Below are 70518 nucleotides of genomic sequence, written 5' to 3'. Positions count from 1 at the left end.
AGTATCCATGGTTCCAGTATGAAGATATAACACAGAAGTCTATCAAAAAACACACAGATCTCAACAGCTTTGTGCCAAAGGCATTTGCAAGATGGAAGATGCTGTGTGTAGTGAATCACACCCCCTAGCACCAAAACAGAAAATTGGGATATTGATTTAATATATGTCTATAAAACTCTTTTTGCATGAAATAGTTGGGTGGAACAATCCATTAACAAGGTGTAAGTTTCTCCTTTGATAATACATAATCACAAATATTTATTAGGTTTTAGAAGTGTGTCTTATTCAATGATTTGATGTTTCTAGCTCCTTGAAAGAATATTCTGGAGCTTTGAGGGAGCTCTTCAAACTTGATAAGTACAGTCAAGATGATCTCATAAAAGATTTGAAGTAATCCGATTCTATTTTTTTAATATCATAAATGTATTTTATTGAACTGAATGTTTTGAACTGCAAATTCCTTTTCTCTTGAAAGATTTATGGGACAACCTGCAAGCAAAAACTGGGCCAATGATCTGACCAGGAACATCCTCTATCATTTTGAAGTTTCAGATATTCCTTTGTGAGTTTCTTGTTTGTCAATCTGATTTTGAATATTCCTATTCATTCTGATGTTTTTGTTTTTGTTGAAGAAAATATCACAAGTCACTTGCAAAATATGGTTGGGATTTTGTTACAAATGAAGTGCTTATAGACCTCCATCAAATGTATGCATTGAATCAACCTTTCTGCATTTCTCAAAAACCTAAACCTATATCAGAGTTGCATTACTGAACATCTTCATCCACAAAAAAAACTAGTCTTTCTGGATTCTCCCGTAAAAACAAGGCTCATCTGGAAAGCTTGGAATCAGATGAAGGTAGCTATGGTAAAAAAAAAACTATAGAGAGCTTGACTGAATACTAAGATTTTGAAACTCATTTCAGGCAGTCTCCTTGACATGGATACAGATGAAATTCTCAGAAATATGTAAGTTTTTCTGTTGTCTATTCACAAGGAAAAATGTGTACCAGCAGAAGGGCTTGCCTGACATTGCCATGGACAACTGGTAGGTCATTGGATGATTTGATTAAAATGGCACCAGACCTTTTTGGTTACACAAATAATAATGAATTACAGGTTGCTCTAAGAAGTGATCTAGAGTTGTAAGTTGGATTTTGAAAATCAAAACTCAATCTGAGTAGCAAATCAATACTGTGAAAGTTCTCTTGTGTGATTTTTGTTATCATTGATTTTGATTACATGTCTCAAATTTCAGGCTCAATTGATGGGGTACAATTGGGAAACCTGGGGACATAGATTGGCCCAAGAAGCCAATTTTGTTTATTGGCACATTTCTGAGTGGACAAAAGAATTTGTCAGTTTTTCACTCAATTTATTTCCTTCCAAATTTTTCTTATTCTACGTTTCATATCCATTCTTTTCTTCTTCTTTTTTTTTGCAGGTTCCATTCATCAAGGCACAGCAAAGGAGATAGGTTGGTGCTGCATGTGCAAAGGGAATTGAAGGGCATGTATGTATATACAGGAACTCAAGCTAGAAATAAAATGGATTTCTGAACTGATATATCAATTTAACTTTTCCTTCATTTAAAACAGGAAAAGGATTGAAGTCTTGAGCAAAATGTGAGTTTTTTTATGGTGCATTGAATGTTCATATAGTTACTAACTCTTTCAAAATCCTGTTTTAAATAGTTCGCTGAAGGATGCTCTTAGACTAGAGGCCAGGCCGCAGGCTTCAAAACTTTTCTCTTGAGGGTCCACAGGATATACACCCCTCTCACCAGTCTGACCCACCATCCAACACTCCTATCAAGACAAGCTGCATATTCACAGGAAAAAAAAATTGAAGATCAATCTAAATATATTGTTATCTCAGAACCCATGGCCACTATTTTCCATCTTACCTAGCTTATGGGCTGCCCATGGGCCCCAGCAAAAAAATAAAAGAGAGAAATGTTTTTTTCAAAGTTTTTTGTTATTCATTTATTGTGAGGTAGTAGTATACTGGTGTTCAGTTTCAGTCATATTTGCCAGCAAACAGTCAACGCTGCGCTGCTGAGTACACTGCACTACAGGGCCACTTAGCACTAGCGTGGCAGCCCTGTTTTCCTGTAGTGTTAGCCAAATTTCACGCTGCTAAAACCAAGCTGTAGTGTGTGCCTTTTTTTCCTGTGCTAATGCTAAAAAAAGCATTAGCCCAGAAGAAAAACCTGCTACGCTCATGGTTAGTGCAGCAGGATGGGCGCTAACAGATTCTTGCTTCCCCGGTAGCATAGCGGAGTAAATCTCCGCTATGCTAGGGCCAGAGAACCTGGGCGGAACCAACATTCCAGTTTTCTTGATGTATTTGCGTGACTGCAGGAAAAAACTGGGCTGTTATTTCTGCCCAGTTTCATCCCTGTATAAGTTGCGTTGGCTGTTTCTGCCCATTTTCTTCCCCAGACGGCGCTAGCGTATGTACACGACAGCTACACTAAAAGTTAGTGTAGCTTTTTCTATGTAAGCTAACACTGCCACGCTACCGCCACGCCAGCGCCTATTTGTATCTTTAGCAGTGTTCAAGCGGGCAAATCCGGCGGCTAACACTAGCGCCGCTGTAGGATAGCATAGAAAAGCTACCACTACGCCGGGCTAGCGCTAATGTTAGGGTGGCGTTGAAACAGTCTACACGTGCCATTGCCATTGCCTGGAGCGTGCTCAACCTATATGTACTTGATGCCAACAAACCATTGAGTCCTGATGACAAATAGGGACAAGAGTTACGAGGGCATTGCTGTTGAAGTGTCAATCTAGCACTGATTAACACATTGTTGCTTACACATCCAATAACCATTGGGGCAACACCACACATCATCATAAGCATACATCTACTGTATTCAACTGCAACATAGCAATGTGTACTTAGCTCAATGGTTAGAGCATCACTCATGAATGCTGAGTATGTGAGTTTGACTCTCACAGTACACGAGGTTGTGGGTTCAACACCCACTTCACTTGGACCTTTCTTTTCACTTGTTCAATAATTGCCTCAAAGTGCGCATACATCCACTGCTGCCCACCAGGCTGGAAGCAATGGTGAAACAAATACAATACATGTATCTGTATCTGCCTGTATTTGTATCTGTTTTGCACCCAATACTATTTATTTGTATTGTATTCAAAGACCAATACTATACAAATGTATTCAAACTTTGGTATCTTGTTGCAAATACAGCCCAATACAAGATACTGTATTTTTATGTTTTTTGATAGTTTTTCTGTATACAGTCCACAGTGGCAAAAAACAAGAAAATCAAGTTTTAATAATTTATTGATACAATACTATGGTATTGTATCTTCAGGCAGATACAATACATTTGTATTTACAATTTTGTATTTTTCAACAGATACAATACACAAGTATCTGAAGATACTGTATTGTATAGTATCTGTTTCACCGTTGCTGGAAGTGCCCAGGGAATTGTGGACGGCGTCCGCGCCCCGAATATGGGGATCTGATACGTCATATTACGAGAACAGAGCCAGCAAGGAAGAGCACAACAACAACTGGCAACAGAGGACAAACAAGCGAAGAAAACAGCGAGCGGGGCCCGGCGCAGGGATGGAGACATACATACACAAGCAGCAGCCACACACCACACCATACACGCTTTCGGGTCCCTATACAACACAATAAACATACGGGTAGACAGCTCTAGGGGGGGCGGGGGGGCACAACGAATCATATGTACGCAGAGAGCCCACGGATGCTCAAAAGAGTGTGTGATTTTTGCGTGGACGGCGGCGGATCTAAGGGGCGAAGATGGACGGAGAGTGGGCTGTGGTGGAGAGAGAAAGAGGAGGATAGGACTCGCGGGGCAGGTGAATGATGTATGTGTATGGAGGAGCCCGGCGGGCGCAAAGCGAGAAGGATAAACAAAACACATAGGAAGCGAGCGGATGAGGAAGACAAGCAAGCGGGGGCGGGGGCGGAAAAAGAGAGCGTATGTTGGGGGGGGGGGGGGGGTGTCACAGGACGCCCTGGTTGAAGTACTGCAAGGAGTCGTAGAGCCTGGTGAAGACGGAGTTGAGCGAGGCGAGGACGAGCTTGTTCTCGATGAACTCGTCGAGCTTGTCGTCCGAGGTCAGGCCCAACTGGAACCTGTCGCGCAAGTTCTTGATCACCAGGTCGCCGTTGCCGCCGAAGCAGGGCAGCTTGGACTCTATCGTAGTCGTACACCGATCAGCTTTTTGTGGTGGTGGTGGGGGGGGGGGGGGGGGAGTGAACAGAGGGGGGGGGGGGGGGGGGGGACTTAGCGAGTTGCATGAGCTCAACGATCGTGATGATCCGTTCGGCGTGTTTGCGGATCTTCTTGAACGAGAGTCTAAAGAGCTCGACGAACTCATGGAACCTACTGAGCTCATTCCCGGCGGAGAGGCTCGAGGAGGGGTGGCGTTTGCCGTCCTTGGCCGAGGTGAAGTATGTAAATTTTGGGACAATGCGAAGCGTAACAACTAAAACAATGACATTTGAATCTGAGCAAACGGCGACCTGACAAGACTTATGAGAACCCGGCAACACACCTACAATAAGACTGAAGATAATAATGGAAACGGAAAACAGATATTAGATCAATGAATAAATACGTAAATGAGAAAGATATGAGAACCGTACCTGCGATGACGCAGGGTTTATTTTGTGATTGAGTTTATTGATTTGATTGTAATGATGAGGGACGCGCGCAAGAGAGGTTTTGGTCTATGTTGGAGAAAAGGAAAAGGGATGGAAGGGAAGGAATGAGGATGATGGAAGTTTGCGGTTAGTTTGGTGGATCCGCAATCTTGACGATGTTAGTGAAAGTTTGATTTTGCTTACTGGTCTCTTCCTCACGAGTAATAAGATGTAAACGCGTGAGGAAAAGACCAGCAAGGTTGGCCGGGCGGAGGAATTTTTTTGATGTTGGTGGAAAAACGCGGTTAGGTTTATGACCGGTACTTTTTCCGATGCTGGTGAGAATTGAATTTGATTGCTGCGTATTCATAATCGGATCCGGGGTATTCATAATCTAACAAAGTAGGCGGGCCGGTTGAGCACCTCGATGTAGTCCTGGGCGAGCTTGAACAGCGCCATCTCGGAGCCGATCGAGCCCGGCGAGATGATCAACACAAACCCAAAGTCGATGTGGATACTGTGGCCCTCCTTGTCGATCAAGATGTTCCCGTTGTGGCGGTCTTTGAGCTGCAGGATGTACGAGCAACGCTGAAACAAATACAGTACATGTATTTGTATATGCCATGTATTGCATTGATTTGTATTGCAAATACAGTGTATTGTATTGTATTCTTCATCCAATGCAATACACCATATTTTCTGGAATGAGTATTTCCCTGACAATGCAATACATGGATTCTGAGGAAATGTATTGGGAGGCCCAATACAATACAGCAAATCTGAATGCAATCTCTCCAATACATTAAAATGTATTGGGAAATCTTCCTGGTTATAGCTTCCCCCTACATATAAGCATAACTACATTAGCATATCTCAGGGGTTGACTGTTGCCCTGGCGGAAATCATCGCTCCCCCGTGGGGGCAATAGGCCCCGGGAACATATAGACAATCAAAAACTCCATCGATCTTTCTCTCTATGTGTCAGTTCCCTTCGAAGCGCACAACAATCACCGACCTCCGCTACCGTTCAATCCGCCGTGCGCCCTAAAACTCTCGGAACCATCGAATTTCTGCTTCTCTCAGTCTGATCGGTAAAGCTTTGACGAGCTTTGCAATCAAGCTCTATTCTAACCAGCTCCTTCAATCATGTTAAGCTACATTTTCTCTTTGATTTGATTTTTTTCAGATCCATATGACTAACTAATCAATACGTCTCTTTGTTTTTATTGTGCAGTCCAGCTTTGTCAACATTGTAGCCTCTCGCCGTTGGTACCCCTCCGCTACCGTTTAATCCGCTGTACACCTTAAAAATCTTGAAACCATCTCTCGACTCTAACGAGCTTCCCAATCAATCTATAACGAGCTTCGCGATTGATCTCTACCAAGCTTCGCGATCAAGCAAGCTTCGCGATCAATCTCTAACAGTAACAAGCTTTGCGATTGCACTCCAACGAGCTTCACGATTGAGCTCCATCAAGCTCCAAAGAGCTTTGCGATCAAGCTCTAACGACATTCCAAGTACCATCATCACAGCTCTAAAATCTTGCCCTTGGTAATATCCAATCCCCAATGGCACGTTCAACTATTCCTGAAACAGCCTCTTCACCTGCACCATCTCAGGCCACTCGGCCTCCATCCCGACAATCTACTCGCATTATAACTCCTGTCAAGACTCATGGGAAATATATCCCAAGTCAAAACACTCGCCGATCTCATCCAAAAGATAAGCAACAAGACTCTGAATCCGACGCAAGTTTAACCCAGGCAACTCCCCGCCGAAAGAATCGCAAGCGAGTCTCCTCATCATCCACCCATAATCTTCCATGTGGATCATCAGCCGCCTCCAAGTCCAAACACAAAAAACACAAGACAACCAAAAACTCAAATTTGGACCCCGACACTTCGTCCGAACCAGACAAGGACATAGATGGTATGGATCTCGCGCAGGACTCAGGAAAGGAGAACAAAAAGGCCAAGAAGACCCGAGGGGCTAGGATCACTGAATTTGACGACATTGACCTATATTTTGGTCCTCCACAATACGGACCAGGTCAAGTAAGTAATTTTTTAAAATGTGATTTTCCGTGCCATTGTCAATTTCGCACCTTTTGAATTTAATTTCTATGTACATGTAACTGATGGTTTTTTAATCTCCAAAGACCGAAGGAGTCAAGCTCCACTATCCGTGCAAATGGTGCCATGTCGTGTACAAAAAGGCCAAACATACTCGGTCTAATCTAATCAAGCATCGTGATGGAGACTCCGGACGATCACCTTGCCCCGCACGAGAGGAAGCCATCAAGAATGGTGCTCGGCTACCAGTAACCGTGAAGGAACAAGAGGCCAATATCAAGAAGAAGCAGACTGGTGTATTGACAAAATATGTGCAAGGGGTCTCCTTCGAAAACCGGGCGCTCAACCAGATCCTTGTCTTGTGGCTCATGCGATCAGCACTTCCCTGGAATCGAATCAAGGATACCTTGCTCGCCATTGCTTTTGACTACGTTCGACGAGGAGTCAAGCTTTATTCTCGCATTTGGGCGGCGGCAGAAGCTCATAGACTTTATGTTGGCTTGCAGGAGACGGTTATTGAAAACCTAAATGTATGGTCTTAATCCTGCTCAACCCCCGCATCTGCCGCACAGTCTTTCTTGCTAAGAATTTTGTCTTTCCTTTTGCAGTCGCTTAGATCTAAAATAACCCTCATCCACGATGTCTGGACAACAAAAGGGAACCATCACGCTTTTCTGGGGATTGCCGCCGCTTACATCTCAGAAGACTGGGTCTTCCATATTTGCCACCTGGGATTGAAGTACATTGCGTGGACTCACAAAGGTACTTATCTTGCAGTTCCTTGCGCAAATATCATCACAAAGTTTTCTCTTCACAAAAAGATAAGTTTTAACTTTAAACTCATCCGAATTTCATCTCTCTCATACTTTTATCTAACATTTCTTCCTCATTTCATTACATCCTAGCTCAGACAACCGATTCCGGTTCAAACAATCGCACAATGACTACGGAGGTTGATTGCTTAATCCAACAAAAAACCAACACCGAAATCAACCTCAGCTCCAATCACATACAATGTATGTGCCACAAAATTGCCTTGATTTTGTCGGCAGGACTTAAGGCACTCGGAACCAATGTGGTGGGCTTGACAAAATCAAAACGCCGCACACTTGGCTTTGTTCCAAGTTTAGACTCGGTCACTGAAGAATGCGACAATACAATTGTTTCCAACAAGATACAAGCTTTTGTATCAGATGACGAGGACAATGAAGTTCAATCCGGCGACGAAGATCCGAGTGAGGATGAGATTTCCGTTGTGCCGTTGTCTACCAGTGATTCGCTCAATTCCAGACTTGAAAGGTTGATTTCGTCATCCAACGCATTACATCTTCATCCTCCAAACGATCCGAGTTTGCTGTATGGGCTCAGAAGCTTGACTACAACGGACCAACTCTGATTGCCGGATACGGTATTCGCTGGAATATCAAGTGGCAAAGCCGGGACCGTGCATACCAGGCTCGTAGCGTTATCAACAAACTCTTTGAAAATGAGAAAGAACGACAAGATAGAAACGGCGGAAAGAATTTTTTTCAAGATAAAGTGATCACTCACAACGACTGGAAACTTGTTAAGCGGTTAAATGACATCCTTAGTGTGAGTGTCATCAAGAAAACCCATTGGTGCTGTTCCATAGTCTAAAGTTGCTGACTTCTGAAATCAAATTCCGCAATACAGGAATTCTACTTTATCACTAAGAGAATGGAGGGGGATCATTCTTCGGCAGGCCTCATGCTATTGGAGTATTGTTCTATGCACGATTTCCTCAAGAAACAACTTAACTTGTCAAGCGACTACGAGTTCAAATCCATGTTGGCAAAGATGATCGAAAAGACCAACACCTACCTAGACGAGGCCTTGTCATGTGATGCTGTACTTATGGCCACAATGTTGAACCCTTCTTTTCGACTTTCAATTTTTCAGCACTGGTTTCCTTCTCGCCATGAAGATGCCAAGTCCTTGCTTCAACAGCAATACAGCATGCGGAAGGGCCAACTGGCCAACGATGGAGATTCTTGAGCGTCTTCTTTGCCAGTCAAAAGCAGTCAACAACCATCCAAGCATCATTGTCTCCTAGACGATTTCGACCTTTTCCCTGAAGCAGTTCAATCTCCTATTGTGGACGAGTTATCTATTTACCTCAAGGGTAAGTATAAACTAGCTACATCCCACGGAGACCAATGCCTCAATTGGTGGAGAGTAAGCAGTTTATCACTTGAACCAAGTTGCGTGTATCGTCATTTTGCTTATTATTTCATCTTTCTGTTGGTACTCAGGACCACCAAAGCGAGTTCCCAATATTGGCTTCGTTGGCCAAGGATTATTTGGCTTGCTCGGCCACCTCTGCTAGCGTTGAAAGGTGCTTCTCTGCTGCAGCAGATGTATGCGGAAATGACCGAGGAAGTCTGGCCCCCAGGACTATCGAGCAATCAGTCAGCTGTCATCAGTGGTTACGCCAAGGATTCAACGCCGGTGCAAGCTTTGAATCAGCTCAAGGTATTGTTGCTCAGAAACTGTCTGACTTGGAAGAGGAGAAGACAAAATTGGCTACTTGCGCTTCCGGTGATTACAGTGATTAAAAAATCTTCAAACAAATCAAGATTGTATTGTATGTCAATTATTTTTCCTTGTTTATGAGTATGTTGTTATATCACTTCTCTTTCCCTTCTGCGCATACTGCCTTGGCTCCATGCATGTATGGTACAACACAAGAATCTACCTTATATGTTGTTAGACCTATTTTTAAAAAAATACAACTGATACTGTATTGGTATTGCATTGGGATTCCAATGCAATACAAAATACACATCTCTTTTGTATTGGCAATACCAATACATTTAATTTGTATTGCATTGGAAGGCCAATGCAATACATGTATTCACAGAAGTATGTATTTATTCAAAAATACAATACACTGTATATGCATATGCAATACACGTACTGTATTTGTTTCACCGTTGGTACGAGATTACCGAGTATGAGACGAGCGACTTCATGAAGTTCTTCTGCGCTTGCTTGTACTTTTCCCCCGTTGGTGCTCCATACGTCTGAAAGATGGGGGGGAGGGGCTGTCAATTTCTTTTCCTCATTGGGGGATTCTTAAAAAAAATACACACATCAACGTAATGGTCGAAGATTGAATAGTTTGGTAAGCCGCCAGTGGGAGCTGCGGTGTTAGCATTCAAAGCAGCAGCACTACTACCACCGGTGGCGCCGGGGATTGGATTCAGGGCGGGCTGTTTAGCGCGATGGAGGGAGATTTTAGAGTAGGCAGATTTTGTGAGCGAGTGGATGGAGACAGCGTCGACGATAGTTTCCATGAGCCCGGTGCTTTAGGATGCGATGGTAGCACACCCAGACGTCGCAGGCCTCCTTGGCCCAGATCCGGCCAAACTCGTTGATGAGCTGGACGATGATCTGCTCCTGACGCAGGTCCGTGCCCGTCTTTTTTTTTTTTTTTTTTAGTGCTTATTGCTTTGACATTGCGCACTACGTGAATACTAGGTTATATAGATACATGCGATGATGTTTTTGAAAAGAATACATGTTTGAATAACTAAGGCCCTGTTTGGCAGCGTCATATTACACAGCGTAATAATAGGAAACATGCTACATTACATATGGTAAAACATGTCTTTTTAGGATAATCTTTTGAAAGTAAACCCTCATAAGGCTTGGCAGTTTACTTCCAAAAGATCAGGCAGAAAAGTAGTGTCTTACACAATGTAGGGGGACATGGCAAGATTATTTATTGCGTAATAATCACGCTGCCAAACAGGGCCTAAACGGTTATTTATATCGATGAATGTGTTGATTTTTATCCGAGTGATTATTGAAAAAGAGGAAAAAAGGAAAGACGCGCCCAAAGAAAATGATAAAAATGAAAATCCATCTCTTTTATCAAGTCTAAACCTTTGCGAAAGCCAGATCCAGCCAACTTCCGTCACGACTGCGGCCCAGACAGTGCGTGTTAGAGCATCCTTACTGGTCGAGCTATGTTGGCGCGAGTTTTGACTCGCAGCTGTTGCAAACTAACTTAGCAACAGCGATTCAGCCGTATCGGTTCGGCTTGCGCGGGGTGGAGCTGAGTGGTGGGCGCGGGAAATGGCAGTTAGCTTTGAGCTAACCGTCACTAAATGTAGTGACGGTTAGCTGAAATTCAAGCTTCTCACTAATTTAGCTTGGGCTTAGCTACACCCGGTGTGGTTGAGATTGGTGGCTAAACTAGCTAATTTCAAGCTAAACTAGTCACCGGTAAGGATGCTCTTATGTGGTTGCTCAAGCCACATACCCTGATGATGTAAGCGGGCAGGAAGTTGACCGAACCCGACCCCCGCTAGGATCTAGCCCGATCTATCCCACCAAGTACATGCTATCTTAAACACAATAAAAAAAGGTAAGTAACTTGATAACAAAAAATTAACATGAGAAAGAAACTTAAAGAAACTGATAACTTTTTTCTTTTTTTTTTTAATTTTTATTTATTCTTCTTTATCTAGATATGTTTTGAGACCATCCGCACCGGGCGCTAAGTTAGCCCGGATTAGGGCACTTAGTTCGACCCCGCAACCGCATTGGGTTGGATTAACCGGGGATCAACTTGACCCGGAGCTTGGTTTGGAGCTAGTGGGGTATAAATCTAGCCCCCACTAGTCCTTGGACTAACCTATAAAATGAATATGCATCATGCTCAATGGCATGAACTCTATGTGTTTAGGTGCCAAACACATACCATACAGGCACCTAATCACATAATCTCCAATAGCCTCGGACCTCCCAATCTACGCCGATGCGGTCGGCCACTCGGATTAGCTTAGTCCAACCGTAATCCGAGCTAGTTAGTCCAGACTAACTTAGCAACGGATGCGGATGCTCTGATGTTACTGAATTGGTTGGTTTCAATAATAAATTTTGAAAGTAACTCGAATGTCAAAGGATTATTGAGAAGATCTTTGAGTGAGTTCGGATTAATTTTGATTTTATTTGATATTAGTCTTGATTTGAATTTTCTTCTTTGATTATGGAATTTTTTGCAATTGATTAGATAGTGTTTGACGGTCTCCGGTAGTTTGCACAAATCACAATTTGGTGAATCGATTTTGTCGATATGGAAAAGGAAGTCGTTAAGAGGTGAATGACCCAATCGGAGTTGATAGATTGTCGAACTCAGCCCTTGTTTGAGTCGATTTAGCGAATTGAAGATTTTCATTGGCGAATTGGTTAGCAATATCTGATTCCAAATGATTATTTTCTTTTTCTTGTTGAAGCTGAATTTTGATCTAATTGTTTGTTGGATATTGGATAGCGTTCTGGTTTGTTGTTCAAGTTCGAACGATTGACCGTTTTCCGCGGCTTCTTTGGCGAGTTGATCCACTCTCTTGTTTTCTGGAATGTTGACATGCGCAGGGCACCAATACAGAGATACTGAAAACTGAAATGTCGAGATAAGATAGTCGATCTTATCGAAAGTTTGCATGAAAACTGTCTGATTCAAAATCGGCTGGGGCGGGTGCGCTATAACTTGAAGCATAGCTTGATTGTCGGAGTAGATATTGATCTGATTTGAGAAGGGTAAGCTGTTTTTTAGAAACTGATTTTTGATCATATCGAGCCCGATATTGACTGCCTGAACCTCAGCCTTGAAAGCAGAGGATTTATCGGCATCATTGATCCGGCAGGCAAAGGAGAATGATTCATTGAGGAGGGCCGCCGACGCTGCACCTTTATCAGGAATAAGCGATCCATCTGTAAACAGCAGAATTTCTTTTTTCCTCTTTTTATCACAAATTTGGTTAGTAACAATATCTTTTGCTTTATTTTTTTTAATATTCAGATTTTTGATCTCAAGATTGAAATTTGACCACGGGGGGATAGAATGTTGTTTGATAGTCTCGATTGATTGAAAGTCGTGTTCTGGGATGAGCTGTTTGTCGAGAACATTATGGATTGATGACAGATGAGTTCGAGGTAAGAGGTCTAGTTCATTTTTGACCAGTTGTTTGATTGGATGATTGTCTGTGGCTGACAATTTTTTACAAAAATACAAATGATTCTTTCTTTTCAGGATATCAAAAAAGGGGATCAGCGGGGAATCTCTCTCGAGAAAATTACACGGAGTAGTTTTAAACACCCCTAAGATAATACGGTTAGCCTGGTTATTTATTTTACTGATGATATTTTTAACTGATGCTTCATTTCTTTTCGAAGCCCAAACAGGGCTCCCATAAAGAATTCTTGATCGGAGAACACTGATAATAAGATTTTTGGCCTGTTGTAAGCCTAGTCCAAACGAACATCTGGATATTTGGTTGAGCTGATTGGTTGTGTTAATACCACATTTCTTGACTTTATCAAGATGGAGTTTAAACAACAGGCGTGGATCCAGAATAATTCCAAGATATTTAACTGAATCAGAACGATTCATCAAAACATCTCCCAGTCGAAATGGGCAACCTTCTACCAAACGATGAGTAAATATCATGAAATTTGCTTTCTTTTTATCAAAAATAGCGTTATTTTTCTTTCCCCAGTCTAACAACCGTTGACCTTTGCTGACAGATTCAAGTTGCTTATTAGCAACAAAATGTGTCACATCATCGATAAACCCCAAGGAAAACTTGTCCTGGTCAAGGTTAAGCGGATTATCAATAAGAAGGTTAGAGTTATAAATGATATAGAGAATCGGTGAAAGAGGGGAGCCTTGTGGAAGACCACACTTAAAATCAAAGGAAGGAGAAAAATAGTCGTCCATACGAAGTGAAGTCAAACGATTGGATAAGAAAGAATGAATGATAGCTGCCAGGTAAGAAGGGATATTGTGTTTGATAAGAGTATTGATAAGACAATTTCTGATAACAGATGTGTGAGATTACAGACCAAGGCGAAAGGCAGCGTTCTCATAAATTGAGGAAGTTGTCCGGAGCTCAAACAGCTGCGGAGAAAGGTAAGCGAAAAAGCAAACCCATTCCCGCAGTCCAACGCAGCGCAGCGGAGAAGTGAAAATACTGATGCTCAAATGATGCATACAGTTAAACTATCCGCCAGCAGCGCAAGACACGTGGAGAAAGTCAATCCCGGTCCGAAAACTCTGTTAGAAAGAATCTCAGTGAACACCGAAGGTGAGCAAGTGAGAGGACCAAAACTAACAGAGTAAGAAGAAAAGCTAATGCTTTAATCTTCCGTACCTGACAGATAAATTTGCTCAGGACGAGACAAACCAAACGACCGGATTCACTCAAAGAGAGAAAACGGGAGACGGTGAGCAAGGTCGCAAGACTCTGAACTTTAGCAATAAAGAAAGTCACTAAGATAAGATCTTGATTGTTAATCTAAACAGAGAACGTCAAGAGATTATTGGATCGTTTCGCAAAAGAGAAACAAGCAGGAGCAATCGAGCCCAAAGCCTCGAACCTGTAAGAACCGCAAGTTCCGCACTATAAAGGAAAGCGGGAAAAGCTGACGAGCAATAACTTCAACAGCTAGAACCCGCGCACTAAACGCTACAGTTCTCAGAACACCAAAAGTGCAACTAAGACAAAGAGCAGCCAGTCTCTTGCTCTTAGGTAATTTCACATTCATTTCTCAGGAAACAATAACTTGTCTTTTAGCTATTATTGTTTTATCTAATCAGAAATGAATGATCTTAGACCTTTGAATTCTTTCAGATTTACAGTCTCGGTGCAACGAACGCTACCTTGAAATCAAAGTCTAGGAGCAAGAAGACAGAATGGCTGATTCCGGCGACGACTCAAGCGACTCCAGCATAGGAGGAAAGCCGATGATGAAAGTTCCAAAATTCTCAGGCAAGAACTTCGAAATTTGGGAAAAGAAGATTAGGATGGTCTTGTCTGAATACAATCTTGAAACGTACATCGACAATCCACCGCTGCCTGACATGGGGAAACAAGCTAAGATCAAGGCTCAGAAGGCAGCAAATCTACTTTGTGCAAATCTTACGGATGGTGTTTTCAACACAATAGTAAAGAAGGACAATTCGAAAAATCCCTACGAGTTATGGCAAATGTTCAAGTCCGTATATGCCTCGGATTCTATTCTTGCAAGCTACGAGGTGTGGGCGAAATGGGAAGATACCCAGTTCAACAACGAAATGGCTTCTTACATCGTTGGAATTGAAGAATGCCTCGCGAAATTTGACTCACTAGGAATGGTGGTCCCGGATTTCGTCATTTGCTGCAGCATCATAAGCCGAATCACAAAAAAACGGCCATTCTTGATGCAGAGCCTATTCGGAGACCTGAACTCTCTTGGGAAGCCCAAGTTCGTGATCAATCGACTTAGGGAAGTTGGGCGATTTGAACAAACAAACAAGCAAAAAGCGCCAGAGCCCGGTCAAGCAAGCACATCGTCAACGGCTTTGATCACTGACGTCGCGAACAAAAGGAAGAAGCCGCACTTGCACATCACGTGTCCGGGGAAGAAACACAACCCGGAAGCCAATCATACGGAGGACGAGTGCTGGACTCTGCACCCAAAGCTGTTTAAGGAGCACCTGGAGAAGAAAAAGGCGAGAAAGGATAAGGAGAGAGAAAAAGGCAACTCCTATCACACAGTAGCCAAGAACCCTGAAACGACCGCCTCCGAAACCAACATACGGCCATCCTTCAGCTACCTATCTAACTCAAGTGTGGCAACGGCTCAAACAACTATCCTCGACTCCGGAGCGAGCAACCATATGTTGACATCGATGGGTTACTTCAAGCAAACGAGCAAGGTCAGCATTGACATTGTCACGGGGAGTGGTCCCGGCGATCTGGTGGCCACTGCGAGAGGTGATGCCTTACTACCACTGTCGAACGGAGGAACCTTAACTCTCAAGGACGCTTTATTCGTGCCCAACCTGACAAGAAATCTGGTGTCATTTGTTCAGCTGATGAAGACCAAAGCGATTATCCAGCAAGGGGAGGATGGTTTTGCGGTGGTGATTGACGATGGAAAGCCGTTCGCGGTTGATGTTAGCAATGACTTGCTTGAAATCAAAGGTGTCCTTGATCCAGTCAATCTTCCGATCGGACTCATGACGGAGGCGACGAAGCAGCAATCAGACTTTGCTAAGTGGCACAAGCGACTGGGGCATGCCTGCGCCGCAAGAATAGCCACGGCAGTCGGGACGCCACTGGACCTGACGAAATCAACGGCGTGTGACGCCTGCATGCAGGGGAAGTTAACGAAGCTGTCATGCAACGGCCACTTCAAGGAGGCAAAGGAAGCTCTCAAAATTGTTCACGCTGATCTAGTCGGGCCGATATCACCAGCCACCAACGGTGGAGCCAGGTATTTCCTGACGCTAGTAGACCAATACACCGGATACATACATACGGCGATTCTCAAAAAAAAAAAAAAGCCAGGCACCAGAAGCGATTTGTGATTTCAAGACGCTATTTGAAAAACAGACGGGAAAACAAATCAAAAAGCTTCTTACCGATGGCGGCGGAGAATTCTGCAATTGTCTGCTAGGAGGGATCCTAAAAGAAGCGGGGATCCAGCACAACATTTTGCCACCTTACACGCCGCAAAACAACGGACTGGCGGAAAGGGCGAATAGGACAGTCATCGATATGACACGGTGCATGATCCTGCAGTCAAATTTGGCGCCAGAGTGGTGGGCAGAAGCTGTCCGCACTGCGACGGCCACTACTAACTGTCTTCCGTTGTTGGCAAGGAGCAAGAAATCCCCGGTGGAGCTGCTGTTTAAGACCGTGCCCAATATGAATTTCTTTTGGCCGTTTGGATGTCGAGTTTGGATCGTGAAGCCGAAACAGCAGCGGACTGACAAGTTCGGGGCCATCTCTTGGGAAGGCGTTCTGATCGGATACGAAAATGACTACTCGTCGTACAAGGTCTGTCGCCTTGAGGACAAACAAATCCTATCGGTAAAGCACGCGCATTTTGATGAGCAGACATATCCGGAGTGCAAAGCGCTGCGAAGAAGCTACAAACAGGCCAATGGTGACAGGCTACCTCTATTCAATTTCGACGCGGCACTGCCGTTCGAGGAGGAGGTAGCGGTCCCTGATGAAGAACAACCGAATGATGAAGAGGAAGAAATGGAAGAGCAGCAAGATATTAGCAGAATTCTAGCCGGACTGAAGGAAGCGAACTCAGAAGCAAGTCTCAGTGGAGCCTCAGAACGCTGGGAAGAAGACGCTCAACAGAAGTCCTCAAGAATCATCATCGGCGGTATTGATGAAAGAAACATTGTCGAAGGAAAACGGGAAAGAAGGCAAGCTTACACGGTATCAGTCTCAATAGAGCCTAAAAATCACAAGCAGGCCATTGGGTGCGCGGAAAGCTCGAGCTGGATGAAGGCTGAACAGAAGGAAATCGAGAATATGGAGAAGCACGAGGTCTGGATTGTGCGAGTGAGGGTCGAAAGCGACGATCCCATACCGGCCACGTGGGCCTACAGGAAAAAACTCGGATCTGAGAATCAGGTCGTTGAATTCAAGGCCAGAATCTGTGCGCAAGGATTCAAGCAAGTGCATGGGCTGAACTTCGAAGCAAAGTACGCACCTACGGGCAAGCCGGCGTCGCTGAGGTTTCTTCTGTCCTTTGCGGTAAACAATGGCTTGAAAATACATCAGCTTGATGTGAGGAGCGCGTTTCTAACGTGTCCCTTAGAGGACAAAGTGACTCTGCTGCCGCCTCCCGGTCTGGAATGCCCGCCCAACTCCGTATTAGAACTCAAGAAGGCTATTTACGGGTTAAAGCAAGCGCCCTTGGTGTGGTATAAGCGTCTGTCGAACTACCTGTTCTCGCTAGGATTTACCGCAGCAATATCGGATCCGTGTGTGTTCTGGCGGCTGAGCTCAAGAGGAAAGCCTGTGACCTGGATCTTCGCTCATGTTGACGATCTGGTCATCATTAGCAGCCACCCGGAGGTCTTCAAAGAGGAGATGGAACGCGAGTTTGAAATTAAATACATGGGACAGGCGGAGTTTCTGCTGGGAATGAATATTGAAAGGTTTGAAGGCGGTATTCAGATAAATCAAACTCAATACATTGACCGAAAACTAGCGGAATTCGGCTTAGAAGGTCTTCACCCGGCGACGTGCCCTCTCAACCCAAGGGAACATCTCAAGAAAGCGACAACTGAAGAAGTACGAGAGTTTGAGAAGCTGGGCGTGAGCTATCGAGCTCTAGTGGGCTCCTTAAACTACCTCAGCATCCTAACGAGGCCGGACATTGCCTACTCTGTAAGCACTTTGTCCCAGTACCTTGAAAAGCCGGGGATCAAGCACTATCAGGCGGCGGTGCAAGTGTTTCGATACCTAAAAGGATCAAGAGACATTGGTCTAACATTTGTGAAGCAGCAAGAATCAGCAGTGAAGGATGTTGATGCCGATTGGGGCAACTGCCCGGACACGAGAAGGTCGACAACGGGCTACGCGGTGTTAGCAGGAACGCACTTGATCAGCTGGAAATCGACGAAGCAGACAACGGTGTCGCTGTCAACAACAGAGGCTGAATACAAGGCATTCTCGGATCTCGGCAGGGAACTGGCCTGGGTGGCTAATCTGGCGGACGAGACGACTATCTTTCCAAACCTCAGGAAGATATCTGTACATGTGGACAACCGAGGAGCCATTGATTTGGCGAAGAGTGAAACCTCCCAGAACAGCTTCAGAACAAAGCATATGGCCATCAGGCTTCACTTTGTCAGAGAACTCATAGCCGTGGACCTCATCAAGCTATTCTACATCAAGTCAAGTCTCAATCCAGCGGACTTTCTCACCAAGCCGATTGGAAGAGCAACCATCAAAAGATCCCTTCAAAGCCTTTCAGTCATCAAGATTTGGGATTCTGCTTTGAATCTCCCGACTCGAAGCATGGAAGGCTGTGAGATTACAGACCAAGGCGAAAGGCAGCGTTCTCATAAATTGAGGAAGTTGTCCGGAGCTCAAACAGCTGCGGAGAAAGGTAAGCGAAAAAGCAAACCCATTCCCGCAGTCCAACGCAGCGCAGCGGAGAAGTGAAAATACTGATGCTCAAATGATGCATACAGTTAAACTATCCGCCAGCAGCGCAAGACACGTGGAGAAAGTCAATCCCGGTCCGAAAACTCTGTTAGAAAGAATCTCAGTGAACACCGAAGGTGAGCAAGTGAGAGGACCAAAACTAACAGAGTAAGAAGAAAAGCTAATGCTTTAATCTTCCGTACCTGACAGATAAATTTGCTCAGGACGAGACAAACCAAACGACCGGATTCACTCAAAGAGAGAAAACGGGAGACGGTGAGCAAGGTCGCAAGACTCTGAACTTTAGCAATAAAGAAAGTCACTAAGATAAGATCTTGATTGTTAATCTAAACAGAGAACGTCAAGAGATTATTGGATCGTTTCGCAAAAGAGAAACAAGCAGGAGCAATCGAGCCCAAAGCCTCGAACCTGTAAGAACCGCAAGTTCCGCACTATAAAGGAAAGCGGGAAAAGCTGACGAGCAATAACTTCAACAGCTAGAACCCGCGCACTAAACGCTACAGTTCTCAGAACACCAAAAGTGCAACTAAGACAAAGAGCAGCCAGTCTCTTGCTCTTAGGTAATTTCACATTCATTTCTCAGGAAACAATAACTTGTCTTTTAGCTATTATTGTTTTATCTAATCAGAAATGAATGCTCTTAGACCTTTGAATTCTTTCAAGATGGATATGCTGATTTAACATCCAGAAAGAGCGCTGAAACGATTTTATTTTCCCTCCATTTCTTTCTGATCCAGGAAGATAGAAATAAATTTGCATCATCCGTGCATTGATTCACTCTACCACCAAAATGGCCTTGAGCTATTACCTCGTTATTCTCAGCCCAGAATGTAATTCTTTTGGTGAGTAAGCTTTCAAAAACTTTTCCTAAGCATGATAATAATGCAATTGGTCGATACAACCCCGGGAGAGCGTAAGATTCTTTATCCGCTTTACGAATAATAACCGTAACCGCATGTCTCCATTTTTTAGGGAAATATCCCAAATGAAGACAGGCTGAGAATAACTTGATTAAGAACGGACAGATAACCAATTTACTCCAAAATAAAAGTTCGTTAGCAATCTCATCATGACCAGAAGCCTTTTTTTTGGGAAGTTTTGACAGAATGTTATTGATTTCTCAAACGGAAATATCGGGAAAAAAAGGAGGATTGGAAAAATCAGGTGGGATAATATCACTAATATTGCAATTAATAGGAACTTCCAAAGTTCCTTTGAAAAGCAGTTGGGATTGGTCTTCTTTATCCGAAGTGAGTTCATCTCAATCATTTAACAGTGGTGCGACATTACCACTGCTACTCGGTTTGGTGAATTTGTACGCCTTAAAGATCTGATGATCTTTACTTTCAGCCAAAAACTTACGCCAATGATTTCTTTTTAGTTTGAAGACTTTTTCCTTGAAAACCTTCTGCCAGTGATGATAACAATCACAAGCCTGGACTGAGTGGGCGACAAGCATCCACTTTCAAGCTTGATTTCTCTTCTTGACGATCGGTGAGAGAATTTCATTGTCCCACCACGACTTGAACTTAGTCTTATTTGCTTTGACTATTTTTTTCTGTTTATCAACCAAATTCTGAAAACCAGAGGTTAGTTTTTCAACAAATACATCAACATCATCCAAGTTTATTAAAGACACAGTTTTTCCAGAATCCTAAAAAAAATATCAAGGGTTCCCCCTGTAAATAAATACACCAAATGAGAAAGAAAAAAAAATCAAGGGTTTCCCCATTGTACAGAAAATCAATCCAAAAATCACAACTATTCCTCAAACAATACATATAACAAAAGCAAAAATCGCAACCTAGCCCTCCAACATCAGCAGAAGTGCTGTGTCCACAGGCTCAACCCCCAGCCCGCGTCAAGCGCACAGGTCAAAAGGGATGGACGTGAAGGCCCCCGGCCCGCAGCAAAGGCTGCTGACCAGTGGGGGGCCCACTCTTTGCCCCTCAAACTGTGCAAGTGCAACAGCGGAGGGGGGTGAGGACAAACCGCACGCTGGAATTACAGCGGCAGAGGATGCCTGCGGCAAACAATACTACATCAGGCTTCACCTTAAATAGCCATTTGGACCCGACATGCCTGCCCGACTGCTCCTCTCCAACTCGACGCCTCGACCCTGGTACCCCATTTCAACACCAGGCTATCACCAAGCCTCCAAGTACAAACAACAATATCAAGTGCCACGCTGGCCATTGCAGGCAACAGCACCTGATACATAAGACATAAGTATTTAGGCGCGCGCACAAACCAACCGTTGCATAATCTGACCAGATCATACACTCCTCTGACCGCCGCTAAGCAGCACCCTCGCCATCGGATGGTCTTGCTGGGCGTGTTCGTTGCTCTTGTCGGGCTGGGATGGCCAATCAACAAGTATTATGCGCCAAGGCGCTGGGGAGGACATTGCGACTGCTCATTTGCCTCCCTGCCAAAGATCGCTTCATCCATGCCGGCGTCAGCCATCCGTTTTGTTTCTTTGACAAACGTAATTGGGTGCTTTTCGGTGGCCATGATGGAAAGGTCTCACCCTCACCTTCTCTTTCCTGCATCCAAGAGATGTCACTCAGTTGCTCATGTGTTTCGTGTTTTTGGCACAGGTCTTTGCAACCAATCTGGGCCCGGTGTTGCGCCAAACCCTGTGCCCCAGCGCCGCCTGCTTCTTAAGATGCCTCTCTAACCCATATCGCCTCGCTCCCTCCACCCGAGCGACAATGGCCAACCATCCCCGAAGCCTCTCAGCCAACCCTGCCATGCTTCTCCTCAGCCACTCTGCCGCTGCCGCCGATCCTGCCGACAAGGGCAACAACAATACCCCCACACTCGCCCACATGCCCGCCCTGCCCAGCACCCTCAGCACCGACAATCAGCTCTTACCCTGGTTGACACCCCTGCCCACCAACTCATTCTCCGCCTCCTCCGACTCGCTCTCGTCACCGTCCTCCTCCTCCTCCTCCTCTCCATCCCTCTGTCGCCATCATAAGCTCGACCCGCTAGAACCCGAAATTCCGGCCTGCTTCGCCTCATCCTCTCTCTGTCTATCCACCCCTCCCTCCAACCCATCGTCTACTCGTGACCCTCTCAAAACTACCCGGCCCATCTTCCTCCTCCCCGGCCCGGCCCAGCTCTCAACCATCCCCATCTCAATCTTGACTCCCCACAAGCTCTCAACCCCTTGCCAAACTTCGCCATTGTTGCCCCCAGAACTTGCCCTATGGAATCATCAGCCAGTTTTCAAACTTGCATAAATGTGAAATCAGTGCTGCCCTTTTAAAATAAAAGTCAAAGGCAAAAGTATCCTGCAAACTTCAACACAGGCTTTTATCAGTACACTTTTGTATATCCCATGTTTAGTGTTTCTCCTCTAACTTGAGTGTTGGCTTGCAAGCTAGCCATGCTACTGGGGTTCAGAGCATGGATGAAATTTTTCTCACTCTCAAAAACAAATACATTGAACTTTGTATCAGGGTGAATTGTATGGGGAACTGAGCCCTTATTGTTCCTGTAAAGATTTACTTGATTTCTATTTGAATTCTTGAGAAGGAACTCCACATTTCATGCATCCTTCCACTCAAATGGTCATTTTTCAATTCAATTGAGTCATGATACTGGAGAAACAGCATCACTGCCAGCATGTTTGGCTGGGTTGAAGTCATCCCAGTTTAACTGGGATGCACTCAACCAATTTAAACTTGGTTGATCTCAACCAATTTAATATAAACCCAAGGGGGGTTCCTTGGATTTATATTTCATCAGTTCAGATCACCCAAGTTTAAATTGGTTAAGTGCATCCCAGTTTAACTGGGATAACCTTAACCCAGCCAATTGTGCTGGCAGTGCATATGACTAAAATTGTGTGAGTATATCAAATAGCACAGTGTGTAGACCTAGGCCCCGTTTGGAGCCAATATAATCCAGGCAATATATGAGTTTTTTTGCATGACATCCTATGTGACATCTGATCAGGTCCGCCAAAACTTGATCAGATGTCACAAGTTTCCAGATTATATTGTGCAATTATATTGGCTCCAAACGGGGCCCTATTTTCCACCATCATATTTTTTGAGGAATAACTTGAAGTCTGGTGAGAGCTCCTTACCTCTCCAAAAAGGTAGCAAAAACCCACTGTACATGCTGTAGATTACCAGATTTTGAAGGATCATCATTTGAAAGTTTGTTGTAAATTTTTGAAATTCTCAACTGTGATGCAGATACTACTTGGTGGATAATTGTAGACTCTGATTTTTTTTTTTTTGCAAAGGTGGGTTGGGGTTCTAGATTTTAAATTGTAACAATTACAACGGCGTAGCCGCCTTGGCCTCTGGTTGCTTAAAAGGATGGGTAGACTAGAGGGGGGTCAAAAATGCAGTGAAAACCTGGTGTGTCTGATAAATCTGTATGGACTGATACTGCATAAAGTTGGGTAGTGAGATTAAACACAGAAGGTGGGTCAACTAAACCTAGATTTTGCAGGGGTGAAGCCGCCTTGGCCTCTAGTTATAATTTAACAAAGGGAAATCTGAAATCTTGTCGATATTGTTGGTTAAGTCGATACAGAATTTTTCCACATTCAATTGTTTCAGATCGATGGAAAGACGGGTGACTGGGATGGGGTGAGGATTGAAATTAAGTTGAAGAACAATTGCTTGGTGGTCCGAACCAAAATTAGTCGATGAAGTCGAACATGACTGAACGAATTTGATAGCTGAATGGTTGCCCCAAGTAAGATTGATGACCGTTGCACTGGTTCTCCGATTAATCCACGTAGGTTTGCCTTTTTCTGAAACAATTCTAAAACCGTTCCGGCCGCAAGTTCTGATAAGCTCTTTGGATTGCTGATGCGTGTGATTATAATTAGCAGGATTCCAGGATCAATGATGAAGGTTCAAATCCATAAAAATAAACAAAGGGATACGTCGATTGTTATGTTGCTCCAGCCAACTGGTAAGATGATTAATGCCTTCAAACGATCTGGGTGGATTGTACAAGTTGATAAAGCGAATTTTGCTAATTTTTTCATGATTGATTGTTAAGTCGATTGCTGAGAGAATCCTGGAACCGTCCCTTAATTGAAAAATTTCAGCCGAAGAGAATGATTTGTCGAAAAAGAAACATATCCGATGTTTGTTGTTATAATCGACAGGTGAGTGATTTGGGTCAAGAAAACATGACCAATTCTCGTAATGTGGAAGTTTGAATGTGTGTGGATTGATCCATGGTTCTTGAAGAACAAGGATCGAGAAGCCTGAATCGGAGTTTAGCGCATTTGAAGTGACGTCGAAGGAGTTATGACAGTTTAGCTGGAGAATTTTGAAATTTGACGGATTTGACTCAGATGACGAAGAAGCTGAAGAAGCTGAGTTGGTAACCGGAAGGGAATGAGGGTTTGGATACATTTGATTTTTACTTATCATTGATTAATAATAGATTTGCGAAAATTCTTAGTTTTTAAGGGACACTTAAGACTCAAGGGGGAATGATAAAAACGAATGTTATCATCGTCAAACTCAGATGATGTACTTATTTTTCTCTTGTACTGAATACACTTAACACATTTATCATTACCAACATCAGATTGACAATCTTTAGAATTATGGGGATCACCACAGTGTTTACAAAGAGGAGTGTTTTTACAAATTTGAGCGGTGTGGCCTACTTCTAGGCACTGAAAACATTGAAGGGGGGACTTTTTGTAATGGGCTCCAGACAACGGTAAATAATTATAAAAAAGACTACCTCTTTTGATCTTGCGAGCAAGATCTTTGTCAAAAAAGTTCACAATCAGTGAACCGTGAGACTTTTTATTAGCTTGGGGATTCTCAAGCCAACAAGCACTGTGTATGTGGTCTGGGTGAATGTTATTCTCTCTGCACAATTCTGCGAGAGACGATTTGTTAGTCGGGGTAAAGGAAATTGGAACCGAGTGAAGGATAACCGGGAAAGTGGAAGGAGGAGTAATAAGAGTAGGATCACACAAGTGTGTCCACTCGTGCTTGTGTTCAAGCAGCCAGTTCGCTGCAAAACGGGATTGAGTGAAAAATTTAAAATCACCCGACGGTAGCCGGGCTACACCTCTGACCTTGATAGGCGAACCATCTACTGCCATCATTTCATTATCCTTAAGGACCTCATTTACTTTATTTGTAATCTACGGGGGAGACATCTGGAAAAAAGGACGAGAATCCGGAATAGTCTTACGAATGATAAAAAAAGCCGGTTAAAATTTGTTCAAAATCTTATTCAAAGGAGGTGAACAAACATTAACCGAGTGAGGAATCACCGGAGTGTTCTTTTTAGTGGCTGAGGCCCACGATGGGTTATTTCTGGATTCAGGGCAAACCACTGAATTGATAGACTTCTCCATGGAGTCTAATTGCTTGGTGATCTTCTCCACAGCGGAGAGAGTCTGAATACTAGCAATCTTTTTGATTGCCAAGAGAGGGGATAAGGTTTTAACCTTTTCCGTGTTTATGAAAATACTCCCATCTGAGTTAGGATGGGCAAAGATCTCAGCAATCGCACTGAGAAACCCATTATCAGGGTTTTGGGCATTGTGGCGGGACTGGGTAAGGGGAGGATTATGAGAGAAGTCCGACTGGGTTGGAGTTTGAGAACGGTCAGGAGAACCCAACTGGTCCATAGACGAACCGGAGGCTTCAATATCCTCCATCTCTATGGTTTTTGACCAGCCATCCTGATCGACCCGCGAACCTTTAAGGTTCTTGGGGGCCATGTTGTTGGCTACACAAGCCGAGTACGGTAAAAACCTTGTACTCTTTTTGGGGGGGTCTGAAAACTCAATCTTTAAGGTTTTGGAAGAAGGAAGGGGGGATGGGAAAAGGGTTAAGGTTTAAGAGGGAATTGAAGAGAAGGTGAACAGGGAAAAGGAGAAGATACTTTGGATGATACTTTTACGATTTTTTAGGATTTGATGTTTGGATGAGTTTGAAGGGTGGTTGGTTTTTGGTGGTTGAAGTTGAGTTTTTTCCTCTGCATCCGTGCCTGTCTTGACGATCACCAAGAACAGGTTCCAGTTGGCTAAAAGTGGCCGTACGGCGACGACTGCCTGATCCGCGCTCGCTTCGACGCCCACGACTCCGAGAGCATCTTTCCCGACGGGTCTTCCTTGTTCACCGCCTTCATCACCACCAATTCGTCCGCCACATCCGAGTTCTCCTGGGTCCCCCCCGTCGATGTGCTACTCTGGCTCTCATTTGGCGGATTCCCTACTACAGAAATCCGCCAAAGCCTTTGCCACAGTGCACCAAATTTTTGGATCATGATATAAAATACTCTGTAACCAAATGGTTAGCTGCAAGGCAGTAACACACCAGCATAAAATAATTTTGAGGCAGCTGGGGCTTTTGGTCATATCTGCTACTAATTGCTACCACCACAGTTAATAGTGCCTCCACCACAGCTAATAGTGTCTCTGCCACAGTTAATAGTGCCTCCGCCACAGTTGATAGTGCCTCCGCCACAGTTGATAGTGCCTCTGCCACAGCTATTAGTCCTTCTGTCAAAGTTAATAGTGTTTCCGGCACAGTCAATAGTGTGTCTGCCACAGTTAATAATCCTTCCGCCACACAAATGGGGCGGGCCGCGGAGGCACTATTGACTGTGACGGAGGCACTATTAACTGTTGCAGAGGCACTATTAACTGTTGCGGAGGCACTGTTAACTGTGGCAAAGGCACTATTAACTGTGGCAGAGGCACTATTAACTGTGGCAGAGGCGCTATCAACTGTGGCAGAGGCACTATTATCTGTTGCGGATGCAATTAGTAGCAGATATGTTATGACCAAAAGCCCCAGCTGCCTCAAAATTATTTTATGCTGGTGTGTTACTGCCTTGCAGCTAACCATTTGGTTACAGAGTATTTTATACCATGATCCAAAACTTTGGTGCACTTTGCAGGGGCACTGTGGCAAAGGCTTTGGCGGATTTCTGTAGTAGGAAATCTGCCAAATGAGACCCACAGTAGCACACCCCTTTCCTGGGGTTTAATACTGCCAAGAAGTTCACCATGTGCCTTTCAGAGTCTTTCATGCCCACTTTAAAATTTTGGGGGCTTTGGGGCACTGTAGCTAACGCTTTGGCGGATTTCCTACTAAGGAAATCCGCCAAATTAGACCCACAGTAGCACACCCCTTTCCTGGGGTGTGCCAATGCCGTGAAGCTCATCATCTCCAAAGATTCCTGACAATCTCCAAAGACTTCAGACAAGCGGTGACGAGTTCCAACAAGCAAGATTTTGTGGTTGTTCCAGCTGGGTCTAGCAAAAGACAGAGGGGGGGCCTAAAAATATGCGGGAGAGAGAGTGAAGCCGGTGAAAATGAGTGTGAGCAAAGCAAATAAAAAGGTGCAACAGGGGAGTACATGGGTCTCATAACCTGTTGAGGGTAACTGGGTGACACAAGACTAAGAGAATTTGACAAGGTGTCAAGGACATGGTCCTAGCACAGTGAGTCAACTTGTAATGATCATTCAGTGAGGAATGATAACAGTAAGAAGAACAACTAGACTATATACATGTATAATATAGGCTAAGTTGTGGGTTTATAGGTTAGAAGCATACTACATAGGGAAATGCTAATACACTATCTCAACACAAAGTGATTTATGGCCCCAAAATTTTGGGGGGCTTTAGGTTCCCCAATGCAGAGGTATATATTTTTCTTCATTTTTGGTCATTTTTTGTGAAATTAAAATTCCGACTACCTGCCACAAATTTGACTGCGGAGGCAGGTCAACGCCGGGGATGGGTCAGATTGATGTTGGTATGACCCATCCAAACCAGCTGTCAAGCCGGCATCAACGGTGCATTGCGCTGGCATGACAGCAAGGTAAAGTTACTGCAATGGCTTCACCCAGCCAACCCCTTTTGGCCCTGCTGAGCAGGCTGACTGTGAAGATTTAATCTGAATTGCTGTAAAATTAAGAACCAGACTGAAGAAACAACATTAGAATGATTAAGAAAGGAATTAGAAAGAACAACAGGAGAGAAGATGAGAGAGACTTACCACCACAAGAGAATTGAGATTCTGAGACAACCAAGGACAGGAGAGAGTAGAATGGGAACAAGGACACTGGAAAAGATAGAAAGAGAGAAAGGAAAAAGGGATTAGCCAAGGGAGGAATGGACCAAGGTTATTGTTGTTCGTTTCTCACCAAATTGGAGAGATGAGCCAATCAAGAGATTGATAAGGAACTCAAGCAATGTCGAGCCGGAATGAGTTTTGCGTCTTGAGCGATGTCGAGACAAATATTGAAGAGTCGAGTCTGATCGAAGTCAAGACAAGAGTGGTCGCAAGGAAGGGAATGTGATGGCCAGGAGAGGATGAGGCCCCAAAAAAGGAGGAGACAAGGGAGCAGAAGCAAGGGAGGAAATGAGACTCATTCCTTTCACAAGACTGTCATGGCGAAAACTCAACACTGACGGTACGGCTGGGTTGGGCCAACTTGTTGGTTCGGTTGGCTTGACTGTACGTCAAACAAGGGTCCAACACAGCAGACAGCCGACAAAGGCTTGCCAGCAGCGGCAAGCCAACACCTTCGGCTGGTTGGGCCCGCGTCAAGCATAGGTCATGATTGGCTCGCCGTCCGGGTTGGCAAGCAATCATCAGATTGCTTTTTTTTGAGCAAGGGTCCTATATACGCTTTTGCTTTAGGAGAAAGGTAGTGAGAGTTCCATTTTTCAAAAAAAAAAAAAGAAAAGAGAACATGTTGAAAAAAGGTTGTCAGCAGGAATACTGGACAGGAAAACGTGGGCCTTAGTATAGCACACTGGGTGATAGGCCAAAAGGTGTTTAGTCTAGGGGTGGAAGTAGGACCCTGGTTGCTGGACCAGACAGCATCTGATAGCTCTGGGTTCAAGCCCAAGCTGGAGGCAATTTTTGCACCAGCCAAGTGATTGTAAATATTACGCAGGCATTGCGTACTGCAATTTGCGTTGCGCAAGCCCGGCGCAATGCATTTTGTGTTACAATGGGCTTTTGCGTCAAGGATGTGCCGACGGCGGACTCGGACGCAAGGCTTGCATTGGAAGAAATGCCGACTGCGGCGCCAACGGCCTCCAGCGTAGAGACATCACGTTGGCCACCAAAACAATTTGGTGGCGTCGGGGGGGGGGGTCGCGCCGACGCAGTTCTTTTCGTTGTTGCTGTGTCGACTGCGAACCCTGGTGTTATAGTTAGGCTAGCCAGAGGCCCGTGGCGCCCAGGGGGGGCTCCGTGTGGGCGTCACATGGCCATGGGTGCATGCACCACATAGAGGGTCTATGTGGCGTCTGGCATAAAAATGGCTGGGCGACAGCCGTCAACACGGCAGCACAGGCATTACGCCTCTGAGATATGTAGGTGGCGAGACAGGCGACCTATAAGACACTCAGGGGAGTGAATGCAGATCTGACGATAAGAAATGTGTCACGGGTAAGCTCATGTACGCTCGGTATCGGTCCAATCTTGGTTATGATTACGCTTACCTGACGATAAGAAATGCGTCACGGGTAAGCTCATGTACGCTCGGTATTGGTCCAATCTTGGTGAGGAAAAAGAGAGGACCGGTACCGGGCGCCATGATTAGACTAAGTACAAGAGCTGCACAGCCGCAGTTATGCATATATGTACAATGGTTGGTATATGCATAACTCTAGTTAGACTAAGATGATGTAAGTTTACCACCTTGGTCATCCCGGCCTCCAACATCCCCCCCCAAGTTGGTAAACTTCACCCCGCTAGTCCTAATTTTTCCAGCGCCGCTGCCATCTTGTTTGGCCCCAGTTTCTTGGTGAAGATATCCGCCTGTTGGTGTTGAGTGCTTGTCCATTGTATCTGTATCTTGTTTTCCCAGACAAAATCATTGATAAAGTAAAATGCTCTGATCAAGTATCTTGTTTTCTTCTTGGATGCATTGTTGCCTGCAATCAGTATCGCCGCCTCGTTGTCGCAAAAGATTTTCATTTTTAGTGGGTGATGAATGTCCTCAAGAAGTATTGATAGACTGGCGAGATGTTGAGATCCATCCGATAACGCCACATACTCCGCCGCACACGTTGATAGTGCCACCACTGCCTGCCTTTTTGCTCCCCATGCAATGGCATCGCCTAGGTGCTTGATCACAAAGCCCGAAGTCAGCCTTTCATGCTCGCCTCCCCAATTCGCATCCGACCAAAGATCCAAAGAATCGCCTCTTCCCCCCAATTTCAGCTTCATTGATTTCGAGCGCTTCAAGTATCCAATCAAGAAATCTAGCGCCTTCCAGTGTGCGTGAGATGGGTTCTGGCTGTAACGTGCCAAAAGATTTACACCGTACGACAGGTCGGGTCTTGTCCCTGCTGCTAAATACATGAGCGAGCCAAGAACTGATCTATATTCTGTTTGGTCAATTGGTTCTCCCGCATGTATCTTGAGTGCGCTGTCTGGTAGAGTACTTCTTTGAGGGTAGGTTTGCCTTGAGTAGTCGTTGATTATCTGGTCAGCCAGTTTCTCTTGATCTAATTCAACCACATCTGCCTTCAGCTTGATGTTTATGCCAACAATTTTCGCAACTTTATCTGACCATTTGATTTTCATGTCTTTCTCCATTGCCACTCTCAATTCTGACATGAGCCCTTCATTTGATGCCACTGCAAATCCGTTGTCCACGTGTAGCCATATGATAATGAAGTCATTGTCCCGTTGATATATGTATAGTGATTGTTCTAGCTCCGATGCAATGAAACCTAGACTTTCCATCTTCCCTTTGAAAAATTTCCACCAACAACGTGCTGCTTGCTTTGTCCCATACATTGCTTTCTTCAACTTCATTATTTTTCCTTTCAGTTCAGGTCGAATTTCTATGGGAGGTTGTACGTATACTTCTTCCTCTATCGGGCTTTAAAGGTAGGCTGAGCTCACGTCGAATGTTGCTATTGGGTAGTGGTATTTTATCGCCAAAGAAATCAATAGTCGAAGGGTTACTAGTGACGCCGTTGGGGCATAAGTTTTGTTACAATCTCGCCCCATTACCTGGTTGAATCCTTTTGCTATGTATCTCGCCCAAAAAATGTCCGCATTGCCCTCTTTTGGTCCCTCTTTTATGGCAAACACCCATTGACATCCCAATGCTTTCACACCCGCAAACGGTTCAACGGCTTCCCATACATCAAGTTCAAAGAATTTATCAATTTTGTAGTTGGCAGCTTCAATCCATTTCTTCGAATTCACAGCTTGTAGTGCAGCGCGGATGTTCAGCAGAAGTCGTCGGTCTTTGTTTACCGGAAGTTTGGCTATGGCTTGCGCTTCAGCCTTAGCATTCTCTTCTGTCGCTTCTTTGCCTAATTTCAAGACTATTTGATTGAGGATAAAGTCGAGGTCGCCCTTGGTCTTCTCCTTTATCTTCACTGGCAGGTGTTGAAATTCTGGAAAAATCACCGAGGTCGAGTGGAGAATCCTTCCATCATATGATGAGTGAACTAGCCACCCACCCCCGGCGGCTGGGTATCCAATGAGTTTGCCTACGTGAGCTCGCTGCAATAACTTGTCCCTTTTTTCTCATGGGATGTGGACGATGGCCTCCGCCCCGAATGGATACAAAACGTTTGGATCAATTTCAATTCCATAAAGTGCCGTGAGAGGACACTGCTCGACTTTCTTGTTGGGTATTCGGTTGTGAATGTGTGCCGCCATCCTGTACGCATAGCTCCAATATGGTCTTGGTATTTTGGATTCATGTAGCATGGTTCTCGCCATGTCTCCGAGTGTGCGGTTGACTATCTTGGCTTCTCCGTTGTGTTCTGGACTATACGGTGGTACTGGAGCTAACGAGACACCCGTTGGTACAAGGAGTTTCTTTAGTGAAGCTGTATATTCCGGCGCGTTATCACATCGTAGGTTCTTGGGGCACCTGCCAAATGTGTTCTTCAAATGATTCATCCACACCATAATTTTACCAGGCACCTTGCTCCTTTCGGCCATTACGTCACACCAGATGTAGGTTGACGCGTGGTCACGCATAGTCAACACGTATTGCTTGCCTGACATATCGTACGGAAAAGGTCCTGCCACGTCCAAGACCAGGAAGTCCAGCGGTTCATCGCGGGGTATGAGTGAGTTTCCTCCTGGAGACTTCTTGTCAATACTCTTTGATGTGGCGCATTGTTGACAGAAGAAGGAGGCCCACACTTTTCCTTCGATCTCTTCCGGATAATGTTGGCTTAGGTACTTCCTCACAACTTCTTCCGAGACATGTCCAAGGCGGCAGTGCCAAAGGAAAGGGTCAAATGAAGGCTTCTGGGTGACTTTATTCAATAGTAGGGATTGATTTAGATTACTTAGAAACCAGCAATAGTTTTTATACAATGTCTTAAAAACTACGTTGTTTGGGCTAGTAAGCAATGCGTCTTGATTTTGAAAAAATAGCTTCCATCCAGCGCTCGTCAATCTTCCCACCAATAAAATGATTCCATCTACACCCGGGCAGTAATAAACATCCTCAACTGTCACCGTCCCTTGCTTTGTCGGTATTGAAATCGTGCCCTTGAAAATGAGTCGAGGCCCCTGAATCAAGAAGGATCTTGCCGTCGCTGATCTCCGGAACATCTAGTTGTCTAAGACGATTGTGTTTCCCAAACGGCCGTTCCGGTGAGAGATAGTTGGATCCCGGGGAGTCGTGTTCTTCTGGTGGTGGACCAATTACGCCAGATGCTAAATCGTCCCAGAACGCCTTGCAGATGTTGTACCAGTGACCATATTGCTTACAGTAATGGCACTGGGTCCCGTGTTTATTGGTGAGATTGCTATTGAGAGGTACACCTCGATAGGCCGTTGCTTTTCCGATGGAGAGTTGCGGTTTCGGCGCTGAAGTCGGTAACGCGTTCTGTTGATTCATCGCCGGTCTCTGTGCCTGAGGGTACTGTTGGGTCCTGCGGTGGGGTGGGGCATATCTACCCGGATTGGTTTGGATCGCGTTTATCGCATCTAGGTCCATTGGTTGGTATGGGTCTTCAATGGTCATTGCCGTCTTCTGCTGAGATTTTCCAGTAGCTGACTGGATTACTGTCATCACATCATTCATGCCGACGGCAGTCGCGGATTCGAGCTTTTGGCTAACCACGAATTCAAAAGTCTTCGCGTCAATCCCAACTGGAGCCGAGAAACTGCTCTGCAAACACAGTCCTCCCATTTCTTCGAACAAGATTTTCAGTTGAGTCATTTCTGCCCGGTTAGCTCAGTCGGTAGAGCATTCGGCTTTTAACCTATAAGACACTCAGGGGAGTGAATGCAGATCTGACAATAAGAAATGTGTCACGGGTAAGCTCATGTACGCTCGGTATCGGTCCAATCTCGGTTGTGATTACGCTTACCTGACGATAAGAAATGCGTCACGGGTAAGCTCATGTACGCTCGGTATCGGTCCAATCTCGGTGAGGAAAAAGAGAGGACCGGTACCGGGCGCCATGATTAGACTAAGTACAAGAGCTGCACAGCCGCAGTTATGCATATATGTACAATGGTTGGTATATGCATAACTCTAGTTAGACTAAGATGATGTAAGTTTACCACCTTGGTCATCCCGGCCTCCAACACGACCCAAGGATGGGCCCCGAGGGGAAAGGACAGCGAGAGGGACACAAAAGGGAGCTCACTCAGCACCCTTTTCGTTCCCCAGCTCACACCTTCTCCCCTCGATCAGAGCATCCCATCTTTTACGCAGGTACTCTCTCCGTTTTCTTTTCGACACCACCCATCCACCCCGACAGATCACACTCTTGGAGACGTGCACAGACCATGGAGGGTCTAGCACCGATCCCCCAAGAGCGTGCTCCTTTTCTTCTGCCGATCCGGGGGGCTTTTCACCCCTCTCGAGCCACCGAGACCCAGCATAGAATCCGAGGAGTCTCCGGAAGCTCGAGAGACATGGGATGTAAAGCCCCTCCTGACCCACCCACGGCCGGCTTGGAGCCCCCGCCAAAGGGGCTCAAGTCGGCCTAGGGGAAGCGCAATGGAAAACCAACGCGCCACCCTGAACCTGCAAGAAGCAAAGTGAAGAGGGGACACCCTCCCCAAGCCCCCGGGCAGGAAGGAGTCCCCCACACTACCACCACAGTAAGGTCTCTGGAGGGGCCTAAGTTTTGGTAGGTGCGCAGAATGGAATTCGCCCCGCGGTGTTACGGCTGTAGTGGCTTTGTCTTTCTGTTTCTGTTCGAGGTGCCCTTATCAGGCGTCCTCTCTCTTGTAGGGGTATTTCCTCCCATTTCCTTTTCGTATTCAGGCCATTCGCCAATCTCCTCTCATCTTTTCCGCGTGTCTATTCCGCTGAGCTGCATCCTGAAGAGCCCCACTTCAGATCCAGAAAATTTCCTGCCCATATCCGCAGGTTTCGGAACCTCGGGTTTCAGATATCTGGTGTGATCCGCCCAGATATCCCGGATTGTCCACTCTTTGAAACTGCTTCTGTTACATAATTGGTAAGCTTACGCGTGTGTTGGTTGCGTGGAGATATGCCCGATAGCTGAGCCCTCTACTGACGCTTCAATGGTATGCATGCATGAATTATTTACATCCAGCCGCGTACAATTTCCGCTGGATAAACCTTTAAACACGCCCGACTCCAATTCTTCATGGCTTTGGCCTACCTTCAGGAAGCTTATCTGCTCGAGGAGCCTGGGGACCATGAGGTGATAAAGCATGACCGTGCTCATCATCGGAACTACAGTAGCAACAGTTTACGTTCCAACAGCCATCAAGGTACATCCCGAATTCGAAGGTTCTTGAAGAAATCGATTCCCTCTCGACAACCTACTGTGGAGAGCGATCTAGACATTCACACCGAGCTTCCCATCAAGAGCCCCTTTTCACGAGATTATGGATCAACTCCCGCTGGCGATACCGCCAGCCTTGACATCAAGCCTCTTTCGAAGTCTTTAAGTCAACCTCTATCACGGCTGTCGCGCTCTGTTTCTCGTCGAAGTCTAGTAGAGCGCTTCGCACCAGACAAGATTACAGGCAGTGACAGGCTGTCGATCAATCAGGCCGTAACAGAAGCCGGGCAGGAGTTGCAGCCCGCCACAGAAGAATTGTCCTGCAATCCCAGCACATCAACTCTCTCAGACCATTCCGCCAAGGACACCGAGCCGTCTCAATCAACCCTCTCCCCACCAGCCCCAGAAAATTCGACACGCAAGCCACGCTTGAGCATCTCCAAAAACTTGATCCAATATTGTCTTCCTAGCCCCAAGCCGCCGCCCCCAGCATGGTCTTCCAACCAGAATGCCGCGTCGCAAATGAGTCTATGCTCCGCTGAGTCAGAGACCTACTCAGAATCAGGTCCCGTCACCTCTCCAGCAGATTCCACTCGATCAAACCCGTTAATGAACAATCTTCGAAAATTGACTCTGAACCCGAAAAGAAACCTTGCTGGAACCAGCAATGCGTCTGCCCTGGCCGAATTCTCACCGCCTGAATATCCTTTCCCCGACCCTCTGCCTATCACTCGGAGAGAGGCAGTTCTTAACCAGGAATATTCCCACACAGCTCTTGATCACCGATGGTTTGCTACGACTCGAGGTGAAAGATATCATCCTTATCTGAGGAGTGATGTGCCATACTGGATGTCGTATGGACCTGAGATCATGAACAAGTTGAGTGTTGGTTTCTGTCAAAAAAAAAAAAAAAAGATCGCACCCGTTACTCATTCAAACATTTTGCACCGCAGTCACATCTTGATGCAGTATGCATCGGCCATTTTGGAAGGATCTTTACCGTTTCAATTGATGTCACCATCGCCAGGAATGCATAATACGAAAAATGAGATTCGAAGAGTTTTGGACATTGGATGCGGTCCTTCAGCCACGTGGTGCGTCGGGGTTTTGAGGCAGACGAGTGGGATTGAAGTTGTTGGACTAGATATCTGCCCGCTGTTACTAGATCTAGAATGGCTGGAGCGGTCAGTCTCGGAAAACCTCTCATTTGTCCAACACGACTTTTCGGATTGCACGCTGCCTTTCGAAACTGGAGTGAGTGAATCTCTAGCTTTCGAAATTCCTTCGCTCAAGAAGCTGAGCAGAAACATCATGTCAGCACTTCGACTATGTCCATGCGTCTTTCATCTCTTCCGGAATTCCCGAGCACAAATGGGCCTCTATGATAGAGGAGATGACTCGAGTACTCAAGCGCCATGGGACTTTAGAGCTTTTGGAGTCCAACACATTAATTGCCGATCCCAGCAAGGCGAAAGACCCCAATGGCTCTCATGATGAAACAAAACCAGCGACCAGTTGTTGTCGAGTTCCCGCCGCAAGCGCGTTGATCAATACACCCACCGCCACACCACGCCAGTTGGATTTGTTAAAGGAATCCACCTCCGAGGTCTGTCCAACAACTGTCCAAGGGATGATCGATAAATTGCTTGAACAACATTTTATCTCGCCGTATCCTCTTTCGCTTCTGCCCACTGAGATCTCGAACGTGACGACTTCCATGAAGAGACCGTTAGCCAAACAGTTCATCAAATTTCCTAGCGACCTCCAGAGCTTTGTCGATACTCAGACGAAATCGCCCGATAGAATCAATGCATATCCACAAAATGCCAGTCAAGAGCCAATGAGGACACAAGATCCAGATGTCAAAGCTGCAGCAGATGAATGTATGGCCATGCTGCTCCTACACTCTCACATCGATGCCATGTATTCAAACAAGGAAATCAGTTGGTACGACTTGTGGCTGCCGTCGATCTCTTGCGAGCCAGCTTCCTCAAATCTACCATCCCCTTCAGTCAAACGTACCAGGCCAACGCAAAGTCGGATGCCCTCGAGTTTCGGTCGACATTTCCCTCAAAATCGACGGACGAAGTACATCAGCCCGACCCAGAAAATGAAATCTGAGTATCCCGACCGATCAGTCTACGACGAGAAACCTGAAATCTACAGCACAAAGTCCATTTCTTTGTTTCGTGAGAGCCAATTGAATTTCCACGAAAAGGTCAAATCGATGTCTCACGTGAACTTGAACTCCAATGTCCTCGGGAACAGTTCCACTCTCGATTTACTCCAGGATCAAAGAGACTCAGTTTATCATCACCAACACGAGCCCGAAAAGCTGAACTTCACTGCTGTAAGGGACTCCAGCTCGAAGATATTTACGCATCGGAAAAAGTTCGATCAAATTTGGGACAATTGGAAAGAGGATTTGAGCTGCCACTCGCTTGGGATAAGTAAGCTGTTGGAGTTGAGATTCGGTTGGACTTGCACCATGGACATCGAGAATCACAAGGCTCTTTATGAGCATTACGAGTTTTATCAGCAGGAATTGGCCCAATGTGAAGGTCGGATTAACGAACTCCGGCTCAAGTTGCACGAGTTGAAATTTGTCCAAGTAAGATTACCGCTATGTTTTTGTTTTCTGTGTTGAGAACTCTAAGGCTTATGGTATTCTCTGGTTCCAACTCTCTAGATCATCGAAGTGGAAGGCAATTTGGATGAAGATCCGAATTCAAATCCCACCTCTGCATCTCCGTTCTACATCCACCGGCCACAGTCATTTGAATACAAGACTTCCTCTGAAGGAAACGAAGATTTCGAACATGTCAACTTCGCCAAGAATCTCACTGATCGTTCGACTCCTGACACGAGCACATCAGCTGACCCCAGGAAGCTGCTGTTCGGCCCGGAAAATCCGATGACAAGCTACGGAAGCAATGTCGTGCACCATGAACCAGACTCTCAATCGTTAGAAGAACTGGGATACGACATACTCAAAGAAGCGTCCAACACGAGGTCACGCACACGTCAATCGTCGGAAAACACGGGCCCTCTTTCCTCCGGTCGAAAATCGATGGGGTTGCCGCGGAGAAAAAAACCTATGCGCGAGCAACCGGACAGCGATAGTGAAGAAACGTCCATGAACGACTGTCCCATCTCGTTGAAGGTTTTCTTGTCCGGTTCAAGGATCCCTCTTGACCACACGAGCTCCAAAGAAGAAGAGACCGAGGCTGGTTTAGAGATTGAAATTGAAAGCTTGACCCGGCAGAAGGCGGACATCAAGAAGGCGATCCAACTGATCCAAACTGATTTAGACAACGTTACCAAAAGATTGGGATTATTCGACCCTGAAGATCATCAAGTCGAAACCCTAACTGTTACTGGTACCCGGGATTCTAGGCAGACCATACCAGAAGAGACGGAGCTCGATCAGCTAACGCCTACTGAGGACGATGAGGACAGGTCAGCACCTACTGAGGTCGATCAGAGCAAGACAAACCTTGAAGAGAACGGTGAGGACAAAGTTCTCAGCAGCAGTGATCCTAAGGAGACGTCATTCGAGGAGAAGGATGAGAACTGCGGGATGTTGGACGAGTTATTTCTACCATTTGAGAGATTAGAATTCCCCAGTTTCCTCAGCGAAGATATCAATAAACCAACCTCGCCCGTGGGCCCATTGATCCAGCAGGGGGTTATCAAAGAAGTTCATGAGGCTACCAAAGAAGTTCATGAGGCGACGAAAGAAGTTCATAAAGCTACCCAAGAACATGAAGCTACCAAAGCAGTTCGCGAAGATCTTACAAGCCGGATCTCAATCTTTAACCGTAAGAACCCTTGTAGAATGTCTAACCTCAGCAACCAACTCACTAAGAACACCAAGGATCTGAGGTTTACAAATGTCGGCTTTGGCGATCTCAGAATCGAGTACGTTTCCCCCAACTCATATTCCTTCGCATACTTTTTTTTAGGAACAACTAATTGAGAAGTTTCTGCTTTCGAACTTCCTCATCCGCCTGTGTTACAGGAAATTTTATTCGGTCAAAAAGAACTGAGGTCCTAATCTGCTTCGTTTTTCTTTCAGAATTGAGGTCCTAATCTGCTTCGTTTTTCTTCCTCACGTGTAACATAACATGCTCCACTTATTCTTTTTTTCACTCGTACATTCTGGAGTCCAGCTTTCCTGTGTTGTGCTTTTAAGGAAACATCAAATTTTCAGTCACTCTTCATCTCACCATATAATAATATACCCGCTTTGCCAACCCGTTGAAGCTCACATCGTGTATTCTACTTTCGACTTAATCGAATATTGTAATGATAACTTTGGACAAAGGCAGCTGTAAACACACGGTCTTCTCCACCGCTGCCAAATTTGGCCTCTCATCCGAAGCATTGATCCTTCTCTTACCCCTCGAAACTGTCCGTAAACGGCCTCAAGTCCCCATTACTTACCCCCTAGCTTTGAAAGCTCGCGCTGGTATCAGACCTCATCCACACCATGCGATCTTCGCTCTCGTTCATCGAATTATCTCGCAAGAAAACCCCGGCTCTTGGGCTCCTCTGCGCCTGTAATGTCGGTATGATCGCCAACCAATAACAACCAAAAACTCTGCCCCGGTGGTGTACAATGCCAGACTTCTCATCTCTCATCTTAAGTACCACATTTGTCGCTCACTGACTACACACCTCTTCTGACCCCCCGATTCAATTATTCTAAGGTCGGGCATTTAAACGCACACCCTCGTGTTGCTTGAATGGCCAAAAAACCCAATGATTTCTTTTCTGCAAGCCTTTGTTTCCCGGCTGTTTTGTTTCAGAGATAACCGGAAGAAAAGAGAGACAGAAATTCAATTATTTCCAATACAAGGGGAAACTGTGGGTTAGAGACTACATGCAAGAAGAAATATGACTCGAGAAAAGAAGACTAGACGCGGGAGTAACCCGTACCGTCTTTCTTGGAGTCTTCGTCCTTTCCATAGCTGTATGGGTCTTTCTCCTTGTCGTAATTTTGCGATCCATCTTTCGAGTACTGGTTGTAATCGTTGTTCTTCTTGTCATCATCCGAGTCGTTTTTCTTGCCGGAATCTTTCTGGTATTCGGATGATGTGTCCTTGTCATCGTATTGACCGTCCCCCTTATAACCTTTCCCGGCGTCCTTGGCGTCCTTCTTATCGTCGGACTTGCCGGGATACTTGTCGGGATACTTGTCATCGGAGCCGTGCTTGTTTTCCGAGTCGGAGGAGTATCCGGAATCGTACTTCCCCGAGCCGTATTTGTTTCCCGAGTCATAGTCCTTTCCGGCATCGTATTTGTTTCCGGAATCGTCGTACTTGTAGTATGGGTTGTAGGAATCCGACTCGTAATCTTTCTTCCCAGAGTTTTGCTTGTTGTAGCCGACCTCATTCTTGCCGGCTCCATCATCATAATAACTCTTCTTGTCCGAATCGTACTCCTTGCCCGAGCCGTCCGAGCCCTTCCCAGAGTCATACGAGCCCTGTCCATAACTGTAGTATCCCTTTCCGGAGCCATACTTGTTGTCATCCTTTCCCGAGTGCCCATCATACTTGTAGCCGTAGTCTTTTCTCGGGAGCCAGGGGTTTGAGTAATAAATGTCGTAAGTCCGGCGGCCGAGTGCGCCGCCTTTCAAACTGATCAGGCCAAGAAAAATAATTTCTCAGTATGGTGGAGGCAGAAAACGTCGGACAGAAGTTGTGGATAGGGAAATATTTACTCACGCCTGGGGGTCTGCTGGGCTTTGTCTAGCTGACAAGCTATTCGCGAATGTGAATGATGAAAGCTGGCCTGTGAGGCATTGAGTCAGTCATTAGATGTCAACCACTTCTTCGCCAGCTTCAGTCCCAAAATGTTATAAGATTAAAAAAGATGTACCAAGATATAGGCCGATAGCCAAGGTGACTGCAGATAAAACCATCTTGAATTCGTCTGTCAACTAAATGACCGAAAGTCAGGCACGAAGGCAAGGAGAACCTGCTGGGCTTTGGAACCAGAAGACGAAGACGAACGTACAAGTGTCCGGTGTTTTTTACAAGTTTGCTTGAAGTTCAAATCAGAGTATGGCCGTGTGATGAATAAAGACGCTAGGGAGCTGGGGGAGAAGGGAAAGAGAGCTGGCAGCTGGCGCTTATTTATGTGTTTTCAAGTCCTCCTTTGGGCCCGCTGGGCTGCCGATTCCTCTGGCCTTCATAGCTGCGGGCCATCATGATTCGTGAAAGCCACCTGTGTGCTGAACAAATTCTATAGTAATTCTGTCAAGTGGTTCTGTCATCTATGTGCCACCCATTCTCCTGAATTCAATTAATGAGTAAGACCCAAGAGGATGGACCCCATGTGTCGATTGAAGTCTTTCGATCGTGGTCTGCGGATCTCTTACAAAGAACGCGTTGCTGTCCACTACACCACGAAGGACGGCGCGCAAAACAAAGGGGCAAGTGTGTGGACCTCTGGATATGTCGGGTTGGCTATGGCAGCGAGGATTCAGGAGGGTTGTCCGTCTTCAAACCGGATGCCCTGAATACAACCCCGTCAGCAGACGCTCATCGAAGCCGTGGGGGTGGCAGACGTCGTGGACTCGTGGCATGGCGATCAGGCTTTGAATTATAAGCGGATGGCACAAAAAGAGCCGCAGAGAGAGTGCTTTGCACGTTCTCCTCCTTGACCTTCAGCTGGTCAGGAGTAAATCTGTATACACAGTTGCAGCTGTTTCGTGATGATCTGGAGATTCGTCCATCCCTCTTCAGCATGTGCATTTTTTTGAGGCGAGTGAATCCTGCTAAACTTGCTTCGATAGGTTGTACATATTTACATAAGACTACAAAGATGGGTTCCGCAGACTTCTTCATCATAAACACAAATGCTGGTGCCATTTTTTCGCAAGTGTTAGGATACATGTAAAGCTATATGCGGCCGGGATCAATACCTGTTGAGTGTAATTTGGAGACACGCACGTAATGCATATTCATTATGAGATGTACACGTGGAAGCGTGTTCAACAGCCGGGCTCAACTAGCCGAAGTTTCTAGACGTTTTGTTTCTCTCGGTCGATTCACGGATTCAACTCAGGATCGGAATACGACTCTAACTCGCCGATTCAGTACACTCGAAAAACCGTCGGTTAAAAGGTTCAGCTACTCAGGTAAAGAGCAAATCAACACGGAACAAACTCAATCACTCGCTTACAACAATGTCTGTTTAACAACTCAGCTAGCTCAAGAACTAAAAGTCAACGTCGTTTCAGGAGGAGAAATCATCAAGAAAATTGAATTCACAGCGTTTGTTTTCTGTTACTTTTCATTTACTGTGTTAGATTTCAAAACTAAATCATGTTCACTTTCTTTAGTTTGCTTGTTGTTCTAGTTTCTGGTTGTTCTACATTGTCGTCACTCGTGTTCAGTTCATTAGTAAAGATAGCTTCTTTATTCTGTTAGTGGTTGTTATTTTTCTCCTTCAATCTTTCTTGTTAACTCATGGCGTTTTTGATTCTTATTTTTCTTATTGTTTGTTAGTCACTCTGTTACTACTACTGGCTTAAAATAAAAATCTGATTTACAACAAAGAGTTCATCGCGCAAAATCACAATACCCGCGTCTTTTCTCCCGGCGCAGAGTGATTTGGGCGAGCCATATAAATATACTTCCACAGCTACTCCGTTTTTTCTTCATGGCAAGAAACGAATCAATCACAACATGAGTTTGGGGTGTTAACAGTACAGCACAAGGATGATTGGCGGCAGGGGAGCACGGCGGGGGGGTCGAAAGCACACCTTTCTTGTGGCCAGCGTTCTCAGCTGGGCTGAGTATCCCAGCATCGGCGACGGCCGACGGCCCATGAGCCGCACCGAGCTGTGTGCCCGGCCGCTGGCCTTCTTCTTCTTCGACGCCGTCGTCCGCTTCTTCTTCTTCGCTTTCAACGCGGATGGCCGGCGGATGCAGCCCTCTTTGGACATCGTGATACCTGCCAAGAAGCTACATCAGACACTCATCGACACCGTTTGGGCGGCGTCGTATTTTGGAGTCGTCTGTAACTTACCCATCTTGGTCTCGCGGCTCTCTCGCTGGCTTGCTTGCCTATGTCGCGACTTGCTGGACGGTGTCAGAGACAGGCCCAGCTCGGAGGGAAGGGGAAAGCGGGATGAGGTTATCGACTGCGTGGTTTTGAAGAGCCAGAGAGGCTGATGATGCCCCGGTGATCTCCCAAGGAAAAGTGAAAAATGCGATGATGTCATTATTTATGAGTGTTGGCTTACAGTCACCACCAGTGACCCGCCTCACTTGATCGGTTTCTTGGCACGCCCTGCTCGAGACCGGCTCAAGTGATCGATGGGACCGGCGCGCCCGTACGGTCACTGGCCCACTAGATACTCGCTGGAGTGTGGGTGCCGAACACCGTATGAACATCTCTTTCGAGAAAGCTGTCGGGCAGGGAAACAGGCCAGACCCATTTAAATATATGAGAGAAGTAATCTCCGGGATAAGGAGATGAGAATACTGGTGAGGAGCGTGCGGATGTCGAGTGCTTGGAGTGATGTTCGATAAGGAGAACAGAGTCTGAAGAGAGCAAAGCCTGAAGTTTTCCGCTCTCGACAAACCCTTTGATCTTGCTTGTTTTTTCCTCTCTCTCTCGAAGGCTCATCTCGTTATAGCGAAGTGTAACACAATTCAAGATTTAGTTACGGAACTGCAAGCTGCACCAAACCTGACAACACAGCGTGATGAGCTGCACAAAGCCAAGCACACCGCAAGCGTCTTACAAGGACCGAAGCTTACAATAATCAATTTTCAGCGGGTTATGTGTGTAGGATATCAATTACTGTGAGTCCATGATGATCAAACCAGAACCAAAGGTTTTTTTTTTGTATTTATTTATTTATTTATGGATGTGATGGATGGAGAAGCGAAGGGAATAAGAGTCAATCAGATGCCGGAGGTGGTCATGAAATCGTTCGAGTCATTCCCGCCGGGGTTCTTGCGCATATCGCCCTTTCGGGCGGTATGCGGGTCATTCATAACTATCACACACACAACACACCGAAGTCAGTCCCAGTAACTTTTCTGTTGCATTAGGATGCAGATCGGAGGCGTACCTTTGCCCTTGGCTTGCTCGTAGGTGCCCTTCACCTTGTCGCCCATCGACGCCTCTTGGCCCCGGTTCGAGTCTCGGCCCGCGCCGCCGCCGACGCCGCCCATCATCTTCGAGGACTGGTTTTGCCCCGATTGGTCGTTGTTCTTGTTCCCTAAAACCCCCAAAGAAAGCAGTCAGGGAAAGTATGGGGGCAGGGTGGCTGCCCGAGGAATCTGCCTACCTCCGACCATCGAGGCCATCTTTCCCACTGCGTGGCGAAAAAAAGCAGACAGGGGGATCGGTGAGCTCAAGCTATCCAGACACAAAAACAGACATATGGAGTGGAAGCTCACTCAATCCTTGATCGTCCCCTTGACGGTCTCGGTTCATCATGTCTGCTCAGAAAAAAGAAGCCAGATCGAGGTCATCAACTAAGATGCTCGTTCCGTGCTCTGGAGAAAGAGAGGGGGTATACGTACTGTCATCCATCCCGCTATCCATTCCGGACATCATGTCCTTGGTGGGGTTCAACGAGGAGTGACTCATATCGTCGGACACGCCTGTCGGTATCACACTACCATCAGTCTTTTTCCTCGCGTCGGCTCATCGAGACATCAGAAAGAAAGGGGATGTAGCTTACGGCCGCCGGATCGTTGGTTGTTGTTGTTGTTGGAATCCATCTTGCTTCTGAGCGATTTCCAAACAGATCATCAGATTTCGAACAGGGCTTTGTGCAGGGAGACCAGCGCGGGATCTTTGTATACTCACAAGATATATAGGCTGGTACAAGGTCGAGTTGAAGATTTGTGTGAGTGGATTTGAGTGGGTGTGTGTGTGTTGATGGCTGGCGATGGTGGGGGGAGGACATGCAAGTCGAGCGGGTATTTATAGACTGCTCCCCAAGACGGAAAGACTGCTGGCGCCGGCCATGGCCGTGATCCTCCTCAGGAATGATGATGAGTATCGGAAACGCTCTTGCCGGTGGACTGACTAACCCTTATCACAGATTCGGTGGCTGATTGATTGGGCGAGTTGCAGGGCTGTCCAATCAGCCAGCGGCTGAAACCCAAGCATTCTGACCACACAGCCTCCCCCTCAAAGTGAGCAAGCAAGGATGGCTTACTCCTCATCCCTTCTCTTGGCTTTCGAGCAATCGACAAGCATTGGTCCCGAGTGCACTGCAGCTTGGCTGACAAGACCACCGGCACTCCCAGCGAGACCGTCTTCCGCATGAAAAAAAAAAAAACAAGATGAATGGCCGGCAACTGAGCTCTCGATGGAGTCCAGGGTGGATCAGCCCAACCGAAATGACGTCGAGCATGGAACATCGCCACCCGTGAAAGCTGGCCACCAGCACCCCTCCTTCGCTGCTGCACGCCGAGAGGATCGGCCAGGATGGCCAGCAGGCGCATCTCTCCAGAAGCGACAATCAACTGAGGCTCATCGACGAGACCTTGGGCCTATGCCGAGTTCTGTGTGTTGTTTACATCCGCACGATTGTTGCCAGTCTGGAACGTGAAAACAGCGCCCTCTCTTCACAGAGAAGATCTTCGCGGCCCTCCGGCAAGCACGGCGTACAAACTATATCCCGGCCGAGGACAACGTGCAAGCCGTCGGGAAGGGAAGAGCTTGTCCGACGAGTTCCGCAGCCCGGACCCCGCAGCATGCGACACCCGCTCGCACAAGTCCATCTGCAACGCGGTGCTAGGAATGAAAGCTAGTGCGGGTACTGGGTCGGGATGGACACACTACGTGGAGGGTTTCTCGAGCCTCATGCCTGGAGAAAGGCTGGTTTTAATCCCCTTTTTGGGGCTGTTGATGTGCTGCTCGCGAAGTGGCTAGGATCCTCATGCCTGCTAACCATTCCCCGTGAGGGGGAGGGGCGGGCTTCTCATCGGCTTTCTTTCGCCACCCGCCTGATGTGCTAGACCTTTCGGTGTCCCGACTCATTGCTGTAGCAGGGCTTTTCCTACATAGACAGGCCCGAAAGCTGGCTTCGTTTGACAGCTCCCCAAGCCTGTCAAGCTATGGGTGGAGATTTTAGGATCACTGTCCTCCTTCTTTTCCTCCTCTCCCTTTCCTCTGAGGGGATCCTTCTGGGGATTGGGGAGTGAAGGAGTTGTTGTCTAGGCTCCAGCTGAGCCTGGGCGGGTGGAACATGGGTGGGGCCTTGGTCGAGTGTTGAGGTTGATGGTTTGTTGATTTTAAATGGCTAAGGCAAGTTTGCATGGTGTTGGCGGAGTCTGCATTGGGTAATTACGCCAATATATGTTATCCAGACTATCTGAGTAGTACAGTGCATGGGTGTCAGTTGCAACCCGGTTACATTACTGCTACCAGTATTTCTCAGTTTTTTCCCACTCCTATACCATAAAATAGCAGGGGTTTTTCTTTACCTCCAAAATTTTAATCAGATGATGTAATGGGTTTTGCCCCTGGATAATACATTATTGGCTTGAAACAATGCCATACAGGGATCCACCCTGGATAATGTGATAACAGGTAATTAAGACAATATATATTGTTATCCAGACTATCTGAGTAAGTACAGTGCATGGGTGTCAGTTGCAACCCGGTTACATTACTGCTACCAGTATTTCTCAGTTTTTTCCCACTCCTATACCATAAAATAGCAGGGGTTTTTCTTTACCTCCAAAATTTTAATCAGATGATGTAATGGGTTTTGCCCCTGGATAATACATTATTGGCTTGAAACAATGCCATACAGGGATCCACCCTGGATAATGTGATAACACATTATCCAGGAATGATAGCACAGCCAATGCCAACTGTAAAAATGACATCCTTGCAAAGCCACATCAGGCTACTAAGTAGGCTCCTGCAAAAACTGTTACACACATCAAAAGCCACCAAGATTCAAGAATAATCACTTGACAGTACAGGAGAAGGAACAACCCTGGAAAACATCAAAGTAGGTGGGCAACCTAAATGTCATTTTTTGCCAAATGTTACACACAAAATTGGTATGAATGGGCTTTGAAATGGTTGAAATATCTGTCTTTCATTTCATCTCTTTTTTATTTGCCTGTAATTGGAGGACTTCCCGTCAACTTTGAATAATTCTGGAATTCCAGATTTTGCAGGGGAATCTGGAAGTCTGGATCACTTTGGGGAGCTTTGGGGACCAAGATTTCACTGCAAAATCTGAAATCTGTCGGCTTAGATCTGGATTTTCTTTAAGTGTCTTTGTTCTTTTCTATTCCATATGCATCACTATATGCATATTGTACACCCACAGCAAATCACATAGATGTATGAATTTCTGCTGAAATTCAGGTAAATTGGCTAAAACCCGCAGATCCCCACTTTTGAGCTCCCCAAGGGGATTTTATCTCAAGCATACACAAAAAAATGTATGAATACTCCAAAAAAAGACATTCTGTGGTGCCCCCAATCAACACTGGGTCAATACAATTCAATATGATATTCTGGGTTTTTTCATATCGTAACGTCGCCACATTACCTTTTTTGCCGTTACTGTTAACAGTAACAATTTTTTTCGCACCTTCCGCGTATCAAAACTAGTCAATGCTTGTAAGATTGTTACCGGTATGGTAACACAAATAACACAATAATGGTGTTTTTCCAGCCAAAAAAGGCAAAAAAAGCCAAAAAAAACCACAATACCACCGCAATATTGACATTATATGAGCAGCAAGATTGCAACGGCGGCAAATAGAATTAATAATCTAAATCTACTATTGGTAACACACTGCTGTTACTGGTAACAGTACCAGTAACGTGCCAAAAATCAATACAATATTGTTACGTTACCGTTATTGGTATCATATTGACCCAGTGTTGCCCCAATAGGGGGTATCAAATATAAGGAATCCACAATTGGAAACCAGTCAACTATCCACAAATAGAGTTTGTCACCAGTGGATCCAAAAATGGGGTAGGTGGAGGAAAAACATGTTTTAAAAATGGTGAGTTTTTTTCAAACCAGTCAATTACATAGTATGAGTTTTGGCCAAATTTTGTAATTTTGGTTGCCCATATCTATGGGGGGTTTTGATGGTCCTGGAGGAGCTCCCACAATCTCCCAGATATTGATGGGCCTGAAAGCCAGAGTGGGGTAGCTCCTCTGGTTTGGGCAATAACACACTTCTGCACTGCAAAACAAAATTCTGTACTGCAAAAAGCACTCCAATCACTGTGCAGGAAAGCTTCACATCTTTGGGACACAGTTTTAGGGCACCCTAGCTAAGGTTATGGTAGTTTTCCTTAGTAGGACACCTGCCAAAATGGACCCACAGTAGCACACCCCTTTCATGGGGACTTTTGATGCCATACAGATATACATGTTCTCTTCAGAGCGCTTTCTCCTTGCTGTAATTCTTTTGTACACTATGGGTCCCTCAGCAAGAAGTTGTAATGTTGTTTTGATCTTTGTCAGTTTATTGCAAAATTGGGGCTCCAACTCCTTTTTTTTTGGAATTTGAATTCCAACTCCCAAAAATTCCCTGGACCAATTTTTGGTCCTAGGAGATCACGTTGTCAAAACCTGGTCTTCCTGACATCCACTACTTCAACTTGCGGGAGTTGATTAATCTAGCCAATTTTTTTCCACCACAGACAAAAAAAATTACCTTGTTCTCTTCCTCCATCTACAGGAATGTTAGCAACATTAATATCAAGATGAAGGGCATTAGGGCTTGACTCATGCCAGTACTCTTCCATAGATTGATGTGCACAGGAATACACATCAATGAATTGTCCATTCAAGTTATCCTGCCAATGGGGTCATCCATCTTTTGAGCTATACCAAAAATGATGACTCTCAACACGTTAACTGGGTATCTAAAATGGTTCAAACTCTGAGTCTCTGAGATAAGCATTTCCACTCATGAGCCTATACTAAATACAATAAAATTTTGGAATTGCATGATAAAATGAGACAAGATTTTAGATATTGAATTAAAATATTTATCTGTAGAGCTTGATTGCGGCTATATGAGAAGCCAGGTTGTGTTTTTCATGAGCCCCATTAAGGGTTATGCCTTTTTCCCCTGATTTATTCCAGGGTGCATTGACCACTACTGACAGGCTTTAACCAGATTGCACAAACAACTAAGTCTTTCCTAGCTGTGTCCACTTTTTTACCATTTAGCACCAAATTTCTCCTCACAAGTTCTTTGCTCTGCTCCCCATTCTCCAACTCTGGCTGCCATTCTTTCTGCCATTCTTGTTGAGTTTAAACCTTCCCTGCTAACAGTAAAGCCCCTTCCTTTGATGAATAAAAAAAAATAATGTGGATGATTATAGCTTACAAACATACAAGAGTGAGAGAGAGGAATAATAAAACATGAGCATGCGAGAGAGAAAAAAAAAAGATGAGATTGAAGCTATGTGGAGATCAATAATATTCATTCATACACTTTGATATTAGAGTGTTGTAGAGTAACAATGCAAGGGATAAGAGAATACAACCCGGCTGGAAAGAAACGAAAAAACTCAACGAACTAAGGTGTGATATACGGTGACTTTGGGCATTTGTTTGTCAGTTATTTTACAACATTGAGATGTAATGCAATGGTATATTGAGATAAGAGGTGTTTGATAGTACTGAAAGGGGAGTATGGGGCAGGAGAAGGGTGTGAATTGAAATTGTTTATGAAAGACTGAGTAGATTAAAAAACTTGACGATTGGCGAGTTTTTGGGGGACAAGTTTCTACCGATGAAGCTTCTAAAATACGCGAAAGAGGAAGATTTGAAGCATGAGCAAGAAGAGCTGGTGGAGAGGATGTTCAAAAAGAGTGGCGTACCCGGCACATATACCGAAGCCGAAAATGATCCCACCGAGGCCGACGAATTGCCAAGTTTTGAGGCTGATAGCGCGACCAATGAGGGACCACCAGGGGGTATGGGGCTCGTCAGGCTGAGGATTCGAGGGAGGCGGAACAAGGAGCCCTTCGTCATCGTCGTCGCCAACGGCTGAGTTGAAAGTGGAGGTGGGCAAGTCCGCGTGGCCTGGACGCGGCTCGTCGGCGTCCTGGTCATCGTCGTTCCCGCTGCTTGCCGATAACCATTCGAATTGGCCGCGCTTCGCCATCGCTTGCAGGTTGGAGATCGCCTGCAAGAACTCCTGTTTTTGGTCGCCCGTCCGTGTCGTCGTCGAGGACGAGCTCTCTCTGCCCGTGTACGCTCTCCATGTCGGGGGACTCGAGGAGACGCCTCGAGTGGCAGAGAGGTTCGAGGCCGGGCCTAAATCAGAGCTCGGCCGGGTGGGTGGCTGGTGGTGGCCGGATGGACGTGACGTGGAGGGAGATTCACTCGGCCGACTGGCTCGGCGACTGTTACTGATCGCCCGTCTTCGTTGGGTGGTTTGAATTGGCCGAGCGGCAGTTGAGGAGACAATGTGGGGGGCAATGAACGCCGCCTCGAGGAAGAAAGAGGATGATGAAACGCTACGATTGCTGCTGTTGGTATTGTGTTGCTGCTGTTGCTCTGGACCACTTTTTGGAGCTGCGGCTCCAATGTTCGGTCTCGTCTTGACCCGCCCGACCCCTTGATCTCCACGTTTCCATGCTTGAGGGTCGAAGTTCGTCGACGAATCGCTCTCTCCGAGGTACTGATTAGAATGCTCTGGAAGTAAGATTTGTGACGTAGGAAGGGCATCGGGGTCTGGGCGTTTGATGGTAGCAGACCTTGGTAACGAACCAGCTGCGTGGGGCCTCCTAGTGTTTGGGCGAGTGCTGCGCGCTATGGCTGAGCTGGTTTGGATGTCTGGGATTGAGAGTTTTGTCCAATCTGATTCGGTTTGGTCATCGGAGAGAGGATGGTCGGGTTTCGAGGCGGCTGGTTCCATGATGTCGTTGTTGGTTGATGTCTCCTGTGAAGTCTTGGGCGTGTCGCTGTTTGAGCAGAAGATCCCCGGAATCCCCGGATCACCCTGAGCCTGTGGGGTCCTCGGGGGCCGACAGCCCCGACCGACCCGCGTCCGCCCGACCCAGGCGCGAGCACGCGCTCCGGGAACTCGATCAGCACGCACCCCCGAATAAAACTTCTTTAATTGCTAAAAAAAGGGCCTGAGAACCCACACATGCTGATCTTGCAAAGATTGTCCCACCCAGCCCCTTCCCGGTGCAAGAATGCCTCCTCGGCCTTCAGTTACCCCTCCCGATGGCCGCCAATGTAATAGGTCATCAAAGGGAGAAGACAGTGGCCATCGAGAGGACTCTCCTCCTTTAGATGTGCAGTCGGACCGGCCATTGAAGGGAGTGTTTACTCCATTTGATGGCCATTCTCCTTGTCAAGCATGTACAAGTGCCAAGGATTCTGCCCAGTGGGAATGTATCATTCTTGGCAAGCATATGTGCAGGTGATTGCCGGGGAGCAACCTCAGCAAGGATGTAGACTAGCTGGTGCATTGTAAGGAGCAATATTCCCCCCGGGCCCGGCAAGCCAAGTGAATTACAAGGAGCGATATTCTCCCCGGGCCCGGCGAGCGAAGACACCTTCCGCCGTCCGGCCAGCCAATACACATGGCTGCTGTCCGCCTGGAGCAGCCTTCCTTGGCTAGCAGGTACGGACTGCTCCATGGTGGAATCCTTCCCGATGTGCAGGTGCTCACCGAAGAAGTTACCTTTTTTTATGCGGTTGTTGTTCTGGTGGAGACTGTTGCTGATTTGTCCTCACAACTGGCTCTCTTTTCGGAAATAGAGAAGTTTTATTCAATTCCTCAATCAGCACAACGACCAAAATTGCATTCTTCCGATGCGATTGGGCCTGTGTTTGCTACACTACGGGTGCACTCTGACGTCTAGCCATTGTTGCCACTTGCGTTGGCGCACACCCTGCCGACCCCGCACCAAGCCAATGTGGGATTGACGTTGGGGTAAAATTTGTTGGACGTGTCGGCATGATCCTGGCGTCTGAAGGGGTACAGTTGCAAGGGGCATATTACTGTACAGAGCAAACCCCCGGGGGTCCCTGGTTTGGAATTTTGGGATCTGGGAGGAAAAAAAAAACAGGAGATTCAGCCTAATTTGGCAGGATCTGACACTGATTTTTGGAATGAACAACCTCTTGGATGGTCTTGAGTCCCAAGGAGAAGCAGCCGGCAACATTCGCGTGGGGATCAATCAGAACCCAGGTGAAGACATAATATGTACCCGGACAAGAAGAGAACTGACTGTGCCAAGAGCAACAGTGGTGGCAAGAGTTGGGTCAGTTACAGGTTGGACAAACCATCCACTGATGATTGATCTGTGAATGCTATTGCCTCATAACATGAAGCTTGTTACATACCTCTCCTATGTTCACATTGTGTGAAGGATGCTGAGAGGTGAAGAGGGCACTTGGACTCTGTAGCTATGGGCTGATGAGTGCTTGGACCCCATGGCTATGGGTTTATGAGATCCATAGTCATGGAATTACAGGTTATAAAGCCATAATTATGGTTTTATGGCATGTACTTAGCAGCAGGTTTGTAATGTAGGGGCCAAAAAAAAAAAAAAAAAAAACTGGCTGGTGAGAAACCTTAGCCCGGATAGAACTAGAATCTGCAGCCTCCAAAAGGCCCAAAACTATCATTTACATGTTGTATTAAGCCGCGTCTCAGATCTGATTTTGCAGGCGAGGCTGTACAGTAATATGCCCCTTGCAACTGTAGTCAGATGGCTCCCGGTGTTGAACTGAGCAGTTGGTTCAATGCTGACATCAAGTGCAAAGTGTACCCAACCTTTTGGGCAGGTAGGTTATACTGACCCCAACGGCAGCAATGGGAGCTAATCCCTGGCTTGGCAAGCAAAAAGAATGGCTGCATACATACGTGGGTCAAACTCACTGCTCACACCGCAGCCCTTACCATGCCATGAGGCGCACGGCACACCACCAGCAAATGGGTGAAGTAACCCGGATTTTGTCGCGCTGACGTAATCCAAATGCCAATTCAAACTCAAGCTTTGGCTCAGTTGTCACCTGCCATTCTCAATGGCAGTTCAAAGAGGAAAGCACAAACCCCTTGATGGCCGGTGCTAACCGGTCATCAAGGGGACATACACACCTCCCTTGATGGCCTGTCTGTACCGGCCATCAAGAGGAACACACTACACTCTCTCAATGGCCAGTCAGTAGTGGCCAACAAGAGAAAGCACTAGTTATACTCTTGATGGCCGCCACTGTGAGCCTGAGTCTTTTTAGTGACAGCAGGACACAAGAAAGAAAGGGGGAAATAGTTGGATTTCTTTGGATAAAGAAAATACAACTAAGAGAGAGAGAAAGAAGGAGAAGAGAAACTGAGCAGGATCAAGATACGCAGATATTCAAGATTATTCTGGTGGGAATGCACGTCCACTGGAAATGCTACCTCCTCAGGGAGTGCTGCCAAGCTGTGCTAGAGAGTGCTACAGCCTCCTCTCACCAAGGAAACGTGGAGGGTCTCTGGATTAGATAAGTTTAATCCAGCCACAATTTTTTAGCTTCCTTCTGGATAGTCAAGGTTCTTTAAAGGGAAACCTATGTGGTTTGTTTCTTACAAAAACCACAGAAAAAGAAGCAGTTATGAAGGGACAGCCCTGTGATCAAGAATAAGGCAAAGGCCAGCAGAAAAGAGCAGATCAAGCAAGACACAGAGTTGTACCTCTGAGATAAACAAGGTTCAGTGAAAGAGGTTACTTACTGTCAATATCCTAGGCGCCTGTGATGGTAGGTATACTGGGAGCGTGGTAATCTCTTTGGTGGTGATCCTGGGGTTATCTGGGGTGTGGTTCTGGTGTGCTGAAGTCTGTAGATCCGCCTCAGGCAAGGGGGATCCTGACTACGAAAATTTTCACAGTTTGCTTATGTAATTTACATATGTACATGTGGTTTGGCGCGCCTGGTAGCGCTGACACGTCACAACTGCGCATACGCGCCACAACTCAATAACTCAGGGAAGGAGTATAGTTACGTGGAATTGATAATTTGTAACTAGGGTTAAAATTGCATGAGGAAACAGAATATGAAGTCAAAACAAGGTTATCTCTTAAGATGAAAAAGATATGAAGTAATTCATATGTAAAAAGTGGAAAAAGGCAGACTTTAGGTCAGCTGAGTTGACTCTAAGGCTGACAGCCACTGACAGGCCATTGAGAGGTGATATACATACCCCTCAATGGCCCATCAGTACACCGGCCATTGAGAGGAAAACACTAACCTCTCAATGGCCCGTACTGGCCAGCCATTGAGAGCAAAAAACTCTTGTTGATGTGTATACACATCACCCTTGATTGTCCGTCAGTACCGGCCATTGAGAGGAACAAAGTACACTCTTGATGGCCTGAAATGATTGGCCATTGAGAGGACTTACATACCCCGCTTGATGGTCCATCAGTACCAGCCATTGAGAGGAATATACTACACTCTTGATGGCCTGCGCTGACTGGCAGAGTCCAGCGCTTTGCTCTTGATGACCAGTTGGGTCAATGTACAAGGTGTGCATTTCCTCTTGATGGCCAATCATTTCAGGCCATCAAGAGTGTATTATGTTCCTCTCAATGGCCGGTACTGACGGGCCATCAAGGGTGAGGTGTATACACATCAGCAAAAAAGCTTCGCTCTTGATGGCCGGCCAGTAAGGGCAATCAAGATTTTGATGTTTTTGTCTTGATGACTGGTGTACTGACAGGCCACGGACGGGTATGTGTATCACATTTTGATGGCCGGTCAGTAGCGGCCATCAAGAGTGAAAATAGTACTTTACTCTTGCTGGCCGGTACTGACTGGCCAACAAGAGAGTGTAGGGTGTTCCTCTTGATGGCTGGTACAGACGGGCCATCAAGGGAGGTGTGTATCTCCCCTTGATGACTGGTTAGCACTGGCCATCAAGGGGGTTGTGCATTCATCTTGTACCTGCCACTGAGAATGGCAGGTGACAACACATCCGGGGCACGAGTTTGAATTGGGATCTGGATTAAGTCAGTGTGACAAAATCCAGATTACATCAACTGTTTGCTGGCAGTGCCACTGCAACAAGAAGGCACGCAGAGAAACTCAAAGACTCAACAAAAATCTAAAGTTTTATATTGTTCCTTTTCTCTACGTCTTTGAAATTACAATGTATTTCCCCTAATTTTCCTTGTGTCCGCCCGTCACATAAGAGACGCCGGCTCGCAGGGATTGGGTACTTCATCAAGTGATAGAAAATGAGTAATCAATAAAAGAGCGGAGTAATTATAGTAAACAGCAAAAGTAAAATTTGAAGTGCAGCGGGAGTACAGTAGGCATTCTCATAGGGTATGCACGCCCTTGAGGTCCCACGCCATGGGCTAAAATAGGGTGTGTGGCCCCGCACGCCCTTTTTGGAAGATGTGGGCGTGCCCCTGGGAGGGGGGGGGGGTGATTTTATCAATGCCCTGGTGTTGCCCTTCCTACAAAAAAAATCTTCTTCCTCCTGCCTTCATCCCCAAACAAAAATTATTTCTCTGTCAAATTTGTCTCCTTCTTTGTCATCTTCACATTTACTTTGATTGCTGCCGCCAAGTTGTACTACTGACGTCACCCCAGCCCAAGTTGCAAAACACGCTTTTCCTTTGTTCTTAGCAGGAGGATTGGGACAAGCCAAGGAGTGATCAATGGCTGACCTGGCCGCAGCTCCAACAAACTGGATTTTTCTTTCTAGTAACTGCCAGTGCTGCAAAATTTTACGGTGCTTGATCAAAGGAGACTTGCATGGAGAACTCGTGTGCCTGAAGCAATGGTGAAAAATATACAATGCATGTATCTGTATCTTCCTGTATTTGTATCTGTTTTGCACCCAATACTATTTATTTGTATCATATTTGAAGACCAATACTATACAAATGGATTCAACCTTTAGTATCTTTTTGCAAATACAGCCCAATACAAGATACTGTATTTTTACGTTTTTGGACAGTTTTTCTATATACAGTCCACAGTGGTCAAAAACAAGGAAATCAGGTTTTAATGCTTTACTAGAGGCCATGGCGGCTTCGCCGCTGCAAGGCACTAAGCCCCTGCCAACCTCAGCACTGACTGCAATAAGCCCCCCACATCCCCTCCCCAACTCTCCACCCAGCAAGTCTAGGGGAAGACTCTTGACGCCACACTCAATGGACATTAGGCTCAGTCTAATAATATTTACAATTAACAAGACCCAATTGCGCTTGGAAACTTGCACAATAGCCAGAACCCACAACTCAACACAGACAACTCTCCCATGGAGGCCGGCGAGGGCGGGAGCTTGGAAGATCCACTGCTTTGTGACTTCAAAGATCTGGAGGCCGTGGGCGGGGACAAGAGTGCGCCACTGCTTACATTTGGTGGTGGTGGTGGTGGTGGGCGGCGCCGGGCCTGCTGGCCAGCCTGCTTTCGGGCGCGCATCGGCTTTTGGCTTGGGCAGAGTTTCCGCTGCTTTCGGGCGCGGAAGAACAAGCAACTTGGGCTTGGGCACCGGCGGAGCCTTGGATAAGTACGGCTCCACTGGAGCACTTGGCCTGGGCGGCGGCATGGCCTCCGGCCTAGCGGGTGCCAATTGGTTGTAAGTGGGCTCGAGCAATTCAATTTATCGGAGGATGATCAGCCCGGAATCCTTGAACAAATGCATGGTCACCCAGATCATAGCCATCACATCGGAAGCTGCATCTGTTTTTCATTTTGTTGTAGGGGGTGGCACGGTGTCAGAGGGAGGGACGGAAATACAATGTATTTGGGTGTTGCTCGGAGGGCTTGGCCCAGTTGCTCGTGCGGGTGTCGGGCTTGGGGAGGTAGAGCTTCAAGTGCTTGGCGATGATCTACTGGAGCGAGATGAGGCAGGAGTAACCGGAAGCGCAGTCGGGCTGGCCGAGGGCGCGGGCAAGGCGGCTGATTTTGAGGAGCCTGTTGAGGAACGGCTTGGGCCCAAGCTTGTGGTCGCGGAGCAGCTTGAGGCCGTCGTTGCAGATGCCAACGCCAAGCTTGACGATCTGCGGGTTGGCGAGGAAGTCGAGGAGGCAGGAGGGGATGATCCCCCGGATGCGCCAGCTGGGCTAGTTTGCGAACTGGACCACGAGCACCTGCAAGCAACTGGCCAGCTGGACGACCGCCGTCCGGTTCTCGTATCCGCGCGTCCGACTGATCGTCCATTATATGTCGAACGCCACCGCCACATACGGCCCGCCTTCCAGCTCAAGCCGGCCGCAGGGAAGCGCAATGCCGTCGTTGCAGAGCATCTTAAGCAGCTGGGGCAGCTCGGAAAGCGGGTGTTGGGCCGAGGGACACTGGACGATTGTCGTCTGGGGGCCGCCGACGGGACCCTGATCAAACCTGAACTCCGGCAGCGTAGCCTTCAAGTTTTCCTCGCGGCGGGTCGCTTCTGATCTCTTTGCTTCTTGCTGGGTTCGCCAATAGGGCCGGGACTGGCCGAAGACGGCTCAATGGGACTGCTGGGAGTCAGTGCAGGGATGGGGGTTGGCTGGGCTTGTCGTCCAATGCCACGGAGCCGTAGTCGCTGCTACCCAAGCTGGCGGCTGGGGGTGTTGGTGTTGTTCCCGTAAGGAGGGCTGGTTTTAGTGAGGTACAACTTGGGCTCAGATCCTGGGACTGGGAGGCGGGGAAAGGCGGCCGTTGTTTGAGCAACCACATAGCGTGAATCTAGTCGCTGTTGGGATGGAGTAGCTCCTCATTTGTTGTTACGGGTTCATGGTTACACCAAGGTACCAACACTTGCGGTGAGGCAGGCAAATTTTGGATGGGACATGGCTTGTACAGTTGCGCAAGGCATCCTACCGTACAAGAAATACCCCCGGGGGACCCCCGTCCGGAATTCCAGGGTCTGAGTTTTTAATTTTTCCCGGTATTAATGACCGGTCATCAAGAGGTTTTATCCTCTTCGGTGGCCGGCTGACCGGTCATCAAGAGGTTTTACCCTCTTCGATGACTGGCTGACCGGTCATCAAGAGGTTTTATCCTCTTCGGTGGCCGGGTATCTCCGTTGATGACCGGTCAGCCGGCCATCGAGAGGGGTTGTATCCCTGTTGATGACCGGTCACAGACGGCCATCGGGAGGGGTTGTATCCCTGTCAATGACTGGTCACAGACGGCCATCGGGAGGGGTTGTATCCCTGTCGATGACCGCGCAGCTGGCCATCGAAGAGGATAAACCCTCTTGATGAGAAGGGGGCGGCAGAGCGCAGCTCCGAGTACCCTGGTGTCCACGCAGCCGGAGGACCAGCCAGCAGTTAGCGCGTGGAGCCTCACAGTTTCGGTGGGAGACTCCACGAGCTAGAGCGGCATAGATCCGCAGAGCAACTAGTCTGACACGACGACAGCGTGAGACGAGTTTGCTTCCGGCCGAGGGTAGGACCCCAAGACCACCCGAGAGCTGCGACGAGGCGGTGGCCTTCCCTGAAGAAGGCCACGCACGCGAACAGAGTGGAGCCTAGGGATCAATCCTAGCTCTCACTCTTCGTTCGCTACTCGTCACTCAGGACTTTTAGTCCTGATTTCCTTTTTCGCTCCACCCACCCACCCATCGTGCCTTCATGGGAGCGGGCTTGGCGCCTCGAACCCCACTCCCCGAGCACGAGGTTTCTGTCCTGCTCGGAGGAGGTACATGGCTTTGGCGGAGAGCATCTGCTCTCAGTGACGCCAAAGACACTCCTCCTCCCTTTTGCGTCCCACACACAGTCGGCCCGCAGGCCGGCAGACAAGGGGCTCCCGCCACAGGTTGAGCCCCGTTCCACCTCAGTCCCGACTGTGTCAGGGCAGAAACCTGCCAGTAGGGAGCGGCAGGCGCGCTTGATGCGCGATGTGGCCTCGAGGCGCAGCCGCCGCTCCCTCCCTTCTTGGTCATCCTTTTGCTGTGCGCCACGAAGGCGACAGTGGATGACCGGTCAGCCGGTCATCAAGAGGTTGTATCCTTGCCTCTGCGATCACCGGCTGACCGGTCATCACCGGGATCAGAGGTCCTCCAATGGTCTAATCTATGGTATTACAGGTGTAACACATACATACATATGGCTTTAGCATATGTAAGCCCATAAATATGGCTTTACAGTTAGGGTGTTCAAAATTGATTTTTGAATATCATTTTACATAAAATCATAAGATTTATCAAAGTTTTGAGAGGCGCTTGAAATGAAGAGAACCCTCAACTTTCACCCCATCAAAAGTTTGGACATGTAGATCTTATGATTTTATGTAGAAAGTGGTTTGAAAATCAATTTTGAACACCACAAGTATGTATTTGGGCCAGTGTCCGTAATGTGAGCCCCCCCCCCAAAAAAAAAAATTGGCTGGTCATGAGAAACCTTAGCCCTCATAGAACTGGAATCTACAACCTCCAAAGAGCTCAAAAATGTCATTTACATGACATAATGCTCATATGCGGAGTCGTAGATCCGGCCCGCGTTTGAAATGTCATGTTGCGGGCAAGGCTGTACGGTAGGATGCCTTGCGCAACTGTATAAATGGGAAGGGGGATGGGCAGATTGTTTTGTCCCCCTGTCGAGCCAATCGTCCAGCGAAGTCATGACCTACTGCGCTTGCATAGGCATGACTCGCTTATTGGCCCCTTTGGTTCTCAGCACTTCCTGAGCCCAGGGGGGTCTTCCGGCCTCTTTTTTAGGGATGGCCTTGGGTACCCGTCGGCGGGTACCCGGTATCCGTTGGCGGGTACCCGCAGCTTGCGCAGGTACCCGCCGACGGATACCGGGTGCGGGTGCGGGTGTTTAATTTTGCTAGAAAAAGGGCGGGTACCCGGGTACCCGGCGCAGGTACCCGCCTGTCTGACTGGTCTTGGGACCCAATCAATGGGTCTTCACAAAGACCCATTGATCGGGTCCGAAGACCCATCCATTGATTGGGTCCGAAGACCCATCAATCGGGTCCGAAGACCCATTGATCGGGTCCGAAGACCCATTGATTGGGTCCGAAGACCCAATTTGATCGGGTCCGAAGACCCATTGATTGGGTCCGAAGTGAATTGGGTCTTCAGACCCAATCGATGGGTCTTCGGACGTCTCGGACCCAATTGTACCCGCGGGCTGCGGGTACTTGCCTCTTGCACCCGGGTACCCGCCATTCGCACCCGGGTACCCGCTCCGCGGGTGCGGGTGCGGGTGTCTGATTTTAGTGAAATTCTGTCCGGGTACCCGCACCCGTTTGGGTACCCGGGTACGAAGTGCCATCCCTACTCTTTTTGCCTGTTGCTCACGCACCGGCTGGGGGGTCAACCCAAGGCCCTTTGGGGTTCGGGGGCTACAAAACAAAAATGGATTATATGGGGCTTTGGGCTTGGGGGAGCTTGAACTGGGACTTTTTTCTTGTGTTTTGATTAAAATGCAGGCCAAAACCACGCTCCCAGTTTCTGTAAAACTCTGGTTTTAATAAACTTGGATTGATACAATACTATGGTATTGTATCTTCAGCCAGATACAATACATTTGTGTTTAGAATTTTTTATTTTCCAACAGATACAATACACAAGTATCTGAAGACACTGTATTGTATAGTATCTGTTTCACCGTTGCCTGAAGCAGCCTGATGGTTTTTTCCTGACTTAACTAAGCCTCCCGGGACTGGGGGTGCGGAGCACCCCAATGCAAAGCATCTCCCAATCCCAATGGGAGGCTTATGAGTTATCGGCTTTTTTCCACATGAGAGCTTCAGGAAATTTGTGGCTTTTGGCCAACTTTTTGAATCAAATTTACATTACACAGCGTGCACTCATTGTGAGTCAGCGAGCTGAAGTACACGGGATAGCTGAGCATCTCAGCTTCAATGTAGTGTCACTTTTGTGATACTACACTTGAAGGAGAGTGTTGCCCTTGCTCAGCAGTCAAGGTGGATGGATGATGGAGTTCTGTATTTAAATTGAGTCCAAATGGATCTACTCGGAATTTGCATACACAATTCTGGCCGAACAAAAAGAAATCACAAACTTCAAAGGGGTATGGAAGGAGTTTGTGAAGGGGGAAAAAGTGGTGATTGACACCAAAAGAAAGAGAAAAATCAGGCCTTTAATCTGGCACCACAGGCAATAGGAATACACAAGGAGAAGACCCCTGAAAGGGGAGCGGGAAAAAACTCCCACCAAAACACTGAAAGCTCTCAAGCCAAATTCTTGGCATTACCTGCAAGTCCCTCCTTTTGAGGTCGCGCTTTGCGCAAGGGCGCTTTGCGCCAGACCAGGCTGTACCAGGACCCTCTGAAGCGAGGAACTTGTGATAAGTCAGGGTTTTGTCAAGGGAAATCTTGTTTGGCGAGTACACAAGGTGGTCTCTGAGTGGCTTCCAGGATTTGTCCAAGCCAAGCAGGAGACAATCACAAATTTGCTGGTCCAAGTGAGGTTGGAAGCAGTGTTGCGGATCCAAGAGATGCAGGTTGCAATGGGCTTGTTGGGTTTGTGTCGAGCACACCAGGAAGAATCTTGAATCATCATTTGTCCTACCCTGGTGTTCCTCTTGTATGCATCACAAATAGTCGTGAAGAGAATTTTAACTGGCTTGGTTTTGTTTTAACGGATTGCCAGATCAATCAAGAACGTCATCTTCAAGGTAGCCCGAGCCATGTCTGAGAGGTTATCCCAGTCTGATCCGGACTCTTCAGTTTAGTAAAGCCTCTGGGATCCTTGGGTGAGAGTTTTACAGTCATTGTCTTTGTAGTCAGTCTCTGGGAGGACTAGTCTTCCGGTGACAATGTTGTGCATCCCCACGATTGCAAAGAGTTCCTTGAGCCTAGTGCGCCAGGAGGGAAAAGTAACCGAGTTGCCGTCAAGAACTGGAACAGTCCTGATGATAGCCAAGGGGCTTTGAATCAATCAGGGAGGCATATGTTTGATTGATTGGATAATCAATGTCAAAGAAGCTGAACATAGAGCAAGAAAAGAGATTTTTCAATAGTAGCAAGCAGGGTGAGTAGTGGGCCTCATAACCTGTTGATGGAAACAAGGGACAAACACTGAGGTTCACAGACTGGAATTAAGTCATGTGACACTCAGGAGTAAGGAGATAGAAATGGTTCTGATTCACTAGAGAAGGAAAAGCCTGTGGCAACCAAGTATATACTATATACATGGTTGCTAGTGTTAGGTTTGAAGCATACTAAGTAGATAATATAAGCATAATTCAAAATAAGTTACACCTATGGCAATATCATTTTCCCCTTGGGGGAGTTTTCCTATTCCTCACTATACTCAATTGCAGTGCTCTACACAGACTTGCTTGCCAGGGGGCCTCCCTGGAAAGTTGGAAAGGTATTTTAACGTGTTCAGGCCATGATGAGACAATCAAATAAGCATAATATGATATAACCATTAGGCTAGAAAAAAGTTTAATCATAGATGAGGAGCATTTTAAATTCCTAAGTAGTATATTTTTTATAATAACTGCTTAATTCAATCATTCTTGATTTCAAACATTCAATCCTGTCATTAATCAGTTCATTTTGAAGGTACCTGTAAAGTGAATTTTCATAGGCAATATTTGGACGTTGATGAAAACTCTCCTGTGCAATGATGATCAGATAGTCTGCTAACATTTCCGGGTATTTGATGTTTGAATTGGAAATGTCTTTATCAATATTTGTATTTCCAAAACCTAGTGGTTTCCAGCCAAATTGCTTGAACTCTTTCTCTAAATAAAGCTCAATTCTTTCTAACTCTGCAAGAAACTGGCTGCTTGAAGACATCAGAGAAAAGCTCTCCTGAAAATATTTGTTTTTTCCTTCAATTTCCAGAGTTTCTTTTGGATAGTATTCTTTCCAATATTCTAAGAGCTGGAATAAAAGGTTCAATGCCAAGCTGCATTTCTTCTCTTCCCCAAAAAGGAGAATGTTTGTGAAAGCCTGAACCACTTCTTCATAAATTTGAAGGTTTGAATTCAACCAAGCTTTTCCGCTTTCTTTGTCATATAGATTCATTTTCTTTTCACTCTGATCATCTCCAAATGTTAACTTTTCAATTCTTGACATTTTGGCTTGTAATCTTGGATTAGTTTTGCTTTCTTCAGAGCTTTTGTAATTCCCAAATGAAAGTCTGATGTATTCATGTGAAAAAATATTCTTGTATTGTTCTCCACATTCTGTGAAAAAATTGGATGAGAGTCAAGATAAATGTAAGTAATAATCCGGTTCATCAAGTAGAAAATGGCACCAAGCTTACCTTCAAGCATTTTCAAAACAGGTGAGATGAAGTACCAGTTGTTGAGAGCATTCTTGCTACTTTGAGGAAAATTATTCTTTGTGAGTCTTTGATCATACTTACAAGACTCAAAAACATGCTTTGAAATATCCAATATGATATTGTTCCTCTTGAACAAATGATCAAACAACACTGGCTGGATCAGCATGTGCTTTTGGAAGTAGTAAATTATTTCAAAAAAAATCCTTTGGAGATTTAATGCCCTCAAATGATATGAATTACTTTGAAAGCGGGGACTCATTCCAATAAAAACCTCCAGAAGCTGACCATAAGATTTCACAGAATAGTTTAGATAAGCCAATTTTCTTGGTTTAATCCTGTCTCCAAAATGTTTAGGAAATAATTTGGCATGTAAACTTTTAAGTCTATTATATCACTTTATTTGCAAGATGATCTATTTGACATACATCTTAGTTTCATCCTCCAAGGGAATCCAATTTGCCATAGTTGAAAGCATTGCCTCCAGAACATTAAGGTTATCTTGCAAAATTCTGTATGTATCAGATTTCTCTTTGGTTGGGTAGTCATGGAATTAGGGTGTTCAAAGTTGACTTGCATAAAATCATAACACCATAAAATCATAAAACTCTGAGGTGAAAAAAATATGTACACCCAAACACTCAAATTAGAGCAACATTTCTAAAATGGTACATATAAAATCATCATTTCAAAGTTTTATGATTTTATGATTTTATGTAATGAAAATTTTATGATTTCAACTTTGAACACCCTTAATGCTGCAGAAAAGCTGTTATTTTCAAGAAAAGATTTTACTATTGAATTAAAATCTCTCTGCATCAAGTCTATCAGAGATAAACAATCAGTAAACTGTGATCAGTAGAAGTCTTTCATGTAAAATTCAGTGTGTTACCCTATTTAGGGAAACATACTTTTATTATGTTCTGTTTTTTTGAACTCCAAAACTATTAGGGAAAGTAAAAAATTTCAGAATATGAGTTAATTTTCTCTTTCTATTGATTGAATAGGAAAATTCTATCAATTAACATACTGCTTATGTTTCCAAGCTGGGGGATCCCAGATATTTGTTTCCTGACAAGTCCCTGTATTTCTGGTATTTGAGAATACCCTGGACTTCGAAGTATGTGGGTAACTGAACACTTGCTAGCTTCCTTTTTAAACACATCTGTGAGATTTATTTGGCTTTCTGACAGCTTGCTACCTTTGCCTGTTTTCCCATCCGTGAAATTTCAATTGAAAGATTTTTGATAGAAAATTCAGCATCTCTGGCAAAAAAATGAACTGATCAAGATGATTCTTTCTAGACATTGGGAAGAGAAAATCCTACATACTTTCATCAAGCAAAGGCTGGACTAAACTCTCTGATGTGCTGGTACCGCTCTCCAACAATGAATTTGGATACCTTCCTTGAGCTACTTGTAAGCAGCACACAGGCACCAACAAAGCCAACCATTTTTGGTACTTTGAAATAACTGCTATCATGGTTCTTATGCTACAGTGGTGTTGTAAAAGAATTGAAAGGCTGTCCTGAGAAATATTTGGTGACAAGGTGCTCCCACTATGTAATGTAGATTTCTGCAGGGACCAAAAATACCTTTTCACAAAAAAATCTTCATTCATTTCCTGAAACTTCCTTAACCAACCACAGAGTTTATCATCTAAAGCTGATTAAATTGGCCCCACAATCAGTTTTTATGTGAAACCAATTTCACATTGACCAGTCTTCCTGACCTCATCAAAACAATCAGGAAAAAAAGCTAGCAATCACACTGTCAAAATTGCAACCTGAAACACACCAGTGTAGGAAGCTCTACAAATGCATAGCCCACAGTTCACTTTGGCTATAGAATGCACACCAAAGAACACTTTGATAATATATTTTAAAACATTTGCTTAGTGTGTTCCCTTTCCATCTCAGCTCCAATTTATTTCAGGAGAGAAAGAATAAAAACTGCAATATATCAAAGTTGGGACACATCTTTGTGTACAGCTTTATGCATGCATTCAATTATTTATGTAATTTTATTGAAACCACAGTTTCACCAAAAATAAAATCAAGGGTTTCCTCTGTATTTAAAACTTTTACTTCTAAAAAAAAACAAGGGGCACTGCAGATACAAAATTTACACAACAACAACAAAACAGTAAAATGTAATTTACAGGAGGTTTGAGTTATGTTTTATTTGTGTAAATTGTTCAAATAAATATATTTCTTAACAGCTGTTTTATTGGGGAGAACAGTGTAGGGAGGATTGCGTTGCTCATGGGATGTGAGCGGCCCAGCACTCCGCGCGCCTCGGTTGGTCTATGACCAATTCTGTGCTATGTACAAGCTTTGTCGGGTTGCTTGATTGCCCGCAAAGAAACCTCGAGGCTTTTCGCCAAGACAAGACGGGATTGATAGCGGCGACCCCACATTGGCTCTCTACTCCTGTTGGTCGGACCCGATCGACCGGGCAAGATTCGTGCTCATAAGTCGAGTAGCTGTTTCCTCAATTAGTACCTCTTCCGACTCTCGGCGAACCAGTATACCATGGACTGGCACTTGCGGATCGGAATCACCGTCTTCAGCCCTTGTTGATTTTCGAGCTCGTTTCTGCGCGGAAAAGTCTGGCGAATCAATACCCTCCCCATGAATTTGTTGGTCCCAGCTTCGATTGCGAAACTGGCAGCCATAATCCGGAAGCAAGTCAAGACCGACGTTTTTTGGATTGTGCCTGTCAATTTTGCAACCCTAAGCTGAAGTCAACAAATTCTTGAGGAGGGTGCTCATTTTCCCGGCTTTTCAATGCTGCAGAAAGCGACTAAACTACCAGAAGTTGAATATTATGATCCCGTGCTGCAAAGGGCGGTCAATGGGCCATATACCAGATTGCCACGAACCGGAGGAGGCGGGTGAATTTTACAACCTATGCCTTTACACAGACACCCTCATGTAAAAGGTACAGTGAGGACTTCCCTTCGATTTACAAGGCCGTGTAAAGTCAGATCTGGCACTTGTAAAGCCAGATTTTTGCAAGATTTCAGGAGACTAACAGCGAGTATTTCATCAGACCTCTTGAATCAACAATATATGTGCAATGGTAAAAAGGGAAGAAATGAAAAGAGAAGAGGTCTGAGAAGAAGCAATGATAGAATCTGAGTCTTACCTAAGAGCAGGATTGCACTAGTGACAGGTAGTGAGGAAAACAAGGAGTTCTGTTGTAAACAGTGAAGTGAAAGATAAGACAGAGAATCGGTCTTGAAAAAAGAAGTGAAAAAAGGAGAAGAGGTCAAATGAGAATAATCAGGATAACGGGACAAGGATGTCAATATACTGAAGTGATTGTGAGAAAGTGGTAGAAGCGCTAAACAGGTGTTTGGGTTTTTGTGTGATGAGCGCAGTGGTTGATGATAAGGGAGTTTCAATGTGATAGATGAACGGTGTGAAGTAGGAGCTAACAGCAAAGAAAGAGACAGAGGATCAGATCTACTGGTCCCTTTTATAGAACTGGGAGTAAGTAGGCTTACTCTTGGGAATGCCGATTATCATTGCTCTGCACTGGCCCACTAGGGGTTCAGGTTGGTTGCGGTATCTAGGCCCTGACCGGTTTGGCCGTATTCTTCCTGCATGTAGACTTTGCCTGAGCGGTAGATGAGGGTGTAGTGATAGATTTATTAGCATACAGTTCCTGTATCATCAGTCAGGGCTGGTATAAGAGTCGGGCTTACCTGTGTTGCAAGGGTTAGTTTGACTTGAGGCTTGAGCTTGATGACTGTGAGGCTGAACTGGTTGAAGCAAAGAAGGCGCGTTGCCAGGGGTGACAGGCAAAGTTTCACAATTTTTACACACTGGTTTTACACACACTTCTCAGCGGCTAGATCAAACTAGAACATCCCTCTCAATGGCCGGTGCAGACTGGTCATCAAGAGTACACAACCCTCTTGATAGCTGGGTCTGTACCGGGCATCGAGAGGGTTGAATCCTCTCTACGACCGGTACAGACCAATCATCGAGAGGATTCAACCCTCTCAATGACCAGCCTGTACCTCGAGAGGACACATCCCTCTTGATAGAGAGAGGGCATCATCCTCTCAATGGCCGGTACAGACCGGCCATCAAGAGAGAGGGCACCATCCTCTCGATGGCAGATCTGTGCCGGTCATTGCGAGGACACAAACCTCTTGATGGCCGGTACAGACCGGTCATCAAGAGTACAAACCCCTCTCAATGGCCGGTACGGACCGGTAATCAAGAGGGTACATCTGTACCGGCCATCAAGAGGGTTGAGTCCTCTCGATGACCGGCGGTGTGTCCTCTTGATGGCCTAACCTCTTGATGCCCGGTATAGACCAGTCATCGAGAGGGATGTGTCCTCTTGATGACTGGTACAGAGGACACATCTGTACCGGGCATCAAGAGGACACTCAATTACCGGTGTGGAACTACTCTTTGGGGGAATAGAGTTTAGAGAGGGATGAGTGCGTGAAAAGCTGCCTCTCAGGTTGGGAGAGTAATATGGGACAAGAATAAGAGTATGGACTCTTAAAGAAAAGTGTGGCTGATGAAGTATTGAGAATAGTGCTTTCTAGACGAAATCAAGGGGGAAAATATACTGTAAAATATGTGGTAAAATAGGCTATGTAATTCTTATTCTGTGACCAGGGATGCAAAGTGACAATCTGATGGGGGACAAACAGAATGGGCCAAAAAGGCTCTACATTTATAGTGAGGGGACAACAGGTGGTTCTGAGACGAAGAGAAAGATGGGAACAGAGTACAAAAAGCCTCCAACAAGGTGACAAGGCAACAAACCAACAAGGCATCTACTACATGGCTTGGGATGACATAAGAGGAAAACAATAACCATGGCGCATCAGCCGCCATGCATCTGAGAAAGAGTTACGCCTTGCTGGAATATAGAGGAGTTAATTCTAGTGAACACTCAGGGTCCTTCCTAATAGTCTGGCTCTGTTTGATGGTGGACTTTCTCCCACTTTGAACCTGATTTTGTACATATTTTATTACCCATTGTGGAGGGCCATCCATGAAAGTGAATACTGAGAAGTTGAGGCGCCTTGTAGAGATGATTCTAGGCTATTATAAAGTGTCTGTGGGCGTGGATTACATGTACCAGAGTGATTTCTAGAGGGCGTTGGGCGGTGATCCCTTCCTGGTGAGTGTCTGAGTGATGTAATAAGGTTTTGATTAGGCTCACCACATCCACCCCCAAATTAGATGATGTCCCCATCATCCAACCTTGAGTGAGGTGTGACAAAGAGAGGAGAAAGAAAATAGGGCAAGGCAAAAGAAGACTGTGACGTGGCAAGTTGTTTTTTGGGCAGATTTTTTTGTATGTTTGATTTTCCTTCTAGCGTAAAAAGAATTGAGTTGAGTTTGAAGAATAGAAAAGATATGAACAAGTGAGAAAGAAATAGGATTTGGTTGATTTATATTTCTTTAGTGAATTTTATGCTGTTTTTCTTGTTTGATTTTATAGTAATCTTCCAGGAAATAATGTGACGATGAAAAGGTATAGCTAGATGAAGAACTAAAGTAAAAATGTAACAAGAATTTTTAGTGGAAATGGGTGGAGAAACCACCCCCAAATTGGTGTGATCCTTGCGGCGTAGCTATCCTTAGTTTCGTCTCCAGGGCTGTTTATGTCATCCGCGCTAGAAGTTCCAGATCTCGGCGCTCCTCCTTCGTCTTTGCTTGCGCTTCCAATAGCAATCCGTCGGCTTTCGCGCCATCAAGAGCTCCAATAGCTTTATTAGCCCCCTCCCGACTTGTGAACACAACCAGCGCAAATAACTCCATCCCAGATCCGACGTGTGGCGTAAAAGATTCTCTGATAGGTCCGTGCTCTTTTAGAGCTTCTGTGATGTCTGCGGCGGACGTTCCCGGCGCGATATTAAAGAGATAGATGGGCCAGAACTGTGCTAAGGAGATTTCTGCTGGCTGATGTGAAGGGACTTTATAATTTTCACTCATTTTGAAGGGTTTGTTACTGAGCTGATCACAAAAAATGCTTATCCGAACAGGTTGGCGAGATGTAAGTGTGTTGTGGTAAGAAAGCTCTCGCGAGATGGAGGAAAGAAACTGGGGAGTGCGCTGGTCGGTCAAACCCCTCAAACAGCAAGCACCACGCGATTCGTCTCCGGTCTAGCTTCTAGATGGTATTGTGCGCCGCGTTGTTAGCAAGGCCACCTTTGACTGAGGACGGCGCTACCGCTATCGCCTCAAGCACCATTTCCAGTCCAAGTTGTGCAAGCTATGCTTGATGTTTTCGTTTTTGGACCGGCCTAGGCCGGAAACTTGTTTTCTTTAATTTATACCGATGTTATTTTTACTGACCCGCCGAAAGCTCAAAGTCGGTGTGGTCGCAGAGATGTAGGCCAAAGATCATGTTACGGCCAGCCGAAAGCTGTGAGTCCTTGTGGTCACGGAGATGGGCCGAAGGTCATGTTACTGGCTAGACAAAAGCTTGTAGTCCTGCGTGGTCGCAGAGATCTAAGCCGATGGTCTTGTTCCCAACTAGCCGAAAGTCCGAAGTCCTCGGATTCTTCCAAGCAAAAGGAGAGCACCCAAAGCTACATAAAGGGGATTGAGATGATGACAAAAATCCACATCCACCCCCAAATTCCTCATTACTATCAGTCCTTGCTAAACCAACACACAAACTTCGCCTCTTCTCCTGTTGACCATGTCTTTTATTCCCGAATCGCCTGTTGATGGTGCCTGGGACCCAAACTCCCAAACAAACGCGCGCAGCAGTTACGGCGAAACCAATACTCCCTTATCTTTAGTAAATAATTATCCCCTAGGTTCACAAAACTATCCTATCTTAATCCACTCCGACAACGAAGATTTCATCGCTGGAGCACATGCAGCAGCCTCCTATGTTACTCGGGTTGTTGAGCTCCCGCAACTTCATGTTTTTCGGCAACGCCTCCGCCTCCTTGTCGCCAGAGCGCAATTCCAACATAATCAACCAACTAGAAGAGCTCGTCGAAATGGCCGTGCCCGCGGCAGTCGTCCGGTGGTCCTGGAATTCCGCCATGTTGAGCGCGAATTTGAGGCGCTGATAAATGGTAGCTTTGAGATTCAAATGGCCTACTAAGTAAGCCCCTAATTTCTTTTTTTTTTTACTGAAATTAACTCTTTTATTTTACTAATTTATGCTTCCTATCGGCGACACCAGTCCCCCACTTCTTTTTCTCTTTCTTTTTTTTTTTTTTTTTGTGTGTTTTTATTGGTTTAGCACTTATTTTTCGACCCCTGTTTTGACAGAAATCATCTTCTATTCTTTTCTTGAGTTATTCTTTTATATTTTTTTTTTTTTTAAATCTTGAAAGCCCTTATAGATCTAACGTCTGAAATGTGAATAGCCATAGAAAATTTAATCTTTCCCAAAAAAAAGCAACGACGCCAGAATAAAATCAGAGTTTTCTTGAATGGAACAGCTTCACATGAGGCGCCGCATACCTGCGCTTGAGTTCTTGACCGTCAAGTTCTTCTAAAGTATATGAGCCACTTTTTTCTTGTGATTTTATGCGGTACGGCCCATTCCAGCGGTTTTCAAAGAGCTTTCCCCACTGACTTTCTAGAGATTTATTGTACACAAGAACTAGGGATCCCGGCGCAAGCGGTCCTCTGTCTGGTTTCTTCTGATTCCAATATTCGGCAGAATTTTCCCTGGAGTCCTTCATGTTCTTGTAAGCCTCTTGCAAAATTGATTCTCTCCTCTCCAGTTGGCGAACTCTGGCAAATAGGAGGTCTGCGGTTGATTTTACTGACTCCCAATCAGTCCCTAAGAAAGTTTCCAGTTCGAGGTCAATTGGTAAAACCGCCGGTTGGCCAAACATGAGTTCATAAGGC

The 70518-nt window shown here is 46.0% G+C and overlaps 10 protein-coding genes across 10 annotated transcripts; 3 read left to right on the top strand and 7 right to left on the bottom strand.

Moving 5' to 3' along the window:
* Positions 1 to 4010: 4010 nt before the first annotated feature.
* On the bottom strand, positions 4011 to 10043 carry PtA15_15A217 (uncharacterized protein; the record flags this gene model as incomplete). Its single annotated transcript, XM_053163401.1, has 6 exons — positions 4011 to 4202; positions 4318 to 4446; positions 5077 to 5220; positions 7925 to 8017; positions 9696 to 9770; positions 9840 to 10043. The coding sequence occupies 6 exons, from the start codon at positions 10041 to 10043 to the stop codon at positions 4011 to 4013; spliced, it is 837 nt and encodes a 278-aa protein (XP_053027380.1).
* Positions 10044 to 19067: 9024 nt separating this feature from the next.
* On the bottom strand, positions 19068 to 21126 carry PtA15_15A216 (uncharacterized protein; the record flags this gene model as incomplete). The annotated part of the gene is made up of 2 exons (XM_053163400.1): positions 19068 to 19150; positions 21012 to 21126. 2 exons carry the CDS (start codon positions 21124 to 21126, stop codon positions 19068 to 19070), a joined length of 198 nt encoding a protein of 65 aa, XP_053027379.1.
* Positions 21127 to 21433: 307 nt separating this feature from the next.
* Positions 21434 to 25789, top strand: PtA15_15A215 (uncharacterized protein; the record flags this gene model as incomplete). The annotated part of the gene is made up of 3 exons (XM_053163399.1): positions 21434 to 21600; positions 22981 to 23007; positions 25747 to 25789. 3 exons carry the CDS (start codon positions 21434 to 21436, stop codon positions 25787 to 25789), a joined length of 237 nt encoding a protein of 78 aa, XP_053027378.1.
* Positions 25790 to 34320: 8531 nt separating this feature from the next.
* Positions 34321 to 38510, top strand: PtA15_15A214 (uncharacterized protein; the record flags this gene model as incomplete). Its single annotated transcript, XM_053163398.1, has 5 exons — positions 34321 to 35339; positions 35415 to 35715; positions 35780 to 37072; positions 37151 to 38382; positions 38483 to 38510. 5 exons carry the CDS (start codon positions 34321 to 34323, stop codon positions 38508 to 38510), a joined length of 3873 nt encoding a protein of 1290 aa, XP_053027377.1.
* Positions 38511 to 39379: 869 nt separating this feature from the next.
* Positions 39380 to 40387, bottom strand: PtA15_15A213 (uncharacterized protein; the record flags this gene model as incomplete). Its single annotated transcript, XM_053163397.1, has 3 exons — positions 39380 to 40103; positions 40191 to 40257; positions 40345 to 40387. 3 exons carry the CDS (start codon positions 40385 to 40387, stop codon positions 39380 to 39382), a joined length of 834 nt encoding a protein of 277 aa, XP_053027376.1.
* Positions 40388 to 43385: 2998 nt separating this feature from the next.
* On the bottom strand, positions 43386 to 44079 carry PtA15_15A212 (uncharacterized protein; the record flags this gene model as incomplete). The annotated part of the gene is made up of 5 exons (XM_053163396.1): positions 43386 to 43480; positions 43556 to 43705; positions 43775 to 43801; positions 43887 to 43928; positions 44013 to 44079. 5 exons carry the CDS (start codon positions 44077 to 44079, stop codon positions 43386 to 43388), a joined length of 381 nt encoding a protein of 126 aa, XP_053027375.1.
* A 730-nt stretch (positions 44080 to 44809) lies between these two features.
* Positions 44810 to 45241, top strand: PtA15_15A211 (uncharacterized protein; the record flags this gene model as incomplete). Its single annotated transcript, XM_053163395.1, has 2 exons — positions 44810 to 45002; positions 45075 to 45241. 2 exons carry the CDS (start codon positions 44810 to 44812, stop codon positions 45239 to 45241), a joined length of 360 nt encoding a protein of 119 aa, XP_053027374.1.
* A 3927-nt stretch (positions 45242 to 49168) lies between these two features.
* On the bottom strand, positions 49169 to 50366 carry PtA15_15A210 (uncharacterized protein; the record flags this gene model as incomplete). Its single annotated transcript, XM_053163394.1, has 2 exons — positions 49169 to 49244; positions 49324 to 50366. The coding sequence occupies 2 exons, from the start codon at positions 50364 to 50366 to the stop codon at positions 49169 to 49171; spliced, it is 1119 nt and encodes a 372-aa protein (XP_053027373.1).
* A 5926-nt stretch (positions 50367 to 56292) lies between these two features.
* On the bottom strand, positions 56293 to 57121 carry PtA15_15A209 (uncharacterized protein; the record flags this gene model as incomplete). Its single annotated transcript, XM_053163392.1, has 4 exons — positions 56293 to 56521; positions 56651 to 56803; positions 56908 to 56956; positions 57058 to 57121. The coding sequence occupies 4 exons, from the start codon at positions 57119 to 57121 to the stop codon at positions 56293 to 56295; spliced, it is 495 nt and encodes a 164-aa protein (XP_053027372.1).
* An 8032-nt stretch (positions 57122 to 65153) lies between these two features.
* On the bottom strand, positions 65154 to 65333 carry PtA15_15A208 (uncharacterized protein; the record flags this gene model as incomplete). The annotated part of the gene is made up of 1 exon (XM_053163391.1): positions 65154 to 65333. One exon carries the CDS (start codon positions 65331 to 65333, stop codon positions 65154 to 65156), a length of 180 nt encoding a protein of 59 aa, XP_053027371.1.
* Positions 65334 to 70518: the final 5185 nt, after the last annotated feature.

Source organism: Puccinia triticina, chromosome 15A (genome assembly GCF_026914185.1).
Source record: "Puccinia triticina chromosome 15A, complete sequence".
Taxonomy (NCBI): domain Eukaryota; kingdom Fungi; phylum Basidiomycota; class Pucciniomycetes; order Pucciniales; family Pucciniaceae; genus Puccinia; species Puccinia triticina.
Note: the sequence above shows the minus strand (reverse complement) of the source record. Positions and strands in the feature narration are given on the sequence as shown.